The sequence below is a fragment of the Strigops habroptila genome, chromosome Z (genome assembly GCF_004027225.2).
Source record: "Strigops habroptila isolate Jane chromosome Z, bStrHab1.2.pri, whole genome shotgun sequence".
In the NCBI taxonomy this organism is placed as follows: Eukaryota; Metazoa; Chordata; class Aves; order Psittaciformes; family Psittacidae; genus Strigops; species Strigops habroptila.
The window spans coordinates 45,425,245-45,497,333 of NC_044302.2; the positions used below are offsets into that span (position 1 = coordinate 45,425,245).

Consider the following 72,089-nt stretch of genomic DNA (forward strand, 5'->3'; position numbering starts at 1 on the left):
TTTCAACTTAAATGTTAACAAGTACTTTTTACTGAGTCCCACTCAGATTTTTCTTTCAAATGTTGTGGATTTAAAACCATACTTTAAAAAAAAACCCACAAAAAAGCCAGATTACTTTGTCACCTTGTGCAATACCAAAGTAAATGCATTGCATCCAAAAATTTTAAGCTGTAAAGAACTGTTTCTTCTCTGGTTGTTTGTCTTTTCAAACTGCAAATGTGTTGATAGAATAACAGCTTTGCTTATAAACATGTACTGTTTTGTAACATGTTTTGCATGTTATTGTGACTTTTAAAAGTAGAGATTAATAGAGCTGAATTCTGAATTGCATTATTTAAGATATAGATAAGATGAATTGGGATAATTCCTTTTTCTTCTTCAGCTTTAAGGGATTTATTTTCCTTTGTTGCACTTAAAAACAGCTAGAGAGGAATAATGCTCTTCATACTTAATTTAGTGTACTAGATAAATATATTCAAAAAAAAAAAAAGTAAAGTATGTGTTTATTTCATCTTAATACCCTGATTAAAAAGTTAAGAAAACCCAATGGTGAAACCATTATGTCTTTGACCATACTGTTAATTTATTTCACTTTGTTTGGGGACAGAGAAGTGTAGGGTACAGAGAAGAAAGGTAGAATGTACAGAAATTTTTTATTAGCTATTTGCTGCCTTAGCTATTTCTGTGCCTTTTGATCATACTTTACAATGCATTGACATATTCTGCAGGATCCATTTTCTGGTGTTCTCTGACTCCTTTGCAGATTTCAATCTCTGATGCTCAACCTGTGCCTATGTAGCACAAAAGAAGGGCTCATAAATGCTGTAGAGAGGGGACAAATTCGGTTTATAAGAAAAATACTGTCAAAGGAGAGTGATCTTATCAGCAGAAGTAGGGTTCCTATTCTGCAGGCAAGTTTTTCTTGTTGCTGGGAAACAGATCCTTGTGAAATAAGAGGTGATAGATATTAGTGTATGGTTTGGAAAGACCATCATGAGGAAGAGTCTTGATTTTCTAGTTGAGGAGGCTTACCTTTCGCATTGTGCCTGTGCCTGACATCAAAAGACAAGCCATGGTTTCTTTGGGGGTGATGCTTCTTTCCTATAAAGCCGTCTGACTCGAACACTGTTTCTGAAGTACCTTTCTTACCTTTTGTGCTAAACTGCTGCAAATGATTGATTTCTCTGTGAGGTGGGAGATCTAATTCCCAGTGCCTTTACACATACTAAAACACACATAAAATGCTCATATGATATATTGGTTCATCCAGATTAGTTTCACAAAGAAAATTTAAGTGGAGGTTAACCTTGCTGCTTTCTCCCTTCCTATTTTCCACACTTCTGGTTTGAATTGCCAGATCTTGGCAGACTGCAAATCATCGGAAATTAGGTCTCTCAAACTCCAGAGTGTTTACTTTGGATATAGCTTTAATTTCTCTAAAGCTTAGGAAATCACATTCAGGTTTCATAGGCATATTTCCTGTCTGTGAACTTCTTCTAACTCGAAGTAGTGAGAAATAGCAGTGTATCCATTTATTTTTCATGAAGCATAGGACTCTGATGTCATGGGGTTTCATCCCAAAACACATCTATGGCGTAGCATTAACAGCATTAATTATCAGTATCATTAAATGAAAAGGTGGCAAGCTCTATAACAGCTGTGCAGTTTCTACACTTCTGTTTCAGGAAGTGTTTTTAGAAGTATTGGCTAAGGAGAAACAGAAAGTGTTTGTCTTTCTACATAAGAACTTTTCCACAGGACAACCCACAGACCTTGGCTCGACATCTTAAAAGACATGTGACAACCATCAAATTAGATAAGACCTAACATGAAAACCTGTTCTGAGATGTCTGTACATTTCAAATGTAGTATTTAGGAGTTTTAAAAACAAAAATTTTTGCACATCTCCATTTATTAGAAATGGAGAAAAGAGAGAGAGTGTCAAAAGTTAGGGTCTAAGTTTAATTTTGCAACATCTTTTATGCATTTGTTTCATAAAATCAAGCTAATGACAGATCATATATGATGCCTTTTCTATCAAAGAGCTCCACACGTCAGGATAGAGAACTAATATGCAAATTTGACATATTTGGTCCTAGTCTGAGTCCTGGTTCATTGGTATTTCTTGCTACCTACGTCTAAAAGGGGTTTGAATAGAAGACTTTGAGTAAACAAGTGTCCACTAAAGTAAGAAATTACTTAAAATTAAAAATGATACTAGCACAAAAGAAACCTGTCACAGTTTACAATGACAACATAAAATTTAACTGCATCTTCCACTGTAGGATTCCCTGTTGATTCTGGATATGGAACTTGTTTTATAAAGAAGTGGTTGTCTATGCAATTTTTAAGTGCAATGCTTGCCCTGCAGTTGAACCAATGGGATAAAGCAACAAGCTATTAGAATAGTGTCTTAAACAAAGGAGCTGAAGACAGACCAGGAAAGCATGAGGGAGAGAGAGTTGCAAAAAACTGGTGTTACATTTGGTCTGTACTTTTGTCAGACACTTAAGTGGGCCAGATAGGCTCTAAAACTAGTCAGCTCAATAACCTACAGCTAGTTTAAAACCATGGATAATTCATTACCGACATTGCTCTAGTAGTTAATAATAGCATAAAGATCACAAGAGAATTTGAATTGCTTACTGTCACTTTCATTTTATGACTTGTAGCTTTGGCCCTACTTTAAAGCCTTCCAAATTGGCATGCATGGTATCTATGCGTAAAGCAACTTAACTCATACAGGATGTGTGACTATCAGTTGCCTTTCTGCTGAAGGTTCTCCAGCTGATGTGGGACTGACAATTCCAGTCTGTTGCCTCAGTGCCTCCTGCATTGTCCAAGTAATCTCTTTCGACATACTATCTATTTTAAACTAATGTCTCCTCATTTTTCATACTTCTGTTTTGACTCCTGACAAAAGCAAATATTCCTCTGAGCCATGGGAAGGTAGGAGAAGAGGCAACATTTCAGAAACAGTGAAAACTTTGTTTAAACAGCATAAATTAATCCCATATCACACAATGTTTTAGCAGCATAAATTAATCCCATATCACACAATGTAAGTGACATACAACTGCTTGTTGTTATCAGCCATTAAACCTTGAAAGCTATGGTATGCAAAAAAAAGAAAAAAGAAAGGCACATAAATAATAAGGATATGCTCTTCAAAGCCCTGGATGCTTGCAAAACTTTTGTGAGTTGTATTCTCACTTCCCTAGATGCGGTGCATCACAGCTGTTATACTTCCACTGAGGCAGTGATGGAAACCCACATCTTGTGCTTTGATCATGTACTAGAGAATTCATAACTGCAACATTCCATGGTCTCACAAATACTGGTGAGTTTGTCTTTGCAATGCCTGTATGACTTATGGAAACGTGACCTCCAATGTGTGGATGGGAAACTGGCGTACAGAGAGACAAGAGGACATCCTGCTGTTGCACAGTGAGTCTGTAGCAGATATAGTAAGAGAAAAAGAGTTTTCGAATCCCTCAGCAGGCCTCTTTAGCAAGTGTTGGAGATAAAAGCACATCTTAAAGTAGACATGACCAACACAACAACCCTCATCAACTTCCTGGGGTTTCTCCCAGTCTCACCCCACTGCAGCTGTGTATGAGGCTATTTCTACTCTTCTACTATATTCCTGCCTTGTTCCTGTTAATTCTGTAAATGTTTAACACTACCACAACTGTCAGAGCAGTGGCATCCTTCACCATGGAGCTCATGGAACAATGACATGCCCCAGTGAATTCTAAACTCCAAGCAGATTAGTCAGAGATGTTGCAATCCAAACTTTCTCTTGAATGTGTGTCTATGCTGATAGGTGTTCCCATACTCTGCGAAAGACCCCTGAGTATATACCACATCCATGTGATGTATTCAAACACTTAACAGTTTGCTTATCCTGGGATTCCTGGAATTTATGGGTTTTGTTCTGACATTTAATCCCAAATTCCCTTACACCATACAGTGTTCCTAAAATCAAGCAGTTGAGTGCCTTTTCTTAGACTCCTCAAGAGCAGAGGAAATTGCAAAAACCTGCTATGACACTCTGCTTATGGAGAGGGAAAACACACTTCTGTGGGATTTTTGGCAAACCCAGATTAAGTTTTCCAATTCTAGGGCAGCCATTCAGCTGGGCCATTGAGAGCTGCTGGAGCCATCCCTGCTAGGACAGAAGATGCAAGCTATAGTAAAGCAACCAAATCAAATAGGCTCTGAAATTCATAAGGCAGATGTGGGCAATATGATTCATATCACAGTTGTAAATACTGTGATAGAATTGCATTACTTTTGAGATGTCTAGGCTTTACAATTTTTCTCTTCTATAGTGAATACAGGTCAACTCCTTCACAAGTCAGTAAACAAGAAATTTCCCTTGTAATCCTGGTATCTGCCTTTAAATGTGAAGAAAACATAGCTTGAGTTTTAATGGATTTCAGCAATCTTGTCACAGGATGTGACGATAGTGCTTTACAGACTGATGTGTATTTTTGTTCCCACATTTCTCCCTCCAGCCATATTTCTATATGCAAGTGCCATACTCTGATTTTTAAAAGATGATAAGAACACATTTTTGGCTGTGCATTCTTTTTTGGCTGAATTTTGCTCTGGGGTGAGTGAGTGATCCTTTTACTAAGGTCAGAGACTTTTGCTAGTGCATAATCAAGGGTGGTGTCCTGCCATCCAATTTTAATCACATGTACTGACTCTGTAGGTCACTAATAAGTAAACATTATTCTTTTGTGGCTAGACCCACGAATCTATTTGATGGAGTTTCTTTTTAAAGTGATCCTATTATAAACATTAACCCAATTCAATATTGTGCTTAGTCTTTACAATAAGATGTATTAAAAATGCCCTTTTTATAAATCCTGGCTCTGATTGATCTAGTGCAATCAATGTTCTCTGTTAAGTTAGCTACTTCTAGAAATTTCTGTTTAATCTCCACTGCTGCATTTTTTGATTTAAGGTTACTTGCATCTTTTAAAATGGTTTAATTTTTCAATAACTTTTTACTACTTTTTATCTTCATCTTGAACCAGATGGCTATAAAAACAAAAAAGCCTACACAGCAGCTTTTTATCTAGTAATTAATAGAATCAGTTCTTCTTTTGCTGCTGCAGCTATACATCAAAAGGAAAACAATTATTGCTACTGCTTCTTAGAATATCATCAGACCAGTGTTTGAACTGCAGCCTTTTGCTCCAGCTGAGAGGAAATGCAAAACTGAGATTTATATTACAGGTAATTTTCCCCATTTCAGGTACTGCACATCTGTGCCATGTTTGACTTTTAAGATCTTATTAACATAAAGAATAGTTTATTTGTTGTATCTCTATCTGAACTTTGTTCCTCTATGAGGTGTAAAACCAATTCCTGCTGTATTCTTAGCTATCAGTATTGCCCATGAGAGATATTATGATTCTTCCAAGGGCCCTTCTTCATCTAATGTAACCCCCTTGAGACATTTTAGCAATTAAAATGAGTGACTAGATGCTTTCATGGTTTAATTTATACACTATTCAAACATTACTTAGGCAATGCTTTCATTTGGATAAATTTTCTTGAGCATAATGGAAATTCCCCAGTTTTCTCTTGAAAATTTGAATTCTTCCACAATAATAGCCTCTTCATGTACTTTCTGCACAGTGATTTGCATAGAGTGGGAGAGACACGCACCAATACATGTACAGTTACAATTACACCAGTGGTGAAACTTTAAATGTCCAGTGTAAAGGACAACTGAACAAAAAAATGCAGATAGCAGGGCTTCACTTACGTTATTCAGATCTTGCAGATATACAAAGATGAGGTTAAATCTCAGGACAATAATTTTCCCAGTACCACTAGCTTTGAACTAGACTGATAATATTGGTTTTTCTTGTAATTCAGCTCCTGCTGTTTACCACAGCTTTTCAGAATTTCTTAATGACGATGACAACAGGACTTAGTAGGAAGGATAATGACTATTAGCAGCACAGTTACTGCAGCGCACTATTGGTTCAGCCTATCTCTGCAATGTGAAAAGCACTGTACATATGCTTAGAAGATAACTACATACTACATACTTAGAAGTATCCACACTGAGCATATGCTATGAGAATGTGTTTCTTTTTGAGCATGGCATTTAGTCATTCCATCAGTTTACATAAAAGTTGCTTGCATTTTCCAAAGAATATTTGAAAATTTGCAGATTATATTCATATGCCTGTTCTTATACCTTTACACATATTGGTCTTCTTTCATCCCTTTAAAAAGGGATTGAAAAGGTAAAATAGGTAGTAATCTCTTTTTTTGCTTTGGTTCTCCACAAAAGGCAATTGTTTGATTCAAGCATAAGTGTATTTTGAATGAAAAATCACTGTGTCAGAGGCAATACGTTGAACTGAAAGTACCTCCTTGGTATTGTGCTGCTACAAAGGTAACCCAGATTTGCAAAAAATTGCAATAAATAACAAACCAGGAGGCTAGCTGTCAGATCCCATTTCAAAATAGAAAATAGAAATTAGGTGGACTTATTCCTGTTGGCCTGAAGAGAGAATGCAAAGTAAAACAATTGCATATTTTCTGTATGAACTGTTCTGTCTACATTTATTTTGAAGATATTTGTAAAAAAATAATCCTTAGAATTCCTGAGACTAAACAAAATACATTTCCCAAGAAACCTACAGAGAGAATGTGGATTGGCCACAGTAGTAAGGATGAAGAAGCACATCTGCCATGTATAGCAGAGTAAGAGTGTGTGAGAGACAGAAAGATGCTGCTGGTTTCTTCTGTGTATCTGACTGTGCTTTGTTAATAGATTTTCTTTGCTTCTGGAATTTAATGATCACAAGCTGCTAAGCACATCTGCTGCACTTCTAGCCACAGGTTGGCTCTTTTTTAAAGATACTTTTTAAAAAAAGAGTGCTGTTTTGCATTTTCACCTTGAGATCTGGTCTGTGCTCTGGGGGATTTGCTGGTCTTAGCAAGAGTAGCTACACAAAGACAGAGGCTCCTGCATGCACACTTATGACAACATGCACAGAGCTGGATGGGATAATGATTTTGTAAGTATGATAAGGAACAGAAAGTCCAAGTAATTACATAGTTAAAATATAGAAACAGGAATTTTAGCAGATAGGCAAAAGCAAAGCAAGAAATCCTCACAAAAGCTAAATCTCCTTTTACATGGGGTTTAATTCAAATCACAGAACATATAATCTTTTTGTAGGTTTTATCAGGAGAATAAGCACTACCCAAAAAGAACCAGAGAATGACATTAGTTAAAATTAGCCTTAGGCAGCAAAGTATTCTAAGCAAGTTTAAGCAGCTTGAACAGATTTGTTTCATGAGACAATGAAACTTAAGTATAAGCATTTTCCTTGTTTGTGAGTCTCCTTAGGCAGAAAAACTCTGGTGTCATGACAGAAAACTGGTATTTAAATACATTTTTTAAACCCTTTATACATTTAAATCACTTTTACAAGTGATTGTTTTTCCCTAAAGCTTTGGATTCTGTGTTGCACGGTTGGACCTCCCACTAAACACTGCAGGTGAGGTCCTCATCTGTTGTAAATCACTGTCACTCCCCTCATTTCAGTGAGGGAAAGCATCCACATTATTGACCTACAGGGATAAGTAACCCAGCTGTCATCTGTTCAAGCTATTTTTGTCAACTAAAGTGTTTTTCAAACTAAGTTTATTTTTAGTTAGTGCAGTTATGTAGCTATATTCGTCACTGGTGATTGACTGATTTACACTAGTGGAAGACCTGGCTTGCTAAGGATGTGCTTTGCTGCGCTAAACACATGACAATAACAGCCTGTAACTATCTCTTTGAGGCCCTGATCACATTTTATTTATGCTGAAGTTCCCATAGTGGCTGCTGTTATGCAAAACCTAAAAGGATTATAGAACACATGCTTTATTTTTAAATTGTTTTTTATTTTGTTTTACTAGAAGATGCCTATCTCCACTGCAGGACAGTGGCTTTATCTTCATCTTGTGAATATTTTATTGAATTAGTAGATTTAAAATTTCTTCAAATAGTTTGCTTTCTCCACTATTACTGAATCTTTCATTAAAAATGAATTTTGCCTACACTTACATGGGAATCTCCAGTGCTGCATGAAACATGCACAAAGTGTGTGGAAGAAGAGGGTGAAGAGATGCAACAAGCTCAAGTTCATAGGCATTAACATTAAAAAGAGATCACATTTAAGCAAATATTTTTTTTCCTTGATGACCTTTTTCTCACTGCCAACACTCTTAATGTTTCACTCTCAATATATTTTACTCAGACTCACTGAATTTTGGGAAACAGATTGAAGGTTGGATTTAATCTTAGATTCATTACAAAAGTGAGATCATTCCTATTGTCGTGGTTTGAGCCCAGCCGGTAACTCAGAACCACACAGCCGCTCGCTCGCTCCCCCCCCTCCCCCCCCTTCTTCCTCCCCCCGCTCCCGGAGGGATGGGGAGGAGAATGGGAAGAATGTAACTCCCACGGGTTGAGATAAGAGCAGTCCCGCAACTAAGGTATAACACAGAACCACTACTGCTACCACCAATGATAATAACGATTAGTGAAATAACAAGGGGAGAGGATACAATTGCTCACCACCCGCCGACCGATACCCAGCCCGACCCGAGCAGTGATCTGGGCCTTCCGGGTAACTCCCCCCGGAAAAAGAAAGCGCGGGCCCCTCTCTCGGGGCGAACCCATTCCAGGGCGCCCGGCCCTTCACAAACAAAAGAGAACTCTCCCCGGGGCTCCCGCCGGCTTCTCCGGGATCGGTTGCGTCACCGCACTGGGCAACACAGAGAGACGCGGGTTCCTTTTTTTCCGGGGGGAGTTACCCGGAAGGCCCAGATCACTGCTCGGGTCGGGCTGGGTATCGGTCGGCGGGTGGTGAGCAATTGTATCCTCTCCCCTTGTTATTTCACTAATCGTTATTATCATTGGTGGTAGCAGTAGTGGTTCTGTGTTATACCTTAGTTGCGGGACTGCTCTTATCTCAACCCGTGGGAGTTACATTCTTCCCATTCTCCTCCCCATCCCTCCGGGAGCGGGGGGGAGGAAGAAGAAGGGGGGGGGGGGAGGGGGGAGCGAGCGCGAGCGAGCGGCTGTGTGGTTCTGAGTTACCGGCTGGGCTCAAACCACGACACCCGGTTTATATACTGGGCATGACGTGCTGTGGTATGGAATACCCCTTTGGCTAGTTTGGGTCAGGTGTCCTGTCTCTGCTTCCTCCCGGCTTCCCCTCCTCCCTGGCAAAGCATGAGACTGAGAAAGTCCTTGGTTGGAATAAACATTACTTAGCAACAACTAAAAACATCGGTGTTATCAGCGTTGTTCCCAGGCTGAAAGTTAAAAAACACAGCACTGCACCAGCTACTAAGCAGGAGAAAAATGACTGCTATAGCTGAACCCAGGACACCTATTAAATGAAGTGATGAACAGTGAACGTACAAATCCACGATACCCACTAAATACATCAAAAAAACCCTCCTTTGTGTAAAAAAAGTTAATCTCCATAAGTCTAATGATAAATAGAGTCAGGTGGAAAATATTTAACAAAACCTTTTAGCATTTTGGTAAAAGTCTCTTTTTCTTTTTTTTTTTTTTTTGTGCGGAAAGAGAAAAAACTTCAGCACATTAATCTGTATCACTTAAATAAAATCATCAGAAGGAAAGGGATGTTAAAATTTGATCATTCTTACTGAAAGACATTTTTAATCTAAAATCTGGATTTCAAAGACTGAAAAAAAAATGTATTAAAGCTTGTGCTCTATTTTTCAGGGGCTTTCACACAAAAACATTTGGCAATATTCCTACACTTCTAATGAAAAGTTTAAGAGGACAGAGGAAAAGTATAGAACAGCAGCAATGCAGATCCCGGTGACTAGACATATCACTTTTATCTTCTGTGAGTTAGGGCTTCTCTTGCTAGAATCTGCCAGTCATAATGACAAAGGAATTTTATTTGGGTAATTTTTCCAGCTGTAGTAATCTGTGATTCAGCAAAGCATCTAAACTCATGCTGAACTGGACTAAAATTTTGTTGCAAAAACATTTAAACAGAGGGTTCTTGACTTTGGTGAATCTGAGCCATAGAGAGAGAGAACCCAACCAAAACCAAAGTCTTGTTTTCTGTGCTGCAATTTGGGCATGGATTTGGTGGGAAGTTTCTGGTTTCTGTCATACTGAGAATTCTCTGGTAGTCTTTTAACAAAAGAAAATCTCTAAAATAATCCTAGAAGTTTTATAATATAAAAAACCTGAATTGAACAATGATTTCAGTTGCCTACATGTTTAGTTTACATTATTTTCAAATTAAAATTATTCATCTTCATCTTGACATTTTACTCTTTCAACATACCAGAGATTTTTGTGTGAAGAGTTTCTAATTATAGTATGAAATTTGCCAGCTTGAGGTTGGAAGTTTAGAGTATGGAAGAAACATTGGGATCACCTAGTGTTGGTATGGGCTGTTATTTGCTTTAGGACTTGCAAATTTTTAATTTTTTTTTCCCCCTTAAAGATATTGTGATGAAGTGGTGTCAGAAACTAAACAATCTTCTGTCACATTCATGGCCAACAGACACACCATTAAAACCTAAGAGAAAAATGTGTATTTCACAGCTAGAGAAGCTTTTAGTCTGTCTGCTTTTTAGTCAGTCATGCTAGAGATAGACACATATTTTCTTATTTATCCACAACATATTAGCACTCAGACAATTTCTTCTTGAAAATAAAATGCTCAAACCCAGATATTGAACTTTACTCTTACTTAATCCCCCACCTCTCCTTCCTTGCCTGTCCCTTCTGAATAGCTTACAGTCATCAATCACAGCACCCCAATCATGTGACTCATTCCACCAAGTTTCTGTGATAGCAATCAAGTCACAGTTTTCCATGTGGGCAACAGCAGCCAGCTCTTCCTGTTTGTTTCCCATGCTGTGTGCATTGGTATAGAGGCACTTCAGCTGGGCTATTGGCCACATCCCCTTTTCAGAGGAGCTCACCCTCAGTCCCTTGTGGCAATTTACAGGTGTTTCACTGTTGTTTGCTAACGCCTCAGCAGCCCCTGGCCCTTCTTGACTGCTCCACCCCCCTCCCTTGCTAAATCTAAAGCTTGGTTTATAAGTCAAGCTTATTGTCCAGGACACTCTTGCTCCACTTGGTTAGTTGAGCCCTTCCAGCTGTCAACAGGCTCAAAGGTATGCACAAAATCATAGAAGCTCAGACCTTGGTCATGGCATCAGCTATGCAGCCAGTCATTCTCCTGTTCAGTTTGTCTGCTTTTTCTCCACCCTACTTCTCCATCTGGGAGGATAGAGGAATAAACCACCTGTGGTCCCTATCCTTTTAACATCATTCCAAGGGATGTAATGGCTGGAAAGGATGTAAAGGCTCTTTTGATACATCTGAGTCACCTTGTGGCAGCATCATTCAACCCTACTTGGAATAGGAGAAATAGGTGATGGTTCACAGGCTTTATCAGGCGTGGCAGCCTTTCTGTGACATAGTTTAGCTGATAGTTGCCTTGACATTGGGCTAAGAATCTTATATAAGCCAAAAGTTTTAAACCTGAAGGAAAGATTCTTGATAGTGCTAACTGAGCTCAGGAAAGACTTCACCAACTAACACACTATTAAAAAAAACAACAAACCAAAACAAAACAAAAAGAAAAAAAAACAGAAAGGAAAAAAAGTAGGGGGAAGACATGGCTACATTCAACAGCCAACAGCCACAAAGTCAACAACGGTTTGAATTGGATCACTAAGTGTAGGGAAGGGAATTTTTAATTAAAGTCTCATAGAAAATGATGGCACTGACTCACCAAATGTGAAATGTATGTTTATGTCTTATTACATTACATAATCCTTGTTACCACTATATCACAATCTCTCACAAGTTTTACTACAAATATCACTGTGACATAACAGGATCTGTCATTCTGTCAGAAGATATGAAGGCCAATGGTAAAAAGGGAATGAAATCTCTTTCATGAGGAACTGAACACCAAGCCCACGGTGTTTGTGAATTCAGGTTTTTTTCATATATTGTTTCATTAAGAAAGGGACAGCAACAATTACTGTGGAGTTGTTTAAATCTAATGAAGGATGCAAAGTGTGAATACTTCTATTGTGTTTATGAGTAACTGTGCTTGTTCTGTGAGAAAACAGTAAGTAACCAATTTTATTTTAAAAATGAGTAGTTGAAACATCTAATATCCTATTTTCACACCTGTAAGTGAGTGCAACTCCACTGGCTTCATCTTACTATGGGACTCAAATACTTTTCCAAAGGCAGTACTATTATTATCTGCTGTTTAGTATTCTCGTCTCTGCTGTTCTCTTTGTCTGTGCTTTGGGAATGTAGCTCCAGAAAGCGAGGAACTGCCATCTTGTGCAGCTTTTTGAATGCAATAATATTGGGAAGAAGAGTTCCTTTGATATGTACATTCAGACCAATACAGTAACTTCAGTCTGCCAAAATATTTTCTATGCACAACAGCATGCAAATCAAAGAATATGCTCTCCTCACACTTCTTGAATAATAATGTTTCATTATGTGCTGTAGCAGTTATTTTAGCATTTTTCATGTTGCTTAAATATGTTGGAAGGGAAGATTAAAAAATAAATAAAAGCACAAGTATCACTGGATGTATTTTCACAAAATGAATGACACAGTTGCTGATATTAGATCTTCTTTTCATGTGCTGAAAGAACCCACTTTAGCAACTAAAAACCCACTTGCCACTAAGTTGTAGATATTCAAAACCTTATTAAAAAATAATGAGTAGATCTATTTCGAACAGTCTGAAAGAATTATGGAGTGCCTTGAAGGTCATTTATAGTTCTGAATCACCAAAAAGTGTACAGCCACAAACAGCAGTGCAAAATAATCTCCTGTGAAGGAAATGTTGATTTCTAATGTCTGTTTTATCATTAGCAGAACTACATCAGCTTCCCTTACAATATGTGGTGTGTGTTGTGGTGGGAAGTTGATACTGCAGTAAAGTTAAATATGACTTCAGAATGGAGAAGGATGTTTCCCCCTCTCTTTTGGATTTTGTTGAAGACCACGGTGTTGTTAAGACACTTAGAATAATTACCTGCTTCAAGACTCTTAGACAATAACTACTTTACTTGCAATTTGATTTAGCATGTGTACTCACATATTTTTATACTAAATCCCAATGATATAACATACATGTACTATGTTTTTCATGTCATGTACTGATACAATTCTACTGTACAGCTGGAGCAAGCTTCAACTGGAATCAAACAAAAGGCCTGCTTGATATAACAGAAGGTTACATACCATCCCTGGACTCTATTCCTTATCACTTAAAATTTTCTTCTTTTTTTTCTTTCTTCTTAAGATGGTATCAGTAAAATTCTCAAGTCCTTATTGTACTAAACTTTTTATGAACTGAAATCCTTATCAACAGAATCGAGGACTGACTTAGCAAATTTTACTTAAGGCATGAGTCCTACTGGAATTTGCAGACTTTCTGGAATTATGTATCTTACGTTCACATAGGATTATAAGGTTTCAAAAGATTTTTCCTACTTTTTTTTTTTTTTTTTTTTTAATTAAGCTAAGTTATTAAGGGAATGGAGCTTAGACTAGCAGTTATAGTTAATTAGAAAAAGATAAAATTTTCAGAAAAAATCTTTAAATAAATTTAAAATAAGTTTCCATCTTCCAAAAAGACGTGTTCTAGTTCTGATGGGAAATAGAAAATGATGATTAAAAGTTGATTCAAGAAATATGACATTCCCACTTAGTTATGTTCTTTATGCATTTCTCTTGGTATTAGCCATTTAATGATTTCTTTTCTCCTCCTGGCACTTTCAATGACAGAAAATCAGATATTCAGTGGCATGACTGCATTGCTGAATGTATGTTCTCACTCCTCCCAAGAACAATAAACTTAGGATTATAAGTCATTACATTAAAAATTTCACTTCAGATATCTGGTTCTGACTCATTGATGAGTGAATTGTCAAAACTTCAAGGTGTTTCAAGCCTTAGCTATTTTAAACTACTTGAAATTGAACAAAGTAATTAACGAGGAGAAAGGAAATTGGAGAGTGAGGGAGAGATAAGCACATGAATCTTGATCCTTTCTAGGAAAAGAAATAGACAAATATATTGTTCAAAGGACCATTATTACAAAGGTACTAAAATAATCTCTTACTTAACATCGGGTTTTGGCAATTCAAGACAATACTTCTGAGTTGACATGTCAGCCCCAGTCATGTCAAGTTTCAGAATCCACCATGGAGTGCCCTGATTAATGCAAAATATGTTCACCTAATGGTAACTTTATAAGTCAGAATAATTTTTGTCTTATTTTCACCCTCTGAAACATAGCATACACTGCTAGAAGGTATCAGTCAATCACCTTTGTGTTTACAGGAGTGATCAGTAAAACCAACAGGTTTTAGCTGAACAAATATGCCTTTATATACACATGTTTTCATACATATATAAACACATCGTGGCATGGAAATCCTTGGAAAAAATGGACAAGTTTCACAAAGACAAGATACCGAAGTCTTCTTCAACAAATCAAAGATTGCTATACCAAAACCCTTAGGGAGATCTCTTCTCTTGAGCACATCTACTGGATGTATTGCCAATTACTTTAAATCAAAGTACCAAAAATAGGGATAACAAGCAACAGAAGGGAAGGGGGTGAGGAAGTAGGAACATGTAGTGAGATCACACCATATAAGTACTTACTTAAATGAAAAATAAGAAATAAGGAAAAATCCTCTGTCTTGGCTCCCTATCTTGTCTGTCTACCAATCTGTGGTTACCTTCAGACCTAGCAGAAGACATAAAAAGTTTGGAAGAAGAGAAACTGATAGTGAAACTGATATTCAGAGCAATTAAAGGACATATTGAGCTGCCTCATTTTTGGAAAACCTTTTATCTTTTCTCAAGATGACTGATCCTACATGTATCTTTCGAAGTCTTACACTGAGTTAAGCCTGGCACAGAGCAGAAACTCCACTTTTACCTTATTGCCCTCTTTACAAAAAAACATCCTGCTTCACTTGAGGTGAAGTTACAACCCATTCAATCACATTTGAATAGGAAGTGCAGACAAATCAACAGCCTTGTAGTCTTACATTTTCTCTACAGAAGTGCATGATATTTAAAATTTTGAAAGAATTAAATCTTTACTGTATTGGTCCTATGTGGCCTCAAAAAAAATCTTAATGAATCAACATGATACTGAGGACTGAGTTTGGTGAATCAGTCCCCAGATAAGTGGCCTCTCTAGCACAATGCTTCCTCCAGGTATGGATAACTACACTGTTCTATCACTTTAAATTACAAAGCCCAAACCCCACCGAACAGTTGACTGTACATAGATATCAGTCTTACCTCTCTTCCACCTTTCTAAAACACTAAATCCTAGGAAGCAAACGCTACACTCCCTGTTACCTGAAGACAGTCACCAAGCATTTCCAATTGGGCTTGTAAAAGTGGAAGAAAAATTGCTTGCAGCTGCACTACATATGTCTACAAGGCAAGGGACAGTTTTCCAAGTGTTGGAGTATCCAAAATTATTATTATACGGATTTAGGCCCGCATGGGTATTCTAAGCCTGACTGTGGTGCACCAGAGCACACTTCTTTAAGTCCTACTTCTACTTCTTTAGCTTCTACAATCTTACAACACCTTCAGGACAAGTTAGGTCCCAATGCGACCTAACTTTCTTTCCCTGCAAGGGGACGGGCAGAAACAGAAAAAGGCAAAACCACCTCCAACCGGTTAAGAAAGATTCCCCAGTATTAGAAGTCCTCTGTGGGAATTTAGCAATGCTGTGTTCTGGCTTCAGCTGTAACAGCTATTTTTCTTAGTAGCTGGTGCAGTGCTGTGTTTTGACTTTAGTCTGAGAACAATGCTGATAACACACCAATGTTCTAGTTTTTGCTAAGTAAGGCTTACTCTGATCAAGGGCTTTTCAGTCTCATGCTCTGTCAGTGAGGAGGGGCAGGGGAAGCCAGGAGGAAGCAGAGGCAGGACACCTGACCCAAACTAGCCAAAGGAGTGTTCCATACCTCAGTATGTCATGTCCAGTGTATAAATTGGGGGGAGTCACCCAGAAGGGCAGATCGCTGCTAGGGTCAGGCTGGGTATCAGTCAGTGAGTGGTGAGCAATTGTATTGTGCATCACTTGCGTTTTCTGAGCTTTCATTTTTTCTTTTGCTGTTTCCTATTATTATTATTATTGGTATTCTTTCTAGTATCACTATATTTTACTTTATTTTAGTTATTAAACTGTTCTTATCTCAAAATGCGGGGTTTACATTCTTTCGATTCTCCTCCCCATCAAGGCCGTAGGGTGGAGGAAGGGGATGGGTGAGCGAACCCATACAGTAAGAACCGCATGGTGCTGAGTTAGCAGCTGGGTCTAAACCACAATAGCTGTCGTCTGTGTATTTATGGCCTAAATTAGCCCACATTTTAGACAATGATTTTTAAGCTACATTCTAAAATAACAACCATAATCATTCCATGTTATTCGCAGTCAAAGCTTTGATTTACATTTACCAACACTTTTAGGTGTGTCTGTCGGTATCCGCATGTAGCAGAAAATCAGTTAATATATATTAAACTTGTGGAGTACGAGGGAGGGTTGAATCTAAAGACAAGCACAAAGCTGTTTCTTTAATTTCTGGGGTTCCATTGCTGTCAGAAGGGAGAAATTCAGTTTCAGGAATATGCAAAAATCCCAGCCTCTATTTTGCTCAGCACAGTACTCTGAAATTTCACATGGCAAGGAGCACTTCTTGACATGTATAAGCTGCCTTGGTGTTTTAGAACATATGGTATGTAAGATCACACACTGTTCTATGTCTTGTAACGTGGGTAGAGCGTGAGTGGAGGAGTGGAAGGTAACATTAATCCCAGATTTGCAAGCACTTCTAGTTGGATAATATTGCCTTACTTTAACGAAGATGATCTTAATAGAAAAATCAACCCAGTGTAATAAAGAGTGTAAGAACACTAAGCTTTAGAAGGGAGGCTGATCTTAGGCAGGATAGTTATCCTGCCTGTTAGCTTTCAGAAGCCAGAGATCCACTGTAGTACTGATGTGCTGATGCATGCATGGTGCCATCACTAAAAGATGAGAAAGGAGGATACTAAGAAGGTCTAAAAGCTCATGTCACATTTCCATCCACACATGGGACATTTACAAGTCCGCTGCCCTCCCACAAGACAAGCTGCTAATTTGTCAAAAGTTCAAATATATTTATAAGTGTTGCTCTTTGCAAGAATGTGACAGTGTGTACTTATACTTTCTTGGTAGACAACCTTCCATACAGTGTACAACAGGGTACTGCTTAGGCAGACATTGCACTTTATCAGCAAATGCTTCTGCCTTTATTTTCTATTTCGGTGTGTTTATTGTAGGAAAATGGAAGGACAATTATGGAAAAGCTCACTTTAAAAATCCAGTCCCAACTACTATACTACTTTGGACTGCCTAAGCAATGTAGAACGTGCAAAGTTAGTGGTCTAAAATAACACCCCTTTTGCATCCTCTTTTTTGCATTGTAGTGCATGTTATGTGTTTACACCCCTATAGCATCTTCTGGGTATTATAATCCACACAGAACTTATATATGAGGAAGCTGTGTATTTATGATCTGCAAGCCATCTAAAACAGTTTTTAGAAAACTGAATAAATGATGTACAACGTACTTTTTTTTCATACAGGTAAAACATGAAAAATCACAACAGTAAGAGTAAGAAATAAGTGATCATGTTGGAAAGTGGGAAATACAGATAATTTGAAGAGATAAAAGCAAGTATAATAAGATATACAGACACACTAATAACCTTTTCTAGAATGCAGGTACTATAAAAAAGGCTTTCATAAAAACTCCAGTGATGAAGTTTGAAGGATAGAGATGGGTATGTGTTAAATGATGTAGGAGGATAGAAGAAAGGAGGCAGAAAGACAAAAAGAGAGAGAAAGAGAGAAAATATTTGTGAGAACATTGTTTTGGTTTGGAAAAAAAAGATTGGCCAGATTTTAAACCAGATTTAAGGGGTAAATTGATATAGAAATACCGCATAATGGATGTTCCTGGGTCCTATTTCCAAGAGTTTGGTGTTTCAGATTAGCAAAGATTGAGTACATGTATTCAAATTCCTTTAACTTCATTATGATTAGTTAATTAAGAATAGGCTTTGAATTTTATATAAATAATCAATTCAAAAATATAACTTTCACTTCTATTATCTTTTTTCCAAATAAGATTACAGACCTACAAGACAATTCAGGCCAGCAGGGAAGTCTCTAGTCTGATCCTATACCCAGAGCAGGCTGAGCCATGGGGGCAGACCAGGTTGCTCACGGCTTTAAATTGTGGGAGCTGGAAACTCTCCAAGGAGAGAGACAGCACCATGCCCTTAGGCTTGTCCTCACTGCCTGGCTGTCCTCACAGGGAAGAAGTTTTCCCTTATCTCCAGCCGCTCTGGCCCTGCTCAGCTTGCCACCCACCAACACCAAGGCCTTCTCCCCAGAGTTACCCCCCTTCCAACCAGCATCACTGTTGGTCTCTGCCTGCCTAGGGCAAGGCTGTCTTTTGCTCCTGTCCTGTCCTTTCCTCCCACTGCTCCAGATCCCTGTGAGTATTGACTGGTATCTCCCAATTTGGCATCACCTGCAAAGCTGACAGTGCACTCGGTCACCTTACCCGGTCATGGATAGAGATGTTGAACAAGACAAACCGCAGGGCAGAACTTGTGGGACACCACAGGGTACAAGCCTACAAGCAGATTCAACCCAGTGACCACCACCTATGGGCCTAACCACCCAAATAGGCATTTATACCCTTGGTGGGACATCCACCTGGACACTAACATCCAGTTTGGATACAAAGACATTGTGGTAGAGTGCTTGAAGCATTTAGTCAGCATAAATTATAGTCCCTGTTTTCCACATATCCACAAATTCAGACATTTCATTACAGGAAGCAACCATATGAGTGATATAATTTTCAGTTTGGGTAAATCAATGCCCACTGTTTCCCTACCATCTTCTTCCTCAGCTGCTGAGATATGTGCTCCAAAAGGACTCACTTCATGATTTTGTTACTCTTTGAAGTTAAGCTGAACAGCATCATCTTTTTACACCTTTTTGATTACTGATGCAGTATTTTCTTTCCCTCTGTTGTCACAGATGCTAACTGCTCTTCAAACCTGTTAGTGGCTTTGTGAATGCATCTTCCAGCTTGCTTGGCACCTTTGGATGCAGGCTATCTGATCCTATGGACTTCTATGGGCCAAACTCATGCTAGTTATCCCTGACTCAACTCACATTCACTGCTAGTTGTTCTCTTCCTTGAACCAAATTCCTAAGTGCAAAGCCATAGAAGACCTTCTTTGGAGAATTCTGAGGCACAGATGGCATGGAACATCTTAGCTTGATCTGTGTTCACTGTCACTGAGTCACCTGCCATACTCAGCAACGGTCCTGCATTTTATTTTGCTTTTTACTATCACCACAGTGATAGAAGCTCTTCTTGTTGCCCTTAAACTACCCCACCAGTCTCAGCTCCATTTGAGCTTTAGCTTTCCTCATACCATCCCTGCATGTCTGGTCAATGTTTCTAAAATTTTCCCTTGAACCATATCCCTGCCTCTAGCCCCCATATGCTGGCTTTTTGTGTTGGAACTCTGTCATGTGTTTCCCACTATCCAAGCTGGTCTCCTGAAACGTCTGCTTTTCTGCCTAAGCATGCATTCTTTGTGCACGGACTTCTCCATTTTTGAAGCCTATTTCTTAGTATTAAGCTGCTTTGTGGATGGAATTTACTCACTCTCGTTTATGATGTGCTGTGTAAATTTTCAGTTTATTCCATCTGCATAGGAGCCCAACAAACTGGGTGTGAAGAATTTCTGTTTATTTGTTTGAGATGACATGGTTAGATTTAGTGGCTCCAAAGAGTTAACTGTTGTCATTCTGTGCTTTGAGAGTGGATTTTAATGTAACCATATAGATTGCTAGGCTGTGAGAATTGTTATCTGAGAGTGGCAGGGTTTGTCAATTGTTACTAGGGTGGTAAAAACCTGTTCTGAGGTAGAAATCAGCTCTTTACAGATTGAACACATGCATACACAGCTTGCGTAGGATAGGGCAGGTTCTCCTATTCAAAAAAATTAGAAGATTTAATGACGTTTTATTTGTTTTGTTTTTAATTATTAAACTGCTTTTTATGGTAACTACTCTATAAATGAGAGATATAAACTATGAAAGAGTCTTTGCTCCTCCTGAGCAAAAGAATGAAGGTAAACAACCATGTAAAGATAATTTTTCCCTTTCTTTTCTTTCTTCTTTTCTTTCTTCTTCATTATTTTGCTGAAGGTACCCTTGCTTTTGCTAAGAGACAAGCATATGAACTAAAAGACCCTCACTTAGGATATAGTAGGGATTAGGTTGGAGAAGGACCCTTAGATAGGCACTGTTAGTAAGATACCAAAAACATCAAAAAGAAGAGGGACTTTGCAAATAATAGGTGGTTCCAGATGAATAATGGCAGCTCCAATTTTTTGCTATTTTGCTGGAACTAAAAGGTTAAGGTTGACAGGAAATATGGAGGTTTGGATTTAATTAGTTTTGTTTAGGTAATAAGCAAGTTTTGTCTATCCCTTCTTATTCAAGTCTTTTTCACTCTTGCTCATTCCCAGATACATAATAAAAAAATGCATTAATTCAAAATACTCTGCACTTACAGAGAAAGCTTTTATCTAAGCGTTCTGTCCTTTGCTCTCTCCTCTCTCTTGTTCTTTCTTTCTGATCTCTATACCTGCCTAATGTATGACACAAAAATACACTATTAATGTGTCAAGGACACACTTTCATAGGAAATATTCATTTGCAGAGGTTGCAGTAGTCTTCATTCCTTTTTTGAATTATTGCTGCCTAATAGTGTACCTCTCACTACCATAGCTTGCTAAATCCCACATCAGCCCTCACACCGAACAAAAATTACTGTGTTTCACTTTGTTTCCATAGCTGGCAGCTGGGACTGCTTTAAATGCTCAAAGCGATTATGAGATAATTGGAAGTTAAGATGTGATAAGGCTTTCTTTCAGTGAAGGGTGTTTTTCCTCCTGTTTTTTTCACACAAAAACCTGTGAATCACAATAAAATTTATAATCTACCAGTTTCAGCCCATGCTTTTAGAGTTGTTTCTGAAGTACTGTGACATCAGCATATATACTTGTGCAGCATACTGGGAATGGTGATCAAGGAAGATAGATATATTCTGTCTTTAGAGTCATAGGTGTCCCCCTCTTACCCCTTGTAGCCATCCTGAAATATAACAGGGCATGTCATAGTGGCCTGTTTTGATTCTAAATATTATGAGCGAGTGAAACTGTGAGCCAAACTCATCAAATTATTTAGATGTTTTGACTCAAATTAACAGTACAAAACTATGGTAGCAGAGCTACTCCAACCACTGCAGCCAATGAGTTGGTTTTGTTTGCTCAGATGCTCAGATGCTCTATATAAATGATCACAGTATGGGGAATAAACAAGAAGAATTAGAGAAGAGTGGATGTCTACAGGGATATGACATCATTGGTATCACAAAAACATGGTGGGATGACTCCTAAGACTGGAGTGTTGGAATGGAAGGCTATAGGCTCTTTAGGAAAGAGGGGCCAGGCAGATGGGGAGGGAGTATAGCTGTTTATGCCAATGATAGGCTGGAGAGTATGGAACTCTATCTGGAGACGGGTGACGAGTCAACAGAGAGTTTGTGGGTTAGGGTCAAACGGAGAACTGTGATGAGGGACATTACTGTGGGGATCTGTTACAGGCCACCCAATCAGGAGGACTGTGTGGATGAAGCTCTCTATAAACAGATAGGAGCAGCCTCACACTCGCCATTGTCCTCATGGGAGACTTCAACCACCCAGATATCTTTTGAAGGGACAGTACAGCCCGGCACAGGCAATTCAGGAGGTTCCTTGATTTTGTGGAAGACAACTTCCTCTTGCAAGTGATAGAGGAGCTGACAAAGAGGGGTGTCATGCTTGACTTCGTGCTCACCAACAGGGAGGGGCTGGTTGGGAATGTGACGCTCCAAGGCAGCCTTGGCTGCAGTGATCACGAGATGGTGGAGTTCGAGGTCCTCAGTGCAGTGAGAAGAGCATGCAGCAAGCTCACTGCCCTGGGCTTCAAGACAGCAGATGTTGTCCTCTTCAGAAACCTGCTCAGTAAGATTCCATGGGAAAAAGCCCTAGTGGACAGAGCAGCCCAAGACTGCTGGTTGATATTCGAGCATCACGCCCTCCAAGCTCAAGAGCAATGCGTCTCAACAAGAACGAAATGGGCGAAGAAGGCCAGGAGGCCTCCATGGATGGATAAGGAACTGATGAGAAAACTTGGAAAAAAGAAGCTTATAGAAAGTGGAAGCGAGGACAGGCGGCCTGGGAAAAATAGAGGGACAATGTCCAGGAAGCTAGAGATCAGGTCAGGAAACCTAAGGCCCAGTTAGAATTAAATCTGGCAAGTGATGTGAAAGATAACAGGAACGGCTTCTATAGGTATGTAGCAAACAAAAGACAGACTAGGGATAATGTGGGCCCTCTCCGGAAGCTATGAGGAGAACTGGCTACCCTGGATTTGGAGAAGACTGAGTTTCTCAATGACTTCTTTGCCTCAGTCTTCACCAGCAAGTGCTCTGACCACACTGCCCTAGTCTTGGAGGGCAGATGCAGGGACTGTGAGAAAGAAGAGCTTAGGCCCACTGTAGGAGAGGATCAGGTTCAAGATCATCTTAAGAACCTGAATGTGCACAAGTCTGTGGGACCTGGTGAAATCCATCTGTGGGTCCTGAAGGAGCTGGTGAATGAACTTGCTAAGCCACTGTCCAGCACATTTGAAAAATCATGGCAAAAGGGAAATATAACCCCTATTTTCAAGAAGGGGAAAATAGAAAATCCAGGGAAGTACAGACCAGTCAGTCTCACCTCTGTGCCTGGCAGGATTATGGAGAAGATTCTGCTGGAAACCATGCTAGAGCACAAGTAAAACAATGACGTGATTAGTGACAGCCAACATGGCTTCTCTAAGGGCAAATCCTGTCTGACCAATTTGGTGGCCTTTTATGATGGGGCCACAGAACTGATGGATAGGGGCAAAGCAGCTGATGTCATCTACCTGGACTTGTGCAAAGCGTTTGACACTGTCCTGCATGACATCCTTGTCTCTAAACTGGAAGGACATAAATTTGATGGATGGACCACCCAGGGGATAAAGAGTTGGCTGGGTGGTGTCATGCAAAGAGTTGTGGTCAATGGCTCAGCCCAACTGGAGACTGGTAAAGAGTGGTGTCCCTCAGGGATCAGTGTTGGGACCAATCCTGTTCAACATCTTTGCTGGCAACATGGATAGTGGGATTGAGTGTGCCCTTAGCAAGTTTGCTGATGACACCAACCCGTGTGGTTCGTTTGATACGCTGCAGGGAAGGGGTGCCATCCAGAGGGACCTTGACATGTTTGAAAGGTAGACCTGTGAGAACCTCTACTCTGCTCTTGTGAGAGCTCACTTGGAGTACTGTGTGCAGTTCTGGTGTCCTCAACATAAGGACATGGAGCTGTTGGAACAGGTCCAAAGGAGGGCCATGAGGATGAGAAGTGGGCTGGTGCACCTCGCATAAGAAGACAGGCAGTGAGAAAGTTAGGGCTGTTCAGCCTGGAGAAGAGACGGCTGCATAGAGACCTCAGAGCAACCTTCCAATATCTGAAGGAGACCTACAAGGATACTGGAGAGGGATTTTTCATCAGAGACTGTAGTGGTAGGACAAGGGGTAGTGGTTTTAAACTGAAACAGAGGAAGCTCAGATTAGATTTAAGGAAGAAGATCTTTACTGTGAGGGTGGTGAGGCAGCCTAATGGGTTGCCCAAAGAAGTGGTAGATGCTTCACTCTTGGCAGCGTTCAAGGCCAGGTTGGACAGGGCCTTGGGCAACATGGTGTGAGGGGTTGGAACTACGTGATCTTAAGGTCCTCTGAACCCAAACCATTCTATGATTCTATGATAACTGACAAGGTTGTGTCAATGTGTCAGTTTACAGATAAGTTGCACTGGTTGGAGTTTGATGGAGGAACTGGAATGTGATGCTGTTTCTGGTTCTGTATAGCTTGTTGCATCACCATTGGCCTCTTTTCTAACAGAGGCAAAATATTTTTCTTTACTTTTGTCCTTTTGACCATTTTTCATTGGAAACATTTAGATGACTAATAAAATAGAACTAATAATATTTTGCACTTGAAGTTTGTTTTTCACTGCAATCACTTCCAGTTTTGGCTGGCAGCCACCTACTTCATCTGATCTTACACCTGTCTGACCTCTAACTAATAACAGAGAAAATACTTGTAAGAGAGTATTTATAACACATTATTTGTGCATAATATCCACAGGTAAAAAATAAAAAGCAGATGTTTGGCTAATTAAATACAATACCCAGGGTAAAATCCTCACCAACTAGTATCAAATGCAAGAAAAGATCCTTAAGTCTAGACCCAAGTTTTTCTGCTGTCCTTTGTTTTGAAGGAAAAGAACAGAAAACAACACCCACAAACAGTCCTATCTAGCCTCAGGAAAATATACTTCTGGTCACTTCAGCGCTTTTAACATTTAGACTAAAATACAACATTAGTAAATTTTGTATCTGCTTTTCATGGTTCCTGAGACCCATTGCATCTGAAATGTGGTGGTATATTAATAACGGAAAGAATATAACCTAGTGTGTACCTCAGTGAATTGTAAGCACATTCAGTTTTATTCTATTCTCCTTCTATTCCTTTAATATTTTTAGATGATGAGTGTTTTCTGAGAAGTGATTGCACTTAACACAACAGGGCCATTTAGAAGTTATGTAAATAAGTATGTATATATATATAAATGCAATAGCAACAATCTATCATCTGAGCAGTTAAACCAATATAAAAATTCTCCAGATTTCCTTGACTGTAGCAACTCCTGCTTTACAAATAGTGTGATTTTCACTACGTCACTGTATGTCCTGAAGTATGTGCACATCACATTGTTTAGTCTGGAGAAGAGAAGGCTCATGCAGGACCTTATCGCTCTCTACCACTACCTGAAAGGAGGTTGTAGTGAGGTGGCGTCAATCTCTTCTCTTAAGAAACAAGTGATAGGACAAGAAGCAACAATCTGCACCAGGGAAGGTTTAGATTGGATATTGGGAAAAGTTTCTTCACTGAAAGAGTCATCAGGCATTGGAACAGGCTGCCCAGGGAAGTGGTGGAATCACCGTCCCTGGAAGTGCTCAAAAAACGTGTACATGAGGCCCTTAGTGACATGATTTAGTGGTGGACTTGGCAGTGCTGGGTTAATGGTTGGACTTTATGATCTTAAAGGTCTTTTCCAACCTAATTGATTCTATGATTTTATGATCACTCAGTAGTAATGTCAAAGAGACATGGTAGCTGTCTCCTTGGCCACCCTGATAAGTCTGTGCTGGTTCTTCTATGCAGCTATGCCCTTCTTCTTATCTTACAGTTAGGGTTCAGGATCAGGACTGGTCAAGGGAATCAAACTCAGACACAGATCCTACAGAAATTTTGCTGAAAGTGAAAAAAAAGGTACTAATGACCTTACCTTTCTCCTCCCTGTTGGTTTCAGGATTTATTAACTGAAATATCCTCCTGATCTTTTCCTGAAGTGAGGTATAACATCAGATAACATGCAGTTGCTTACTACATAATATGTTTTTTAGTCATATGTTTTTTCTTAAACTTAATTCAAGTCAGTCAGCCAAAAAACACTTGTTATTGCTAGAGGCCAGCTGCTGTTTTGTCATTCTTTGTTTATTCTCTGATGTACAATCTCAGGTTTGGGCGTATTGCCCTTTTTATTTTTTCTGCATCATCTTTGACCCTCTCGCTGAAGTCTTTCCTAGTAAATAGTGGTGAAGCTTGAGTGCACCATGTTTATCTAGTTGGTGTATCAGTTTTCACCATTGTTGCACCTAATATTAGCTGATCACTTGAGACATCAAAGAATTTGCTCCCTTTTTGCAAGATACTACATAGTGCTGTTTGTATTCACCTTGGGCAGATGCTGAGCTTCTGTTCATTTTACCAAAGAACTATTTATGAGGCTGTAAAAAAGATCAGTTTCTCTGAAATGAATAGTATCCAAGTTAAACTTTTAAAAATTTAATGTTGGCACACAAGAATAATTACAGTTATAAACCATTAAACATTTAGAAGAAATTAATAGTATCAGAGGAGAAAATTTACAGCTGTGGCCAAATGCAATAAATTTCCTCTGAAAAACATTTCCACAGAACCATATCTTTGAGAGAATTAAAAAAAATTAGTGCTTTATTAACAACACCAACATGTATAGATGATGTCATTAGACGTTATTACAATAGGAAGATTTATATCTTTATAAGATACTGCAATTAGCTCTGCAGAAGTGTGTACACATATACATATACAGCCACACACATATATGTTAGTTTTTGTTTGTGTGGGGTTTTTTACTTCAAGTAAGGAGATCTGAGTTCACTCATTGTGTCAGGCTGCATATACTATGTGATCCTGGAAGGCAGTCCAGTAGCTTGCAGTTGTCTTCCAAGAATTACTATGTGGCAATTATCACATGCCTGCAAGGCAATTAGTTAACATCTATGAAGCTTAGTCAGTCCTTCAGCCAGTCAGCACTCAGAAAAAGTCCCTATTTTAATCTGCTACCATGTCTGTGATTTAACATTACACAAAATAATCTCAGTTTGATCTTCCAAATCTTTCCACTCGTAGCACTAAATTTATGGGAATCTGTATCTGCTCAGCCCTCATGCTACCTAATAAACCTCTGTTTTCTAGACATATTCCCAAATGAAATTAGTTTATTTGAGGCAAAATCCAAAGCCCATGGAAGGAACTAGATAGTTTCCAGTTAATTTCTCTGGGCTTTGATTAATGATATTTTTAACTTTAATTATGTCATGCAACATCTAGCACTCTTGGAAACGTGGATTTTGTTTTTTCAAACAAAATAGGGATGAAATGTATTTATTTTCAATATTTTATAGATTTTCTATTAGATTTTGTTATAGATTACTTAGCTATCTTTCAATTTCACTGAGTTATAATTCATTATGCAGAGCAAAAAAAAAAATCATTTAGTCCTATTTACAATTGTTTGGTGTAAAGGAGACAGTAAAGCATGCCACTGAAATAGAATTAATCAGAAATATTTAACTGAACAGGTAAGTTAGACAGCAGACATTTTGGATCAGTGCCTGTACTGTTCACAATTATAGGTTTGTATGACACAATAGGACATGGTCATCACCTGCTAAGACACTTCAGATGTCATAGGTCTCAGCACAATGTCTCAAAAGAACTTAAACACAGACAACAAAATGGTTTCCTGTAAACTGTGGGACACTATGTCAGCTGGCAGCCAAATGGAGTTAATGTAATGCCCCAAAGAACTACCACAGTATACATATATGAGATTGCAACTCACAGGGTGGGTGCACTATCCAACAGACCTTTGAGTCTTTCCTTTTTTTCCTTCTGTCCTGCTTGCCCTTACCCCTTTTATGCATTTCATATATTTTCAAATTTGTATGATTGTTTCTTAATTAAAATTAATCCTTTAATTAAATAAAAAAGGAATAAAAAAATGTTTTGAAATTGCTTTTCTGCTCAAATGTGGTGATTTTGTCTGAGCAAGGGTATAGGAGAAGGTGACTTGTCTCACACAATTTATTCATCTACCTCAGCTAACAGACCAAACAAATGAGAAATTGCTGCCTGCTGGCATTTATAAGTGTTCACATTGATCAAAAGGTCTGGGCAGGTGAAATAAAGTCATTCTAACAACTTATTGATATTGACTGTAGTCAGGACTGCAGGCTTCCTTTGTACTAGGTGTATGTGATGTTGACTGTGCTTTACACACATGATCCAGACAAATATTTTTAGAACATGGATATTTTATGCAATGGGAAATATTATCTCACTATCTTTGATTTTCCCACTTTGATAAGCAAGAATGCAATAACAGTGACAGTTTCTATCTATCACCAGTAAGAAGGCTTAGTTGTGTGCCTCTGTATCTACAGGAATATGTATAAAGCATGTTGCTGATGTATTGTTTGTAGAGGATGAAGAGGGGAAATGAAAAAAAGCAGAGAAAAAAGCCTAGTGAAAACAATAAGGGGAAGACCTCCAAATAACTTCAGCAGTTTAGGCTTAGTTTCAGGTAAAAAGGAGTGAAGATGACTGGAAAAGAGAATTTAGCTGGTTTTAACACTTGTAATGCTTACTCTTGTAAAGTCTGCATGCATAGGATTTGTTTGGTAGGACAGCTAAAGGAAATACAGTGATGGATGAAAGATGATAATAATTTCTGTGCTGCAAATGATTTCAGAGATGTTGCAGCTACAACTGATGCTATGATCCCTGAGCAATGGCCACAACAATTTGCAAATATATATTGATTAATATATTATTAACATGCAGCTTTGAAATTAAGAAGTAAGGCAGTTGCTCATTTGCAGATTGTGAATGTCCAGTCTGCTAAGAACTGTGCCTGTTCCTATCTGTGAGGGCTGCTGCCAGATGCCTTTTCAGGCTGATAAAATTATAAAGAATAAAATGAATATCTATTTAAAAAGCACTCCTCATTCCTACAATGAAAAGCAAATCGTCCAAGAGTGAAAAATGAGGGTTCAGTTTCACTGTACAGCAGATATGTGAAACTGCTGACTGACTGATCTAAGTTAAAGGTAATAATTATGGCTTTTATCTTTATGTGACAGAAGAGTTCCAAGGATATCTATGCCTGATAAAGGTGAGTTCATTGCTTTCATTGGTTTATACATAGTCAGCAGCAAAGTGTAATAAACCTAGTTTCTTTCTTCTTGCTTATTTGGCCTAGGGATGGTTATAAACTTTATCACATGAGAAGAAATTGGTTGTTTCCTTATTTATGTATGTATGACATTAATTTCTCCTTCTTTAAAAAAAAACCCCAAAACTCTTTAATAAATGGGGGGTGGTGGTTAGTGGAGTATAGGTCTAATATAAGTACTTTTTTTATTACTTTCCTTTTCAGTTTTAAAATTATTTTCTAATTGAAAAATTCAGGGATATTACTCTTAGAAATATCTGAAGGGCTTTGTTTGGCATATTCTTATATCTTCTTCCTTCAGATAAGTTTGTGGATTTTTTTTTTAACTCTTTCCTGTAGCTTGCATGTTAAGGTTAGGGAAACCTGCTGAAGAAAAACAAGCATTTAAATCTTTCCAGCCTGTTACTGTCTTAGTTCTTTAATAATGGCTGTTTCTGCATATTATATGATTCACCACATTCTTCAAAAATTACTGATGCCTGGAGTTCGTTCAACTTTAGGAAGACAATGTGTGGGCTGCAGCCCACTGAGATACAGGATAGGGCTAGGACAGTGGCAGTATGGCTGCACTAAGTACCTAAGCAAGAAGAAATTGAGTATTTGTTGCTGGGCCTTATGCTAAGGTTAGGCTGATTCTTACCAGAACCTATTACCAAAGAAATATTGAACTACTAATGCAATATAGCTAGCTATCAGAAGCTTTAAGCTACAGTTTCATATATAATGACATAGTTGTTAAGCATTTGTAAATTTAATGGGTTAATATTAGCAGGCATAGGAAAACAGAAATGAGATTAAGATCAGAGATAAAGACAGGTCAGCTAACATAAAGAACTATTTCTTGTGAATGGGTCAGGAAATATCTTGGGCCTGACTTAGACTGAAGCACTGCAATGTCTTAGAATTACTTGCTTCAACCTTTTTGTTTATGTGTATGTTAACATGATAGCAGCTACTCCTGTGGCTAAATCTAAAGAATGGTGGCAGACCATGTTAGAGTAATGGCTTTCATCCCAAGAGATCTCCACACTTCACAAGTGCAGGTATTGAGTTCTTGCTTTCCCATCTCATTAAAAGTGTGTTGTAGAAGAATATGTCTGGCATGAAAGAGTATCTGTAAGTAATCTTTACGCACACTACGAAGCACAGTCATTCCTGCAACAAAACTCAGCAGCTCCACCACTGATCATGCACAATGGCACAGAAGGATAGAAATGGAAGAGGAATATATCACCTTTTTTTCCACTGTTTGTTTCTTCATCAGATGAAAAGCCTGGTTAATTTCAAGAGGAAAGGAAGAAAAAGGATACTTTTAAATTATGAGCTTTTCCACTTCTTACTCTGTGTTTGAATATACACATATCGTGGAAGACAAATAAAAGCTAATGTTACCATGTCATCTTATTTTTTTTTTTTTTAATCAGCTTGGATGGCATTTGCAATCATTTCATAGTGATCCTGTAGCCAGAAACTGATGGAGTATAGTAGCTTCCTGGCCATATTTCCTTCTGGGGCCGCTGTATTAAGGGACCATATTGCTTCCCAGTAATAATAGAGAACCATCTTACCCATTTTTTTAATCTGTATGTTGTGGAAGGCAGACACACACAGCTAAAACATACCAAAGCCATAACTACCACCAACTCGTATCACTGCCATTATAGGAACTGAATTACTTGTTCCAAAGCTAGGGTCCCTGCAGGTTGAGAATGGAGAGGAAAACTGATTGGTTGTCTCTTGCCTATGCAATAAGGGGATCAATGAGGCAAAAAAGCTAGTTAATTTTTCCAGGTTTGTGCCGGTCTTGTACCTGTACTATGCCTTCAAAGACAACTAGGGAGGCCAGAGGGCTTTAATGGTTCCGGGCAAAGTCAAGTTCTTCCAGAGGAACTTAAAGAAAACACATAGTTGAGCAGCAGTAACTCCATGGCAAGAGGAAAGAAAATGGGAGATCACAGCAAACAGGCAAACAAGATGCAGGAGCAACGGGGTGAGGTGAATAATCAAGGAGGTGACTAGCAAATATTATATGATTTTGTAAGGGATTCTGTTTCATTCCACTGTGAAAGGAAATTCTGGGCCAGATCTTCTGCAGATATTTATGAAATGCAGCAGTGCCTCCTCAGTTTAGAATGATTGCACCAATTCTAGCTCACAGTTGTTCTAGAGGTCATTGGTCTTTACCTGCACTCTGTTATTTGGGTCTGAAAGGTTAACTTTGTCCCTCAAATTAGTTAAGAATTACAGCCACAAGTAGATGCTAGCAAAGAGAAGGCCTCAAACAAAGCATAGTCAGCAAGCTGAGATGTGCAAATGTAGTAAATGGAGAAAACAATAGATCCAGTGTTTCACCTATTCATAAAAGGAAAGAAGTGTCTGTTGGTTTATGATAGTAATGTCAATTAAGCATCAATTGACAGTTAAAAGAGCATTTATTGAGACTTCATAGGAAAGATGATGGTAATCTTTAACAGAAAACACGGTATGTAATCAAGTTAAAATTACAGGACACAAATATAATTAGATTTTCCGCATATAAAAAATGTAACAAATATTTAGGCTCTTAATCGAATTTTAAAAAGCCAGCAATATCGAGTTAATAATTGTGACAACTAATAGAGATCTAACTAAATGTGAGTATTTTTATTAATTGATATTTAATCTTCTGTAGACTGTGTTGGCAAATGTTAATTAAATGCCAGAAAATACTTTACAAATTTAAACATATTAATAACCTTAAATTATGCCTTTATTACTTACTTAATTGTAAGTCAATCACACAGCCACAGACTTACTCTCTACCCTTTACACAAAACACAGGAGGATGAAGTATCTTACAGGTTAATAAACTCACCTGTTTATTAGCCACACAAATGGAAAATGAAGGCTGATGATCCTGTGTAATCATGTGGTGTAGCACATAGTAATTTCTGGGCAACTCCTAGTTTCAGCTAAAAGGATTAGAACCAGGTGCAGTATATGTTTTTTCCTCATTTCCAGGATATATAGAGTAAAAGCTCATTAATTTGGGCTGTAATGCTCTGAGATTCTGAAAAACAGTAAAAAATTAGAATATTCTTGATAATCAAAACCTTACAGCTGCTTCTGATGAGTAAACATTGCCATTAACTAGCTTTAGCAAATTTCATTCAGTACAAAAGAGAATTCAAGTCAGTATGACCAAATGTTTTGTCTTTTATCAAAATACTGCACATATTTACCATTTGGAACATTAGGGAGTGTGCCTGAGCAATTCTGTATCTCACTTCACAGGGTACTTCCAATTTCCTGACAAAACAACTTCTGCATGAGCAAGGCTCACTACTAATCAAAAATGCAAGCAAGTCCAGTATTCTTCCTTCTTAAGGCCAGATATTTTCAGGATCTGTGTTTAGATACCTAATGTCCCACACCTAAGAGAGAAGTATGTACACGAATCCTTGATTCTCTTTTATTTAGGTGTTTTGGGACTACGCAGGTTATGGCTTCTTATTCATTCTAAGTTGTCTTGCAAAGGAGAGAGCTTCACAAATACTGACTTAGAGTTGGGTCTATTATTTCCTTACATACCTTTTCCTTTAATGCAGAATGCATGCAGAATCAAAGACGTAGACCTAAGTTTTTGGAGTCATTGTTTTCTATACCTTCACGGTGTGAATTAGCAGCAGCCAGTCATATTTCAATGAAGTATATGAGCAATTTCACAACTAGGGGCTTGATTTCCACTTTCTACAGCTTCTCTGCAAGAGTCATCAATGGTTATTTGCAGAAGCACCAAGTGGGGAGTTTGAAGAACTCAGGTCAGTGAGGAGGTCGACAAGCCAGATCTGTAACTGTAAACCCCTTACCTTTCAAAGGAGTAAGTTTCTGAATTACAGAAAAAAGTGACTATGCTTGCATTGATTTCCCATTTTTTGAAGAGGGATATTAGTTCCTCTAAACTATGGTAAGATTCTGTAATCAAAGCCTATTTGTTGACATTTTGGACAATGAGCCAAGTTTTCCTTCTATACACATTAGACTGTCTACAGAAAAAGTAGATAGTGATGTCTTAGCTACTTGGTGTTCGTGGACATCAGTGTGCAGGGCATGTATACTATTCTTTTGTAAATACTTGAAAATATTGAAAGACAGTTTGTCAGATAAATGAAAACTTTGCCTTTTTTTGGGGGAAGCAAAGTTGCTTAACAATTTAGCACAAAGAACAGTGTTTGTGTTAGAAAGAGTCAGCTGCCAGAAAAGTCACTTGTGTGCATTCTTTTTACTATGTCTTATCCCTTCCCAGTATGAGTGTTTACATACCTTGCAGTTTTCTCCCCCAACAGATCATGTCTCCTTTGATTTCTAGCTAGAATAATTTTCTTTCAATGAGTGAGAGTTAATAATAAATTCATCTTACTCTAATTTTTCTGTCATTGTGCCTTAGTAACTACATTGATTAGGTGCGGAAGACTTCAGTGGACCAGGCTTCTGCTTCCTCCTTTTTTTTCAAGAGGGCACTTTGGAATTCAAGTCTGACTTCCAGTAGGTAAGACATACAGTCAAAAGTTGGAAAGAAGTTCTCTCTAGATGTATGAATGCAGCTAAAGGTCCTTTAAAAAAATAAATTCAATAAAACACCTAAGTGAGAGACACGGTTTTCCCTGTATCTTACAAGTGGAATTCCTCTGGGGACAGCAATCATCACCAGATTGTGTGATTTATTGCAAGGTATTGGACTGGAGTCTCACATCAGAGGAGTTGACAGGAATATATAAGGTCTCATGCTGTGACATGATAGTGGATTTTGGTTAGTAAGTAAACTGGTTCTTTGTTGAATAAACACATTGCAGCTGCAGAGGGTGATGTACAAATGAGTGAGTTCCTGCTGCATTTTCCTTATCATTCCCTACTGCAATCTTAGACAAATTCCTTTTCCTTCTCCCCATTCCAAGAAACACAGCCTTTAGCACCAGTCCTCTGCTGCAGATCAGACTATTTACAGGGCTTGTTGTTCAAAATCTCTGAGAAAGATAAGCTCAACACAAACTAAATCAGCTCTATTTACTTGGTTTACCTGTAATAAGGTTTCACAAAATTTGTAAATAGAAAAAGTCATTGGGATCTCTTGATCCCAGAAAACCTCACCTCAACATATTTTTTTGTTTTAACCAGCTCTGTGTTTTGTAACAGCTATATGTTCAGGTAGATCTTCTGAAGGTGTATTCAAGGCAAAATATTTGGACAGTTTGTAGGGGTTATGTAATTAACATAAATTAGTGCCACAAGCAGCATAATTTTTCACAGTGCCTCTAATCTAAGCTGGAGCTTTTATAAGTAACAGTGAAATCTGTTCTGTCTTCCAGTTATATCCTAATTTTACATTGATTTAATTGATGAAGGTGATTTCATATTTGTGATCTGCTTTCACTTTTGATAACACTATCTTATTATTTAATTGTCTTTAAACTTCCAGCCTCACATCTGTATACTTCCTTCATAATTCCTGTATTTTATATTCTCATGTGACTTTACAGTTTTCTAGATAGATATTGTTCAGTTTCAATCTGAAAAATTTTGGTTAATCACCTTTCTTACATTCTGGTTTAATGATAATTGACACTGTTTCTTTCCATATGTATTTTATTCTACTGTTTAATGTATTATATTTTTCTGAATGTCAACCTCTATTCTACAAATCATACACCCCAAACTCATTTTACATAAAAATGAAAGGATAGGATTCTAGATAAGTTTGTGCATATTTTTTCTAAGTTTTAGCATTTAGGTGAAAGTATAGAACTAATTTATGTTGAATTCTTTCCTGATTTCACACTATGCATTGAATACATTGACATCAATCATATTTCCTATGGTGGCAGCATCAGTGAGTTTGTTATAAGAACCCTGTTTCCCTCCCAGCTGCTTAACAGCCCATTTGCTGTCAGTTTTATGAATATATAATATGGTCTTGATTTTTAAGGAAATTACTTACATGAAAACAAAAGCATTTTAAAAGTTGTACTGAATAGGTCTATGTAACGTGGAAAATTGAAAAAATATGTGAAGCAGAAGCTTATCAGGTAGAAGGAGATCTAGAATAAAGATTAAAGAAAGATTAAAGATTAAAAAAAAAACCCAAAAACCTACCAAAACCCCCAAAAAATTAAACCCAAAACTATTCAGTAAAATAACAAAAAACTCAGAAAAAACCCAAACAAAAAAACTTTCATTTCTTTCAGAGCAATAGGGAGCAAAGGCGGAAAATTAGAAATGGCAAAAGAGAAGTTTTTGCTGGTGATAATAAAATGATTTTTATTCTGTTGGTCTTTTGGAACTCATTTCTACACAGTGGACCAACTAGGGCAAAATTTGAACATAAACATGTCTCATAAGAAAGTCTAAACATTTTATGAAGAGGAGAGGAGTAAATACTTTTCTCCTTGCAGACTTACCCAAGCTCATCAGCAACCCTCTGAGATCAATAGAAAAACATCACATTATATTTGTGGGCACTGGATCATAACCTGGGTGAAATAAGATATTAAACTCAGTAAAGTAGTACCGTACTGCTTATATAACAGTCCAGAGTTGTTTTGCAATGAGTCATTCAGACTGCAGGAAGAAGTGGGTTACAGAATATGAAATGCGTGTTCATCTTGGAGAATAGATGCAAGCGAACTACCTTACTCTCCCTGCCTTTTTCTCAGGCTGAGTGAGTATGAGCAAAAGATTATCCCATTTTAGAAAATAAGATCCTCACAGCTGTTTATGTGAACAGAGGTTTACTGAAGCATTGGCAATATCTGCACCTGCTCCTGCACTTGCAATGAAAATCACTTCACTCTCATTACCCTCTTTCATAGGGGTGAGCTGAACTCATTGTCTAAACTATAATGATATCACCTGAATTATAACAACCCTCTGGCCAGGCTTTATTGTACGTCTGCATGCTTTAAACAAGACTCTACAGGATATTCTTTCTCCTCTCATTTTCTTCGCTGTCTGGCTTTGCTATAATTTTCCTCCCATTTCCTGCCTCTTTTTTTGGGACGTCCTCATTACTGTTCATTTAATCTTCCTTAACGCATAGTTAGTGTTCATCTCTTGGTGCGTATTGGGTGTTATGGTCATTAGCTGTCAGAAACTGGGATCTGCAGTTGCCTATAGCATTTGCTAGGACCATAGAGTTTAAATAGATTCGGGAGTTATATAGGCCTAATCTAAACACATAAGAGGGATCAGAATAAGACACAGGACTGATATTAATCTGTATAAATGACTGAAAGCTGTTGTCACCATAAACTGGACAGAAAGGAAAGCAGCTACAACACAATGTGAAAGCTATGGTTCCCTAATCCACCCATGAACCTTCATGAGGTTCCCAGTACAACTTGGTTTTACGGTAGTTTTAATAAAATTTGATTTGTAAGCAGTAAAAACCTACCAGACCAGTGATGATGTCAAAGTTGGATAGCTATCTAAGTATCTTAATTTCTAGGGTTAGGGAATCTTTTCAAGCCTTGCTTAAATCTAGCAGTTCAGAAAAACAAGTTGAAAAGCAAAAAAATTCAATACTTAAGAGTTTCCTAGAATCATAGTCTCATAGAATCAACTAGGTTGCAAAAGAACTTTAAAATCATAAAGTACAACCATTACCCCAGGACCCAAGACCACCACTAAATCACGTCGCTGAGTGTCACATCTACATGATTTTTGAACACTTCAAGGGACGGTGAATCCACCACTGCCCGTGGCAGCCTGTTTCAATAGCTGATCACCCTCTCTGTGAAGAAATTTTTCCTACTATCCGATCTAAATCTGAAGCTTCCCTGGCTCAGCTTGAGGCCCTTACCTCTTGTCCTATTGCTTGTTACTTGGGAGAAGAAACTGACCCCCACCTCACTACAACCTCCTTTCAGGCAGTTGTACAGAGTGATGAGGTCCCCACTGAGCGTTCCCCAGACTAAACAACCCCAGTTCCCTCAGCCGCTCCTCATCACACTTGTGCTGCAGACCCTTCACCAGCTTCATTGCCCTTCTCTGGAACCATGCCAGCACCTCAATGTCTCTCTTGTAGCGAGGGGCCCAGAAGTGAACACAGGATTTGAGGTGCTGCCTCACCAGTGCCAAGTACAGGGGGATGATCACTGTCCTTGTCCTGGTGGCCACACTAGTGCTTATACAGGCCAGGATGCTGTTGGCCTTCTTGGCTGCCTGGGCACAAGCTGGCTCATGTTCAGCTCCATCAATCAGCACTCCCAGTTCCTTTTCTGCCCAGCAGCTTTCCAGCCACTCTTCCCCAAGCCTGTAGTGTTGCATGGAGTCGTGGGTCAAGTGCAGGACCCGGTAGTTTGTCTTGTTGAACCTCATACCACTGGCCACAGCCCATCTATCCAGCCTGTTCAGATCCCTCTGCAAAGCCTCCCTATCCTTTAGCAGATCAACACTCCCACCCAGCTTGGTGTTGTCTGCAAAGTTACTGAGGGTGCACTCAATCCCCTCATCCAGATCATCAATGAAGATATTAAACAACACTGGCCCTAACACCGAGCCCTGAGGGACACCACTAGTAACCAGTTGCCAACTAGGTTTGATGCCATTTACCACCACTCTTTTGAGTTTGGCCATCCAGCCAGTTTCCAACCCAGTGAAGAATACACCTATCCAGGCCATGAGCAGCCAGTTTCTCCAGGAGAACGCTGTGGGAGAGAGTGTCAAATGCTTTACTTAAGTCCAAACAGACAACGTCTACAGTCCTTCCCTCATCAACCAGGCTGGTCGCCTTATCGTAGCAGGAAATCAGGTTGGTCAAGCAGGACCTGCCCTGCATGAACCCATGCTGGCTGGGCCTAATCCCTCTATTTTCCCACACATGCTTTATGATCTCACTTATGATGATCTGCTCCATGATCTTCCCCAGCACTGAGATCAGCCGGATAGGCCCATAGTTTCTGGGGTCTTCCTTCCTGCCCTTTTTGAAGAGAGGTGTCAAATTGGCCAACCTCCACCCTCTGGGGCCTGCCCACTAGACCAGGACTGCTCATTCATGATGGAAAGTAGCTTAGCAATTTCCTCTGCCAGCTCCTTCAGCACTCTTGAATGTAACCCATCCAGCCCCATAGACTTGTATATGTCTAAATGAAGCTGTATGTCTAAGTGGAGTGACCCTTCTGAAACCAAACCAACCAACCAACCAACAAAACCCACCAGCACCACCAACACGAAACTGAATGAAGAGTTAGTAGCAAAATGAATTTATTTTTATTTTTCCTACAGCAGGTTTATTTATTCTTTATCCAGGTTAGGGTTATATGATTTTTCTTTTTAAGAACAGAAAAATCGAGAAAGTTACTAGGGCATAGTGCAAAGGAGCTCTGAAGATGCCAGACAGATGCCATCATCTCTCGCTATCAGCTGTGGATGTATTCACATCCCATTGAACCTACACCCAAGACTAGCCAGGTGTAATCCATCCTACACTGGGGCAGCACAGCTCACAAGGCCACAGGCACTCCTGAGGGCTCATGAAACCAAAGAGGAAGCTATCAGCAGCCTTAATATAAAGCAAAGAGTTTACATTATTTTTTAAGGATAATGCATGGAATATCAAAGGCAAGTATGTGTTTCTAAACAACTCCGGCATCAGTACTGCAAATATTCGTGCAATGTTCATTTACACCGTTTACATTTGGTAAAAACTTTACAAAGTTTTTGCAAGATCTGAACTTGTCTTAATAATGCAAAGAAAGAAAAGTTCTTACAAAAACAGTTTGCCATTGCTACAGACATAAACGTATTTCTTTTAAAACATTTCTCACTTGGCTTTAGGCAAAGTTCTTTCTCTTGTAGGCAAATATAAATGCCCTTCAAGCCAATGAATATTGTTGGTTTTCATCGTTTATATACACAAAACCCTATATACTTTATAGCAATCCTAAATGCGTCTTGCAAGCATACCATTTATTTAAAGTATTGTAGATACAATTGAGATATACCTTGTAACTTGCATATATATATGTATGTGTTATGAAACAGATAGTGTTGGGAAATGACAGCCATCAATGAGTATTGATAATGGGCAATTTTGTAAAATAGAGTCCCAACAGGCATTTATGAGGAGCCTTCCAAAAGTATTTAATCCAGTTATCTGAAGATTCACCAATGTGGTAAATTACTTTATTCAAATATGCTTTTTTTTAACGTGTCTGTGCCATCTTTCACATTTTATGCCTTTTCTTTGTTTATTCTTTTACAAAAGAAATACGCTATATCAGTTTTTAAATAAGGAATCTTAAAGCTTATTGATGTACCTTCTGCTACATAAGGAGTTAAACTGAAATAAAATACATCCAATATTGCAGTATTGCATGGAACTGGTGGAAATTAGGGCGAGTTGCATTTTTTTTAATTAAGCATTCCTCCACTACAGGGATATTACACAGAATTACAGCACTGTACCAGCACAAAAATAAAACAAGTACGATTGACAAGCCAGTAGTATTCTGCATAGCACTGCACTGTAGACTTCAGAGAACTCGTGGCTCACTTCAAAGTTTATAGCCATTTTACAGGAAGAAGAGACAGCTAATCCTATATTTTAGTACATTCCTAATATATCACTTTATTGAGAAGCAATTATAGATGCAACTCGGACATATTCTTCCTACCTTTTCCTGCCTGATTGCATTCCTTTTTCCTGCCACTGTCATTCCAGAAGATTATTCTTTTAATTCTTCTCATTGCTGTCAGATGTGTAGCTGGTCTTGCAAAGGACTGTTAACTTGAGCAACAATTCACCATAGTTTTCCGTATTTTTCTGTGCTCCTACAACTGAGATTGACCCTTGGCTAACATACGGCTAGACATCTCTTCTAACTTCAGCAAGGCAAGACTACTTGACACCAGTTCAGAATTCTACTTGCCTTCCATCGGTTCTTTCAACAAAATAGTACATTCAGGCACTATGTTCAGATTCTTTGACAGATTGGAACAAGGTGGGAATTTTTAGGGAAAAGAGAAAAATTGTTGGTAGCTGAAAGGCAATCTTGAATGATAACAGTATCTGTTTGTCCAAAACTAAACTTTATTATGGCAGTTACACAATATCACTGAAGCAGAGAAGTCTCTTTTCCTATCTTGTTCCTTAAAGATAGAAGAAATCTAGAAAGTTCTCAATTATTGGTCAGCTGCACAAAAAGAGAACACAAAACCCAATAGGGCTCAAAACAAAATGCTTTATTGAATAATAGAAGAAGGATGATATCAATATGTTTTTATCTGTTCAAGAAATTTCTCCGTAATGGCGTTTTGGTTCCCAGTGCTCTAATACACTATATGGCTACTAATGGCTTTCTAATCTCATCGTCTGCAATGCTAGAGTTTTAAATCTATTTACTTCAATTTCATGACATGTATGGGGGACAAAAAGATGTATTTACTGGCTTTGTGTTACTTGTTTTTATTACATTAGAAGTTGTCCAGACATCTTCATCAGGAACTCAAATTGCAAGTTCACAGAAAGGGAGGGAAAGAAAAGGTCACTTTATTAATAATTTCAATAGTCAAATGAAAAAAACCCCAGATTCTTAATATAGTTTTAAATTACAACATATCTGGCACTGGTTTCAGTCTGAAATTCTCCTTTCAGTAGGCTGCAGCTTGCCTCTGAGGTATTGCATTTTACCACCTGAATCTCTTTTTCTTTTCTCTTCTGGGTTAAAACCAAATTTTTCCTTTCTTTTTTTTTTTTTTCCTCAGGAGGTGCGTCTCTGACTAAACAATTTGAGCATCTCTGGGTATTAGAAGCGGGGAGAAAACATGTCCATAAATTTCCTTTTATCCACCTAAAATTTTTTTCTGAAAGAAAGCTTAGCCTAGAGCAGCTGTGATATGTGTAGGGAATATCAACGTCATTTTCATTCCTGAATAGTTGACTTTCTTTGCTGTAGATTACTAACATTTCAGTGCAGAGTAAATGACTTCTCTTTCTGAGGGGGGGAGTTTTGAACAGGTATGCGAAGAAGATCACTGTGTCTGACCTGTCCCAAAAGTAGATAACTCTATTGCAATTGTTGGATATAAGAAAGGAACTTTAACTCAAAAGTACATGTGTTTTTAGGTTCAGAGATTTTTAAGTTGGTAGTTGAGCTGGCTAATGAACAGCTGTTACAAAAACAGCCCAAAAAAGGGGGAAAAGGATGGGTGCAATTAGCATAAGAACCCTGGATTCTTCTTCAGTGCATAAAGATTTACAGGCTTGACAGCGATGCTTAGTTATTCTTCATTGTAAAAATGCAGCAGGACATCTTACCCTGTAGAGCACTGGAACAAGAGGGACCACATCACAATGTCTGTTAAGAGAACACTCTTGATCTTTCCAGTCAAGATTAGACTCTGCAATCCATGCTGGCTCTCTCTACCTGGTTTTCTTATGCTGAATGCTCTACCTGAATATAAAAAGACACCTTCCTCATGTGTTTCTGACGGAGCAAGAGCAGAACTGGGTATTTCTTTCCCCCGTCCTGGGTACAGGTATTTAGTAGGACCAGTAGTATGAATGTAAAATTTGTCAGTTCTACTGAAGTTCACTGCTTTGGGAAATGTTATGAGAAGACAAAATAAAAAAAAAAAAAAACAACCCAAAAAAGCAAAACCCAATTGCACTAAAGAGCTATTTCTGAATTTAGGACACATATGACATGAACCTTAAAAAGTACTGATACTGAGTCGTCATGTGTCTGATCTGCTGCAATTTCTCCTTTGTATTTTTAAAATAATAATTTTTTTCCCTCTGTATAGTGTTTTTTAAATAATCTTAAAGTTTATTTGTAGATCTCAGATCTTTTTTCAAATTGTAAATTACAAAAGAAGTAAGAGACTTGGGGATTTTGAACAGAAATTCAGAAACCACTACCCTCAAGTGAAATGAAAAATGTGGCCCATGCAAAAGAATAGGCTTGAGGCATAGTCTGCCTAAGGTATAGTTTGCCCGTTTTACGTAAATGAACATGGCCTATATGATATATGACGAATAGCCTTAATGGGTAAGCATTAGTAAAATAAATTAGACCAGTCTTTTTCTCATATTTTGGCACTAATCAGGACTAATCTGGTAGGGTAAGTGGAAAGCTGGCAGATCAACAAGAAGTTGGGGTTTTTTCTTCAATGCCAGAGTGACTGTAATGCTCTCCTATTTAAAGACATTACTGTAGAAAGAAAGAGAGAGCTTTCTGGACTGTTAATTTAAAAAGACTCTCAAAATTCAGATGTTTAGCCAATTTCAATGTAATTACCTGATACTGCTTTCCTTCCAGCCTAATATTTCCTGGAAAGAAAACACTTAGCCCATTTCTGGTAGATTTTAAATTTTATATAGATAAATCCTGAAATTAAAAGCTTGTTTTTTCTTGGAACTGTGATTTGATTTGGGTTGGCATATTTTTGCCACTTGTTGCTTCCTCTGCCATTAAAACTTCTGCAAGCAGTGACTAAAGCAGGAAAAATTCAGAGAAAGACTCAGAAAAACTCAGAAATTTTTACTATCATTGGGGTGGTGAGACACTGGAACAGGTTGCATAGAACAGTTGTGGGTCTCCCATCTCTGGAACTGCTCAAGGCCAAGTTGGACAGGGCTTTGAGCAACCTGGTTTAGTGGAAGATGTTCCTGCTTGTTGCATTGGGGTTGGAAGTAGATGATCTTTAAGGTCCCTTCCAACTGAAACCGTTCTATGATTCTGTACACTTTCTGACACCATTCCAACTTCATATCTGAGGCACAGCAAGAATAACCAGGTAAGGAGAGCAAACACACACTGTTTTAACTCTGAAGGTCACCAGCTGCTGTAAGAGACTCTTTTGTTTCATGTAGAAACATAGAGAACACATAAACCAGTGTGACAAGGAATTGTTTGTCATTTTCTCCTCCTCCTTTGCATGTTTTAAGCACATATGTTCAAAACTTTCAAGCAGACTTCTTGAAGGTGGAGTAGATTCTTCTTGAATAAATGTTAAACACCTTTTCTTTCTTCACCTTTTACACTGCTATACAAGAACAGCTGTGTGCCACTTGCTGCACCAGAGAGAATTACTGCACAAGATAATTAAAAGGAGACTACCAGAGAGAATTTGATGTTTGCTTTTGCTTGTCATAGTTGTCTTTTTCTGCTTCCCTCTCATTAGTGTAAGCAATATTACATTTTTATTTATATTTGTTGTTGTTATGAGGTATCTCCCGAAAGGATTCTTAGACTGCAGAAATCTAATAACTTTTAAATCATCCAGCTCTCTTTTTTCTCTCCTTTTTTAATATAGTTGTTTTAGATCCATTTGGCACATCTCTGGATATAGGTGTTGCTGCTGCCCTAGTGATGCTGCTTTCCAGCTCCCTGCTTCAGTTAAAAGGTAACTCTTAGATATTCTTGTGAGTTGTTCAATAAATTCTCCATTGAAAGCTAAGGGCAACTGGGTTAAATCACTCTTGAAATGATTTACTGTTCTTCAATGCCCTTTCACATATATTGAAGAATATGCAGCAAATACGTTTGCTGCCTCATAATGAAACAATGATTAATACATGAAGACAAATAGTCAAGAGAAATGGATGCAGGTTTAGCAACAATGGAGGCAAAAATAGTAACTTACGAGTGATGATGATTCTCCTTTTTTCCCCAAAGAAAAATATAGTTTTAAATGGCTTGATAGGCTGCGTAGAAGGAACATATTAAATGTAAACAGTTTGGCCATCAAATAATGAATATCACATTTCCTTGCATCACCTGTGAGATTGACTATCACTCTAAAAAGGGTCAGAATATGAGGGGAAAGGTGGCTCAGCAATAAATAAACAACAAACATGCAATGGCGGAAAGAATTCAAAGACTGTTTTGGAGGTTAAACTCACCTCTCATAGCAGAGGGATTACCTGTTCATTATACCATAGTGAGTGAAGGAGTAGTTCTGCCCTCAACACTCTTTTCATTAGCTCATTCCAAGAGTCTCTTAGCATTTTATTCTATGTTTACTAGCAAACAGTAAAGGTTGAAAAACAATACTATCAATTAACTGCTTCTTTTCAAATACTCACGGTTCTTCAGAACAGCTGTATTTTTAGAGGTTTCCATTAGCTTACTTAGCATTTACATTGTACCACTGTATAAGTGAGCTTTTTAATTGAGGCATTGTTAAAAATTCATTTAAGATACAAATGTAGTTCACCTTCAGACTCATGAAAAATTGTAGTTCAGAGCCATTTCATGCCATTAAGCCTCTGTCTTGTTTTGATAAATAGAACTGGTCACAAGTTAATTATTATTCTGCTATTAATTTCCAAGAATATATTGTGAACTTCTTCAGTGACTTCATGAACAATTGGGGGGGGGGGGTTCAAAATATTTTTTAGTCTGCCTAATAGAAAACACAAATGAAATACTATTCAGTGTTCATAATGGGACTTCATTGATAACATTTAAAGGAATATGAATATCCGATCCAGTTACATATTTCAATTTTAGTAAATTTTTCTGAGTTATGTTGTTATAGTAAGACATCTAACAAAGACAAGAAAAATACTGAGCCATGTAATATAATTACCATTCTTAGAATGGAAGTACAATTTCTAAACCAAAAAATATAATTCAACACTAGGCTATTTCTTCACTAACATTTGCATTAAGCAAGTGTAAGCATGCTCTTGAAAGCTAATTGCCCTGATCTACATTTAAAAGAAGTTATTTTAAAACAATAAGTTTTCAGAAGTTAAGAAAAGAACATGTTTCATTGCATGGCATAGATTTAAGTCTGAGTGCTTGACATTACATGACCATTTACACAGTATTTTAAACCTTTTTTCATTATATATTGCGTTTTCCATTGAACTCAGAGATTTCCTGTGCCATCTTTAATAGCCAGCTGACAATGATGGACCATCCTTTGAGTATTTGGGGTGGGGTAAGGAGAGAAAAATCATGGCTGATTTAACTTTTATGAGGTTAAACATGAATTACTGATCAGTTCAAATCTGATATGCCCCGTAGATAACCAGAGCCAGTTTTATCAATATCAGTTTTCCAGTTCATTAACTGTATTTAACCAGGGCAGGGTGGAGTAGACAGCGTTTTCATGCATTGTTTCACCCAGACTGTTCTGTTGTCAAGCTCTGTGGAAAGTGACAAGGAATTGTCATAAAATAGAAATATCAGGCATAGTAGATGCTGTATGTGCCTTTTATTTGCAGGTTTATCTGATGCTCAGCATCACTGCAGAAAGACCAAATGTTTCAATGCAGATGAAATCTATTTCACATGATTTTGTGCCACATAGTGAGGAGCTGGACAAATTCCTTTATTTAGTCTCATGTAGTCAAACTACAGTAAAAGAAGGATACCACCTATCCTGAACAAGTCAATATCCTTCTGAAAAACCTACTTTAAATAAAAATTTTTAACCAACTTCAGCTTGTCTGTGCTTTCATTCTGATGGGAATTTCTACCGCTTGTGACAATTCATGGGTCCTCAGTGTCTGCTGCTATTCAGAGCTTAATTATCCTAGGTAAGTTCAGTGTCCTCAAATTTATCTATCTATCTGAGGAGAAAACAGTATTAGTATAGAAAAATTTTCTCTTATTAGTAAGAGAAAACTAGTGAGATTATTTCCATCATTGTTGATAAAACCTTGGCAGCTAAGTTTGTGTGAGAAGCACTGCTGAAATTTTCCCTGGAAAAAATAAATGCTAAAGAATGTACTGAGGCCAAAGATCTATCATTAGCATAGATTGTAGAATCATAGAATCGACCAGATTGGAAAAGACATTTAAGATCATCAAGTCCAACCGTTACACCAGAACTGCCAAGTCCACCGCATCCATATACTGTTACCTTAACTGCAATCAGCTGTTATCAAATTTCCTGCATATCTGTTTTGTGCACTAGTTCCTAGACTGGTAGAAGACAAGGTCGCTGTCTCTCTAATTCTGGGTCTTACCTGGTTCATTTATAGAAATGTTTAATAGTGAGTTAGTTACTAAATTTTAATTTCTATTGAGAGAATAATATTTTTCTTTCCTGTTGTAAAATTCTAAAAAAAAGAAATACAGTCAAAAAGCAATCTAACCAAATAAAGCACTCAGGAAAAATCAATGAAAAATCTGGGCAGCTATCAAGTTAAATTTGCTTTCAAATGGGTGTATTTGAAGTTGTAACTACTCACACTTTAGCCCATTAAAAAAAAAAAAGGTAGCCTTTATGTACCTGCAGTAAACAGGATACAGTAGAGTTGTGGAGGAGGGATAAATGCAATGTCCTTCTTTGAAGTTTAGCCACATCAACAGTGCTGTGAAAGCTTATAACACTCAAAAGAAAAGGCTGTATCTGTGCTGCAGCCTGATGCTAGGTTTCAGCAGGAGCAGGGCCCTCTCAAATTTTGTTTTTCATCTGTAGGTCTAATAAAGCCAGTTAAATTTACTGTTTCCATTTCTAACGTGAAAACTATAATGCAATCCAAACACTACCTAGATAAAACTCAGAGTTTAAATTTGGAAACCAAATGTTCAGAAGTGTGGAGTGACTTTGGATTCCTAAAGGCACATCTACACTGAAAATGAAGCAACTAGTGGAGAACCAATACACAAACACATGGCCAAAGGATCTTTATTTGTAGATTTAGCTCTGACTCAGATGCAATTTCAGCTATATTTCTTTGGAGTCTCTTGTACTAGATCACAGAAGAGAGAAGCTATCTTCTAGGTACAAGACTACTTTTAATTTTTACATTTTCTGTGGGAAAAGTTGCCTATGTAATGAGTGCATTGAACTGGAACAGTGAGAAAAGGTGGCAGAGATTTAACACAAAAGCTTCTGTGCTAGAAAAAGGAAACAAATTTAATGAGTGACTAGTGATCTCAAAAACATGGAATAATAGAGAGATGTTGTTAGTACCGGAATATATAAAAGTTCATAACCCCTTTCATTTGCTTGAAACTTAGCAAATGTAGGCATAACATTATGATTTTGGCTTCAGTGTCTCCACTCCTTAAAACAGGACTTTATTCCACATCCTTGGGCAGTTTTCACTTGTTCCCATTTTCATAGATATGTATTAACTTTAAATGCTATGCATGTGAAAACTGTAATATGATGGGTTGTTAAGGAGAGGGTAGGAAAGAAAAAATAAAGTGTGAGTTGCTGAGTTAAGGGTACAAAGATAGAACTTTCCTACTGACATTTTATACCAGGTTTACTAATGAAAATCCTAAAATTCTATTAAAGAGTTAAAATCCCTCAAAATATAATGTCAGAGAAAATAAAAAGGAGGAAGGTAAAAAGTTCTGTTTCAGAAGCTGTTCTATATTTCCTGTTGTCTTAACTGGGTTTTATACCGTCTTGGGAACTTCAAGTCACCCAAAAAATCCAGCATTTTCAAGAATATTACAGTAATATTGTAGAAGATTTAATTACGATAGTAATTGAAAGAATTTATTGATGGAAGTAGAAGAATATGTTTAGAAGAGGAAATATGTTTAGAGTAGGAAATACTTTGGACTTAGTTATGGAGCCAGCCTGCTCACAACAGTGTATACTCATGCTGATAAACTGGTAAAGTGTTCCAAAACGGTCAACATGTATCGTGTGACTTCAGTTTCACACCTGAGTAGTGAATAACACTGAATGTCACGTGTTATTCTCTAGGAAGAGGAGAACAAATAGCAACTGCACTCATCCTAGCCAGTTGTCTTTAGACACCAGAATTTCTTTCACATTGGATGAAAAAGGAATATAACACAACACACAGAGCACAGGAGCTCAAGCAGAACACAGCAACAGTTTCAAACAGAAAAGTTTTTTAGCTGGTATTCATTATACGAGCCTGACAAATATGCTGTCACAAAAGAAGAGAAAATATCTTTTCTTTCTGTAACTGAACTTTCTATTAAAACTGGAAGCCTTTGGGAACTCTTTCCTGTGGAGCTGTGTGGCAAGTTTCCTGTGGTATGACCTGTGATTCTCTTTACCCTTGATTTTTAAAATAAGTGAATAAAATTCAAAAAATAATATTTAAATTATTTTGATAATTCATTCTGTGCCTCACTACTCCAAGCTTTGACTTGTTCCTGTCACTCTGCCATTTAATTACTCACTCAGTTTTCCTAAAAAAAAAAAAAAGGGGTTATAAAAGACAAAAAGTCTAAGAAGTAAGGGCTGTCACACTGATATCAGAATAACAAGGAGTTTAAAGGGTAGAAAAGTGATTTAGGGAACTGAGTACCCTACAGGGATCAAAAATTAAAGGATATCCTGATGGTCCACATTGAATGCATTGAACAACACTGACTAGTCATTAACGTCAGGAAAAAAATATTTGAAGCTCCAAGTTCTGCAACTGTTCTGTTCTTAGCTACATGCCTGGCCCCAGAAGCAAGTTCCCAGAGTACAGTACAATGCAACCTTAAACATTTTCTTCTGCAAGGCTTAAACTACGCAAGTATCTCCACATTGCATACACTGTGCATTTAGTTGGCTGGGTACTACTTGTCTAACTCTATTACTGGATTAAAACTGTCTGTGTGATGACTCTTCAGCTCATGACTGATGATGTAGATGTAGATGTACACAGCAGCACTTCCCACTCCGATCTGCTGTATTCTGGAGTCTTAAATGATAGCCCTAAGGCTGCAGAGCGAAGTGTTGGTATGGTTAAAATGGACCTTTTCATAGTATTGCACATTTGATGGAACTCTGAGAGAATAATAAAAATCAGGCAGTTCCCATTGGAAGTTTAATATAAGGTGGCAATTAATATAACCTGCATATTGATCCCAGCTACCACCTGGCACCTGCTTTTGTTACTTGTTGGTTACATACCAACATGTTGGGTGCATAGCCTTTTAGACAAGGGTATTCACATGCCTTCTAGCTTTGTTTTGAACAATACTTGCTCTTCAAAGCTGTCTTCAGTCTTTTTGCCTGAGCTGACAGTGATTCATATGTTCTCACTTCTACCCAGTGTTGACCACTGCTGAATGAAATGTCTCAAGCCCTCAAAAAGTACCACCATAAATTTCTGAGCATTTCCTACACATATACATTTACTAGACAAATTATATTTGAATTGATCTGAAAAAAACACTGGCAATGTCTTTTCAGATTTTTCCCCCTCCTGTGTACTGGCCAAGAATAAAAGAAGGCACTAGGAAGAAAGATTAAGTGTAGTAACATCCCTTCTTAGATCTGCCACTACACCAGAGATTTATAAAAATCAATATGATTGGACTTACTGTATTACTGGAGTATGATTAGAACAAGGATCTTTTTAGTACTGGATATAGAGATCTGTGCTTGCCTAACGATCAAACAACAGCAATACACACAGTAGCATCTCATTATTGACTGCACAAAGGCAGGATGAAAATTTCTTGCCAAAGTATGTTTCTTTTAAGCTGTACTCTCAACACTAAAGTCTTTCAAAGTGTAAGAAATAGTCAGAGGCATCATGTTTCAGTATACATCCTTCCTTGAAGGGTCTCTCATTTGTACATAAAGAAGCGCCCCCCCCACCTCAGCTATCATTAGAAATTGTTCTTATCATTGGCTTTTCTAGAATGGCCACTAATTTGGAAAAGAAATGCTTAAGTAATCTAGAACTCAACTCAGGAGCAATTTGTTAACTACACTTCTAGAAACTCTGATTATCCACAAGTTTACTCCTCGCTTCTGAAGACATTTCCAAGGTAAGTATTCCATTATGGTAATTTCAGCTACAAAACATGTCTGATTCATTTATGAATAAAGAACATACAACTTTAAATAATTTAATGAAACCCTCGGAGAAAAAAGCAAGACGGAGAAAAGAGTAAACAAAAAAACCTCTTTGGAATGAAACTTTGATCCTGAGCTAAAAAATGAACTGTTGCTGAATTAAAAGGAGATTATTTTTTTTCTATTGCTTAGTGGCAGAAAAAAATGAAGGAGGGGAAAACACCCTCACTTTATAGAGAAATCTTGTTATTTCATTACAGCATGCAGAGCAGTTATCTTCATATACATGCAGTTTTGTGACACAAATTTGCCATGGCTGAGCAAAGTGGATTTTTGCACAGCTGTGTACAGTCTATCTCTGTCATGCTTGGTGTATTGCTCTCAGCTCCCAGGATTATAATTTATGTATGGCATTTATCCATTAAAATGTTACTTTTGTCAAGTTGTCACCAGCAAGAAAAACAGTTCCACACAAGATTCACATTACTGGTTTTCATTCACCTGCATATGTCTATCAGAATTAGAAGGATGCAGTGATTTACCATTTGATGCTCAATGTTGTATTTACCCTAGTCTTCTCGGGCTTGTCTTTGGTTACCATCACCCCCCTAAATTATGTGCTGTCATACCAATGTCTGATGAGAAGAGAAAAAAATTGCAATTTTTTCATGTTATTGTGAGTGTAACTGTGTTTGTGTCTCCAGGGCTTATTGCTTCATTGGTATCTCACTATCTGAATTAGAGCGTGGGAAGAAATCTACTGGAGTAGTTTAACTGGTGTTTTAAATATAGCTGGCCAAGTTACACAGACATGAGTGAGCAAGGTGCAGAGAACTGCATGGTTTGAAGATCTACCTGGCAGATGGGAGCACCACTGGAAATTTGCTTGTGGTAAGGATGAATTCATACAACATTAACCTCTTCATCTTTCATGCATGTAACGTGTTATCTATATTTACATCTCAGACCCCAGGACACTATTACAAGAAAGGGGAGATGGGAGGAGACTCATGCATAGGCATTAACTTGTGGCCATGGAAACATCATATGACCATGATATCTGTTGCCGAGGGTGATGACAGAATGGTTAAGCAAGAAATTTTTCATACAAGACCATCCTGTAAACCTTTCATCTGGTGTTTTGTATATAGCATGGTATAAGAAGTATTACTTTGAGTATTAAACATTACACATATATCTCACTTAACTAAGTCCAAATTAGCTGGCAACAGTTACCTTCTAGCTGACATATAGGGCATTGAACTGCAACACATCGTTTTTACTTCCATAGGTACTGGTCCTTGCCCTTTCTGACTAGAATTCTTTATAAAGCAACCTTCAAAGCACTGATTCAATAGCCATTTCTTCATTTGTGCCACTCATTTTCTAAAGTTGCCTGTGACCTGCTGTTCAAGTTTTTAGAGATATTCACCTTTCCTATCCTCTGGTAATCACATAATCTGGAAAAAAAAATTCATTGCTGCTCATTCACTTCCACAATTTTAATTAAAAAAAAAAAAAAGTTTGAAATGTTAAGTTAAAAAAAACGCAACAATCCCACATCTATAGAGTGTAGAAGGCTTATTATGTCTGGCTGACAGATTCTGAATATTGGGTCCTCCAGTGTAAGGCCTCAGAGATTCAGTATTGACATGTCTTCGTCCAGAGCAAAATGCATATATAGAGTGTAGCATTTTTGTTCCTGTGGCTGAAATCTTTTATCTTCAAGGACATCTAATTTCAGAAAATGTTCCAGTGTTCCAGATGGTAGAAATATTATAGCACGAGAGGGAATTTGAAGGTTTCAAATGGAAGTTGAAGTCTCCTCCTGTGGGAAAACTTGGTGTTACATACCTGACTCATTGTTTTGTTGAGCAAAATAATATTATTTAAAAAGAAGTTGTAACAAGTTGGTTTTGGATTTTGTTTTGCTTTGTTTTTTAAACATCCATTTACCATGAGAAAATGATGGTAATAGGAGAAGGAACCTTCAGTTGGCCCAGACAGAGATATGCATACATTTGATGCCTGGTGGCAGATATTCAGTGTGTTCCAATTTAACACGGGAAGAATAACTGAACAGCACAGGAATTTGATACAGTAACAACAATACCTGTTAGACTTCTACCTAGAGTTTAGACCTAGGAAATAATCAGTGACAACTGTGTTTGCTATCTAGAAACAGTGCAGGATTATTTGGTAAAGTCTGGGTATACTAACATTCTTAACATGCGGGCAGCTAAACTGCACAGGCACAAAAGCTGCCTGGCAATAAGAAACATTTATTTTGCTCAGTGTGGTTTGGAAATCTCCCAAAGCAAAATTATGGGGAGAGGTAACAACAAAATAAGCAAACAAGGTAACATATGTGGAAACGTAACTTTTTAGCTCTTTTTGTAAAGCAGCCCAAACCTCAGTCAGTGAAGAAGAAGTAAGCACACTTCAGCTGGTTTATGAATGATTAAAATTCTTTACTATGTTGTGCACTGATGCGGTCATGTCAAACACAGTACAAACTCTGTCAAGGTTCTGTTCAGTTATTTTTTCAATGCTTTAAAATTGAATTTCTGGCTAGATCTGAAAACCTTTAATCCTTTAATCTTGTGCATCTAATCTAGGATAGTTTGTTAGAGAAGTAAAAAAAAAAAAAAGGAAAAAAAAAAGGAATTACAGCATTGAAGTAACCAAGAGAACTCCTGCTGTAGCTTTTGCAGTCTACTGTGTGCCATCTTTTATGTACCCTATAATGCTACTGCAGCACACAGCCCTATTCATACTATCCACCAGTCTTGGAGGCATGCTCCAGATCCTCACCAAGGTTTGAGCTTCAGTGGAATGATGGCAGACAGAGCCTGAGGTACAGTGCCATGGCTCTTCAGCGCAGACTTTTAGCACTCTAAGTCTTTAGGTCGGTTCCCACTGTGTTTGCCAAGATGACAATGACCACAGACTATTCTCTGCCAGCAGCCATAGACTAGTTTCATTGTATGTTTTTAAGACAGTCTGACGAATGGAGCAAAGCCCAAGCTTGCTGAGTTATTAGTACGTCCTCCACCATTCTCTTTCCAAAATTGCCAAAGGAATCAGTGCAGAGGAAGTAGAACAGCATGTGCCAATTTACAGAGGTAATTTTGGCACGAGTTTGATCATGTTATTTTCAAAAACAATATGCCAATGAAACAAATTCATTTTATTACTACCATGTATCCATCCAGCCCTTTTGCCACAAGTTATTGCTGTATCTTTTCACTTAGCAACAGCTGTTCTCATCTTTAGCTGCCAGAAAAGATAATATCAGGGCTTGAGACTTTAATAGGTAAAAGTGTATGCTGTAGGACTATCAAGTCTGGTTGCTAATCACAAAGGTAAAACCAGAGATACAGAAACACTTCTATCCCAGTCTGACCTCTTATAGAAGCTGGTGTATGTATCTTTGTGACTAGGTGGAGGAAAATCATATTGTAGTTCTGCCCCAAACCCATACCACCATAGAAGTACCCCACTGTAGTGCTACTTCACCTGAAAAATGCACACTACTATTATACACCACCAGTTCAGGACAGAGTCAGAGAAGACACACTAAGCAGTGATCTGACTTTATTATTGTACTTGCAGTGTGAAAAATAGATTAATGTGCATGGCTAAGTATTGTCTTCCTCCCTGTTCTCCCTCTGACCGACAGTGTTGCCAAAGTTCGTTACTGTGGTGCTTCTAGGTTAGCAGCACTGGAATGTAAAAAAATTGGTTGCTCAAAATTTACTGCACCACTGGAATTTTAGGGTGCCCTGATGCTTATGAGGGTCTGTCTGGGATGCAACTTCATAGCAACTCATACGGTGCTGTGCTTTGGATTTGTGACCAAGACAATGTTGGTAACACCACAATGTTTTACCTAGTGTTTAGCACTTTTTACACCGTGCCAAGGCATTCACTTAAACCATCCAGAAAGAATTCTGGGGATGGGCAAGAGGTTGGAAGGGGACACAGCAGGAACAGCTGATCCAAACTAACCAAAGGCATGTTCATAAAATCATAGAATTGTTTAGGTTACAAAAGACCATTGAGTCCAACTGTTAGCCTAGCACTGCCAAGTGCACCACTAAACCATACCCCAAAGTACCACAGCTGTGCAATATCATTCTCAGCAAGGAAAGGAGGAATTTTAGGGTGGGTAAGTAGGTATATATTGCTTGGAGACTGGTTGTATATCAGTCTACATGTAGGAGGTGGTGAGAGATTACCTTTTTTTATCACTTGGCTTTGGAGTTTGTTTGGTTAGTTGGTTTGTTTTTTTCCACTTTCTTTGCATATTAAAATGTCTTAATCTTGACCCATGTGTTTTCTCTCCTTTGCTCTTCCTATTCTCTCCCCTGTCCTGCTAAGTGCAGGTAGGGAGTGATCAGCTGTGTGGTGCTTAGCTGTTGGCTTGGGTCAACCCACCACACATGATGTATAAAAATGCTTGCACTAATGGGAAAGTTAAAACAAATTTTTGCACAAAATTTTTGCACAGGAGAACATGAGAGGGAAAGCAAGTACTGTGTTGTCCCCCAAACCAAAATCTAACAATAGTAATTTACAAATGATGAAGTATTGTCTTTTCCTGGAGAATGATGCTTTCCTCCCTCTATGATCACTAGTCATAGGCAGTAGAGGTATAAAAAAACTGTATTAAACTTCAAGATTTTTACTAATGCAGTATCTGAGAGGAGTAGTTACAGTTTCTATGTTATATTAGGCTATCCAGAAAGTAAAAAAAAAAAATCTTTAGCATTCCATGTAAACTGAACAGCTCATTCAGACCTTCATTTTCTACAGTGTCCATAAATATGGTAATTTTAACATTTGTCACCTTTTTTCCTTCCACAAACGATCCTCTCAGTAGGCCCACTACTTTTGACATTTGCTTCATTTTACAAAGATAAGTGGCAACCTGGAACTGCCTTCCCCAGGCCCTCACAACAAGAATTCATTATATTAATTGCCCAAAATTACCAGCTGCAAGGAGTTTTATCTAACAAAACCTCTTTGTGGCTTCCTCAAGACAATATAGTACCATTAACGTCCCAAGCGAGCACTTAAGTGTGTAAATAGGAAGAATCCCAAAGTATAATTAATATTTAAAAAGTAAAATGTCAGGCTCAGCTAAACAGTTTTTCAACATTCATCTTTTTCTCTTTTTTTCTGATATCACGTTTTCCTCAGAGATATGTGTTTTGGGACCTAACTGTGCAACTTTCGACTGATCAGAGATAAGTGTTTTACTGCAAAGTGCCAAGAACTACAGAGCTATGTAAGACCCAGATATAGAATGGGGGAAAAATACCACTTAACTCTTAAGCATCTGATCACATATGATCATGTGTGGTTTCTGCTTTTTCTAAAAGAACATAAAAGCAGAAAAAACTGCCAAACAAATAAGTAAAGAAAATATGATAGGAGGAAACTGTTGCTAGATTCAGGAAATGAGAACTGCTTACTGTGCATATGTAAATGAATCTGTATTTTAGTCTTCTGGAGTCTATGGTAAAATCAAAACAACTACACATTTTTTGCTGATGTAAGTTAATAATGACAACTTCTATACTCCCAATTACCTCACTGAATTTTTAGCGTCATGTTACAGAACAGGAAACTGTGGAGCAGAGATCTTAACTGAGGTATCCACTTCCTGTACAAAGGCAGAAGTCTTGTAATAGGGTTTGAAGATAAACATAATTCTGGTGTGCAGTCATATATTTCAGATAAAAAATTAACTCTTCTACTAAAAAATGTGGCAAAAAATCTACTTTTTGTAAAAAATTTGGCATCTGTGCTAGCTTGGATAATTTTCTATTTTGATATGGGAAATAAAAATTTATAGATGACAGTGATTCAGACATTTATTTCACCACCCCCCTCCAAAAAACCCACCAAAACCAGAGAAGCTTCATGAATGGTGGTGAAGTTTTCTGTTATTTTTTTATGCCTATAGTAAAATGAACAGTCTCATTTAAAAATATATAAGGAAAAAAACCTTTTGAAATAAAATAAGGTACACTTAGGCAAAAAAAAAGAATGCAGGTGAATGACAAGCGAGTATGACCAATAAATGAATACAAAGACCCAACAAACTGTCAAAATGAACAATAGCAAGTGCAAGAACAATATGCATTTTGACAATCAGAATTTACTGAAGTTTGAATACCTGAATTGCTTTCCCACGGCCAATTCATAACTGTGTGATCTGAGGTTACTCTCTGGCTCTAAATGTCTCCATTTATCAATGATGAATTCAGATACAGCATGTTATTTTTTAACACTTATATTTTGGGAGCACCTAAATTCAGCTGTCAGGTAAGTCCAATAGTGCCATATGCTGTACAAATATCAAAGCGATAGATCACATAATAACGGTCTCCTCTCAGTATTTACTAAGTGCTTTGAGAGCCTAGGAGACACTCAGACAAATCAAAGCCAAAGATGCTTGCTTGCAGATAAAAGCACTAAGACTCAAGTGATCAGAAGAAGAGATCTCTTGTTGCCAGTGAATATTTTATTGCAGAGCAAAAGAGACAAGGGAGTTTTCTGAGGAATTTTATCCACCACAAGGGTAGAATAAAGTTGCTAGTGTAGGAGTAAATATGTCTGCATAGTGGCTGCTGGAGGACTCTGCTGCTACTAGGGCTGAACAAAGTTGCTCAAAGTGAATCCAGGAGCTAGCTGTTCAAATTACAGGTGACTGCTAATGACCCTGTCAACTAAGGGTACAAGAAAACAAGGCATGCTGACCATCAGATAGCAGCTATAGCTGATAATTTGCATCAGTATCTTGTAAATGACAAGGATAAGCCACCTGTCTGAAGAGCAGCATGGGACTTGGAATGATAATTTGGGATACCTAAATTTCTCTCCATTCTTTAATGACAAAGAAAAGAACAGCTCAGCAGATGACACCATGATCTGTAAATAGCCAAACTACACTTACTGTATAAGTGGTTTTGCTGTGTCTTTTCGGTTAGTAATACTTACCACTACAAAAAACATATAATAGCAATTGTTACTCAAACTTTCAAACTCTTTTCTCCTAATTTGACTCTCTGAGAAGTGTAAGAGTGTGTATTTTGTTATATTAACCTCATATACATTTGCATAAGAGGATTAGAATTGTTCTTATAGATGTCAGCTAATTACAAAGTACAAAGATTAAAAAAATCTGGTTAATGTGACAAAAACATAGAATCACAGAGTCATAGAATCATTGGAAAAGAGCTTTAAGATTATTGAATCAATTCCACCTCAAAACCACATCCATAAGCACCACATCTATATGTATTTCAAATACCTCCAGGGATGGTGAATCCACCATTTTCCTGTTCAAACCTGGACAAGGCTTTCAGTGAAGAAATTTTTCTAATATCCAATCTAAATGTTACCTCCCACAACTTGAGGCCATTTCCTCTTGTCCTATGGCTTGAGGCTGTTTTCTCTTGCCCTCTCGATTGTTACTTGGGAAAAGAAACCAACACCCACCTTGCTACAACCTCCTTTCATGTTGTTGTAGAGAGCGATAAGGTCTCCCCTCAGCCTCCTTTTGCCCAAGCTAAAAAACCCCAGTTCCCTGGGCTGCTCCTCATCACACTTGTGCTCCAGACCCTTCACCAGCTCCATTGCCCTTCTCTGGACCCACTCCAGCACCTCAGTGTCTTTCTTGTAGGGAGGCAGAGCTGAACACAAGATTCAAGGTGCGGCCTCACCAGTGCCAAGTACAGGGCACTGCCCTGGCTCTGCTGGCCACACTATTGCTGATACAAACCAGGATGCTGTTGGCCTTCTTGGCTGCCTGAGCACAAGCTGGCTCATGTTCAGCTCCATCAATCAGCACCCTCAGTTCCTTTTCTGCCCAGCAGCTTTCCAGCCACTCTTCTCCAAGCCTCTAGTGTGCATGGGGTCGCTGTGCAAGACCCAGCACTGAGCCTTGATGAACCTCATACAGCTGGCTTCAGCTCATCGATCCAGCCTGTCCAAATCCCTCTGCAGAGCCTTTCTACCTTTGAGTAGATCAACACTCCCACTCAAATTGGCATCACCTACAAACTTACTGAGGGTGCACTCGATCCCCTCATCCAGATAATTGATAAAGATTTTAAACAGAACTGACCCCAATAATGAGCCCTGTGGGACACCATTTGTGACCAGCTGCCAACTGTTTTTAATTCCATTCAGCATCACTCTTTGGGCTTGGCCATTCAGGTAGTTTTTTACCCAGTGAACAGTACACACATCCAAACCATGGGCAGCCAGTTTCTCCAGGAGAATGTTATGGGAAACATTGCCAAAGTCTTCACTGAAGCCTAGGTAGACAACATTCACAGCTTTTCCCCCATCCACTAAGCAGGTCTTCTTGTCATAGAAGGAGATCAGATTAGTCTTCTATAAACCCATGCTGGCTGGGCCTGATCAACTGGTTGTCCTGTGCATGCCACATGATGGCACTCAAGATGATCTACTACTTGTTTTGTCGTACCATTGAAAAACTGAGGACGCATTATAATGTAATAGAATAATGCAGGTAGTCCAGGAGGTAGGAATAAAGAATTAAAAAAAGAAAAAAAACCAACAACCAAAGACCAGACGTTTTCTCTCTAGTTTTCATTAACCAGGATTAACTTTCAAATTGTTTCTAAAGTGTTCACCTGTAGGCACAGGTGGAAAATGTCATTAAAAAGGTGAATGTTTTGAGTGACTAAAATAACAAGTTACAATGAAATTGTTTTATGTAGCAGCCACTTTCTACATTACTTTTACCCTTGAAAATATTTTCATGATTTCAAGATAAAAAACCTAAAATAACTTTTTGGCTTTCAAACTATGCATGTTTGAGATAAGAAAGACACAATATACAATGCCTACAAGTTTTAATAACGCACCCATAGTAAAAGCTCATTCTATTGAGACGCTTATTTCATTTGTAAAATATGATTTATAACAGTAACAATGCAATAGAATTACAAAATGTCATGATATAAATGTCAATGATTTATCACTACGGTTGGCATTATTGTCCATCTGGTGCACTTGGGTAAGTGGTACAGTGTTCTTGAGGTTAAGTACTGGACTAGAAAAAGAGAAACACAGGGTGAGTGATACATGGTCTTGGACAAGGCCTTATCACTTACTTAATTGCTCTTCCTTATATCACATGAATTAATTTTATGAATATGTCTGCAGGTGGTGTAGCCATGTGCTATAATGGTAGAGTCAGTTAATACGGTGATTTCTACTTGAGACTCTACCTATAAATTGTTGGACATCTGCTACAAGATGAGGCTGTTGGGAAACAGAAATTGGGCAGACCTTCTGGTTGATTTCTAGCAGAAATGTCCCCCAAATATCCAGTAGCTATTTTTCCCTTTAGAGTATTTGTTATTACAGTGACACAGCTACTATAACAGATGTCCAGTTTGTCTTTGTAGTATTGTCCTAAGGTAGCAAAATAGTATTATATACAGCAGTTTTTCTTCTGTTTGTTGTAATCTGGGTGACTGTGGGGTAACTTGGGAATGTTTCTTTGATGTGATGGAGGCAATTAGTGCTGACAAATGATAATTTTTTTCAGAATGTTTTCTGCCTTATTTTGTTAGATCAGACTATTTTTCTAGGATATTTACTAACAGTAGACTGTTAGCAGAATACGGGACACGCCATCCATATGATACTCTATGAGTCAAGTCTTTAGCTCATATTAGTAGGCTGATTTATCCTGCTGGAAGGTCTGGCTCTACCTCTTAAGTGAGAAAGTTATTTTTATAGATCATAAAAGGTCTATTGAATATGTTCAATAGACCTTTTATATCAATCACTATCACAGAATAGGAGGTATAGCTGGTGGGGCAGTAGAAAACACATATGCAGAGCTCTCAGAAATATTTAGACTTCTTTTGACATCTAACAAGTTAGTACATGAAGCCTTTGCAATACAAAGGAATATCTAAACCACAATACCAAAAGCTCTTCTTAGAGGCTGTGTACGTATTCCACAAATAAATTAGATTTGAAGTAGGGTTGCAAATGATTAAAAAACAAGTGTAAACAGACCAACCGTATCTTAGGTAGGTTCCAATGACCGTGCTTATTTCTTCCTCAACAAAAATTGAGTTCCATTCGTACATAGAATAGCAGAATGGTTTGGGCTGGAAGGGATCATAAAGATCTAGTTCCAACCCCCTGCCACGGGCAGGGGCACTTCTCACTAGACCAGGTTGCTCAAAGTCCCATCCAGCCCGGCCTTGGACACTGCCAGGCAGCCACAACTTCCTTGTTCATCCATGCAGACCCCTTGGAGCTCCTGCCCGACTTCCGCTTTGTGAGGATGCATTGCTCCTGACCTTTGAGGAGGTGATTCTTGAATACTGTCCAAATTTCTTGGGTCCCTCTTCCAGGGCTTTATCCCATGGCACTCCACCAAACAGATCCCTCAAGAGGCCAAAGTCCACTCCTGAAATCCAGGGTGGCAAGCTTGGTGCTTTTATTTAGAGACCGGCAGCATGATATCCTTGGGCAGCTGCCTGCCCTGGGCACCACCCATCCCCTGTGTGACTCTCCCATGCCATTCCCTCTGTGAACTGTGCATCCTCAGGGCCAGCATATGTATATGCTAATGCAAATTCCTCCACCATGCATAAGCAAAAGTTTATGTCACTTGATCTGTTTTTAGAACAAGGTTGATGCATTTAAAAGTGCTGTTTAAGCCCAAGGACCTATCTGTCTTCAGCAATATCAGTCAAGCCATACTGGAGTGTAGGAGCTATGACTGCTTTGTAAACTGATTCAGAGTTGCTGCATCAGGCAGAAGGAAAATGGATCACAAATTAACTGCCCTGGCATGCAGCAAAGTAGATTCCCCCCAGTTCATCCAGAAAGCAGTAACAGTCTGGGAGGTTCCTCTTAGAGAGTGACTGGGTGTGCCTGTCTGATCAATGGGAACCAGGGTAGCCCCCACAATTCCTGCTGGGAGTGATGAAGGGAATCCAAGGCGGGTGAAGGTGCTGCTGGCATTGCAGGTGATAAGGGCAGGAGCAGCCCGCAGATGAGTCCAGGAATTTTTTAGTCAGGTGGCAGGACTGCTCAGGTAGGAAGAAATACCTGCAGTGATTCAGGGAGCAGCACAGATTCTGTCGGCTGTGTAGCTGTTTTTATAGAGCTCTTTTTAGACATGTCATAGAATCATAGAATAGTAAGGGTTGGAAAGGACTTTAAGATCATCTAGTTCCAACCCCCCTGCCATGGGCAGGGACACCTGGCTCTAAACCATGTGCCCCAAAGCTCTGTCCAATCTGGCCTTGAACACTGCCAGGGATGGAGCATCCACAACCTCTCTGGGCAACCCATTCCAGTGCTTCACCACCCTCACTGTAAAGAACTTCTTCCTTATATCTAATCTAAACTTCCCCTGTTGAAGTTTGAAGCCATTACCCCTTGTCCTACCACTACAGTCCCTAAGGAAGAGTCCCTCCCCAGCATCCTCATAGACCCCTTTCAGATATTGGAAGGCTGCTATGAGGTCACCACGCAGCCTTCTCTTCTCCAGGCTGAACAGCCCCAACTCTCTCAGCCTGTCTTCATACGGGAGGTGCTCCAGCCCTCTTATCATCCTCGTGGCCCTCCTCTGGACTCGCTCCAACAGCTCCATGTCCTTTTTATGTTGAGGACACCAGAACTGTATGCAGTACTCCAAGTGAGGTCTGACAAGAGCAGAGTAGAGCGGCAGGATCACCTCCTTTGACCTGCTGGTCACGCTTCTTTTAATGCAACCCAGGATATGGTTGGCTTTCTGGACTGCAAGCGCACACTGCCGGCTCATGTTAAGCTTCTCGTCAACCAACACCCCCAAGCCCTTCTCTGCAGGGCTGCTCTGAATCTCTTCTCTGCCCAACCTGTAGCAGTGCCTGGGATTGCCCCGACCCAGGTGTAGGACCTTACACTTGGCTTGGTTAAACTTCATAAGGCTGGCATCGGCCCACCTCACAAGCGTATCAGGGTCGCTCTGGATGGCATCCCTTCCCTCCAGCATATCAACTGAACCACACAACTTGGTGTCGTTGGCAAACTTGCTGAGGGCGCACTCAATCCCACTGTCCATGTCGCCAACAAAGATGTTGAACAGGACCGGTCCCAACACCGATCCCTGAGGGACACCACTCGTTACAGGTTTCCAACTGGTCATCGAGCCATTTACCACAACTCTTAGCATGCGGCCATTGAGCCAGTTCTTTATCCATCGAGTGGTCCATCTATCAAATTGATGTCTCTCCAATTTAGAGACAAGGATGTTGTGCGGGACAGTGTCGAACGCTTTGCACAAGTCCAGGTAGATGACGTCAACTGCTCTGCCCCTGTCCATCAGTTCCGTGGCTCCATCATAGAAGGCCACCAAATTGGTCAGGCAGGATTTCCCCGTAGTGAAGCCATGCTGGCTGTCACCAACCACCTCGTTGTTTTTCATGTGCCGCAGCATGTTTTCCAGGAGAATCTGCTCCAAGATTTTGTCAGGCACAGAGGTGAGGCTGACTGGTCTGTAGTTCCCTGGGTCTTCTGCCTTCCCCTTCTTGAAAATGGGGGTTATATTACCCTTCTTCCAGTCATCGGGAACTTCACCTGACTGCCACTATTTTTCAGATATGATGGACAGTGGTTTAGCAACTTCATTCGCCAGCTCCTTCAGGACCCGTGGATGGATTTCATCAGGTCCCATGGACTTGTGCACGTTCAGGTTCTTAAGGCGGTCTCGAACCTGATTCTCTCCTACAGTGGGCCTAAGGTCTTCATTCTCACAGTCCCTGCATTTGCTTTCCAAGACTTGGGTGGTGTGGTCAGACCATTTGCTGGTGAAGACTGAGGCAAAGAAGTCATTAAGAACCTCAGCCTTCTCCAAATCCATGGTAGCCAATTCTCTTGATAGCTTCCGGAGAGGGCCCACGTTGTCCCTAGTCTGTCTTTTATTTGCTACGTATCTATAGAATTCTTTCCCGTTATCTTTCACATCCCTTGCCAAACTTAATTCTAGCTGGGCCTTAGCTTTCCTAATCTGGTCCCTAGCCTCGCGGGCAATGCTCCTATATTCTTCCCAGGCTGCCTGTCCTCGCTTCTACCTTCTATAAGATTCTTTTTTCCCTCTAAGTTTCCTCAGCAGTTCCTTGTCCATCCATGGAGGTCTCCTGGCCCTCCTGCTGCACTTTCTTCTAGTCGGGATGCAACACTCCTCAGCACGTAGCAGGTGATCCTTGAATATGGACCAGCAGTCTTGGGCCCCCCTGCCCTCTAGGACTATATCCCATGGAACCTTACTAAGCAGGTTCCCGAAGAGGCCAAAGTCTGCTTTCTTGAAGTCCAGGGCAGTGAGCTTGCTGCATGCTCTTCTCACTGTCCTGAGGATCTCAAACTCAACCATCTCGTGATCACTAGAGCCAAGGCTGCCCTGGAGTGTCACATTTCCAACCAGACCCTCCCTGTTGGTGAGCACGAGGTCCAGCATGGCACCTCTCCTTGTCGGCTCCTCTATTGCTTGAAAGAAGAAGTTGTCTTCCACACAATCGAGGAACCTCCTGGATTGCTTCTGCCAGGCCGTACCGTCCCTCCAACAGATGTCAGGATGGTTGAAGTCCCCCATGAGAACAAGGGCCCCCGAGCGTGAGGCTACTCCTGTCTGTCTGTAGAGCGCTTTATCCACAGAGTCTTCTTGATCAGCGGGCCCGTAACAGATCCCCACCGTAATGTCCCCCATTGTCTTTCTAGACTTGTGTAATAAAATCTGTATTTATTCCCTTAAGCAGCCTCTGGGAGTTAACTGCTGGAGGTGCCGGCGCATATACTTCAGGGCTTTGCTTGCAAGAAGTCTCTGCAAGGGGAGAGGAGGTATGCTTACCCCACTGAGGTTACTTATGATTCCTGCTTTGCCAGGCATTAAGGATGTCAGCAAGAAAATGCTATAGGCGACTGGCATTTTCTGACTGTGGGGTGGTGACAACAGTCTGCATCTTTTGCTTGTTCTAACATAGCATGTGTCTTTCCTGTCCTGCTCGCTGCAGGGAAGTATTTTTCCTCCTTGCCTGAATAGCAGAAATCCATGCAGGTGGTTAGTGGCAGGTGGTGCCTCTGATATCACCCCAGAGGCATCTTTGCTTCTGCCTCAGGGCCCCAAAAGGCAGCTCCTGTCAGAAACCCCAAACTGGCTAGGAGGTTTTTTGTGTGGTGACATATGCCAGCTGAAAGCAATGGGCATTAGTTTCTGAGTTTATCAGCCTCAGAGGAGATGGAACTGCACAGGTTATCAGTTACCTTGACTATAAAGCAACATTCTTTTTTCCACTCAGTGGTCTGATGTAATACAACAATAACAACAAAGCCATTAATGAGTTAAAGCAAAGTCACATGACGGTGTCCATTGCTAGCCTTGGTTTACTATATGATATAATTATGCTGTTTCTGGGATGTCTGCTCTACCTAGTCTGGTTTCTTCCCTCTCTTTAACTAATGTCTATTGAACTTTTAAATAGCTACTACCATTCAGAATAAGATTTACAACTTTTGTTATTTCCAAAGCCAAGTGTGGTTTTAGTTTTGCTGTGTAACACTGATGCTATTAAAAGCCTATGTTGGCTGCCCTGTACTTTGTGTTTGTTATTTTACCAGAACAAGATAGGGCAGGGGTGAATATGTCAGATAAAATTTAAGGTGTCCCTGCTATATCTACTCCATGTATAAGCAAAAGAAATTAAAATTATGCTAATCAAGAAATTTTTGTTTTGAAGCACCTCCTAAAGTTGTCTAAGTCTAGGTATAACACATGTAGGATTTTCTATCCACCCTGCTCTGCAGCCATGGGTAGGGCTGGCATTCTGGCATTAACTTGCATAGTAAGGACATCTTCCTCCTATATTGGATCTTATGTTTTAAAGGTACTTGTGCTGTCAGAATTGTAGTTCCTTTGGGAATGTTCTAGTAGCAGGGCATCTCAATGGTCAGGATTTTGCCGATCTTCAGATTCCATGAACTTCCAGTACCATGGGAGTATATTGGTACTGGCTTGGACCTGTGCATGGGTATAGACGTCATCCATTCTCAACTGCTTCATATATATTTGGGCTTTTTGATTCATGTGATGAGTCTCCACAAATGACATTATACAGACCTCCTGAGTATAGAAATATTATTTATCAGATAATACACATAGCATGCAGTGACAGACAGAAGTAACGTGCTATCAGACTACTGTTACAGCATGCTTATTGTTCCCAGTACAGGACCCCAGTGAGCCTCTGATGCTCACACACGTAACAGCTAGGTGGGGAAGCATGTATCAGACCAATCCTCAGTGTTGCTAAGGTGCTCTCTTTGTAACATTTATTGTTTTTCTTGGGTATTTAGCTATTTTACACCTTTTTCTTTTGGAAGTTTTGACTGTAGTACCAAGTTTCACTTCTAATATAGGACTTCTTGTAAGAAGCCTGCTGGCTACCGTACAGCTCAGTAGGATATTTCTCATAGTAAAAACTAGGTCCCAAGTCACATATCTTGGTCTGAGAGCCTTTGTTACATGCCCATTAGCAGTGGGGTGAAGTTCCTGCCCATGATCGCTCAAGGACACTGACCTTCTAATGTTTGCTCTTATCCTCTAGGTTTGCTGCTGAGGCCTGGTAACCAATTGCAACAGTCTGGTGGGCTGCAGTTGCAAGGCATGTTGAATGTTTTTTAATTGCTCTAAAACCAGCTCCATTCACGCTTGCTCCTGTCCCCATGGTTGGCTCAGAACGCTGTGTTACTCTTCACTATGGATCTCACACCCTGTGTCCTCTGTTTTTGTTAGCAAGTACATGGTATCAAGGATGTAACTAATAGCACTTCTAACATGAAAACTCAAAAATGGAGCATAGTGTTCAATTGTAACATGATTTTCAAAACTCAATGAAAAATAACCTTCTCATTAATACAGAATGTTTATAGATTACAATTCATTTAAAGCTGGAACTTTGGACATTTTGTGTAATGACCTAGTTTTCTTCTTTTACAGCTGCCAATGTGGAAAATTAAACGTGGGATCTGAAATGTAATCATGCATCTCTGGCCATATCTGTTGTTCTCATTATAAAGCTCCCCCTACAAATGTTATGATAGGGTAGCTAGTAGTTTTATACATACTAAGAAGAGTTTTATGCATGTTGAATACTTGCTCTTCATTAATGGTATTGTTTGAACAGGATGTTCTAATGAATAAATAATTTTGCTTTACAGTACTGATTGGAAACACATCTATTTACATGGAGCATGTTTGGTATGCATTGCTATCATGATCTACAGAAACATTAGTCAGTGCTTTATATATAAATAAATAGTGGTACAGAAACTGACTATTAAAGCTTCAACATCTAGGAATACTTATTGCATGCTAACAGTTAGGTTTGGGTTGATGTATCTGCTGGTGACTAAAATACAACAGTAACATGATCTTTAAAAGATCATCTGTTATGAGGGCTTGAGCTTTATGTTGTTCCAGGAGCCAACAATGCCTTTATCTATTTATGACATAATTATTAATGTAAAGGCTAATACCACCAAGGTCTTAATATTTATGAAAATAACAGCAGCTATCAGCAGCTGATGGTCTTTTGTATTTGGTGCAGTTGTCTATCAAGAAAGCTTATCTAGTTGGCATTGCATATGGTCCATTTTTTGTACGCTTTCTGTTATAGACTATCTTAATTCATAGAGCGGATCTCTGTCTACCTAACTTGTTAACTAAGATATTGTTAATGACTATATTCACTAACTTCGAGCTGTTCTTATGACAGATATCACTTTGGATGTTGTTATGAATTTACGTTTGTGACTGTTACAGTCACAGTTTCAGAGGGCCTGGAGCAGCGAACTGTTGCATATACTTTAACTTAAAGTGAATAAAATACAAGATGACCATGTCTTGCTGCTTAAATTAAAAAACAAACAAACAAGAAAACAGACAAAAGAACAAAAAACAACAGAAAGACCCCAAAAAACAAAACAAAACAAAAAACCCGAACACCAAAACCCAAAGCCAAACCACAAACAGTTGAAAAAGCTGACATATTTTCTGTGTTTACATTTCATTATGATCTTGAATAAAAGATCATAATGTCCTTTCCAACCCTCACCATTCTATGATTCTATGAGATAATAAGACCACATGTATAATTAAATGTGAAGCTTCAGCCTGCATTGTTATGTCCCTCTGCCCACATCCTACAGTTCCCTGATGGCTAAGGAGGCATTGGGCAGCAAAACAGCAGAAGAAGGTGAACAATATAAAAGTCATCAGAGTGTGATGGGAGCCTAGTGTGGATCTATTGAAAATGGCTTGCACACATCAACCTAGGAATTCTGTGGCACATCAAATTAAAATCCCAGTTCACTTGATTGCAGTTTTATGGTTTATCCAAAGGGTTACTTGAAACATAGATTTCAGACCTTGCAGAGCTATAAACAAGAAAGAGGGAAAAATAAGCATCTCATCTAGATTTTTCTCTCATGCCAAGTTCCCAGATTTATTAAATGATCCGAACTCAAAAAAATATATCTGTACTAGAACATAAAATCTGATGAATCACAGGCATAGAAGAATACTTTCTAACCCCAGTGACACAATTTTGCAAAATCTGTACCTTTCAGAGAATACTGTTGTGCATGCTTAAACATTCTTTTTTGAACCCTTATTTACTTTTTTTTTAAGCTTCCAGAATCTTAATTATTAAAAATGTCCAGCAACCACTCATATTAAATTTCAAAAGAGATGACTCAAGTATTGCTTATTTGTCACAATGCCCCAACATTCCTGGTGCTTGCTTTACAAGCTGTGATAATCCAACACAGTGCCACTTCATCTATGTCATTTCAAAGCTGCAATACGACTTAAAAAAGTGGATTCTGTTCACTAACTTGTGGAAAATATGGTTTGTAATTAGTGGCAAAATATCATCTAGGAAGTATCTGGATATTTTTTGGGTTTTCATAATAATCTTCATAGATCTTCAAGGTGTCACTATGAACATCTGTATAGAAAAATGCTCAGAACTGTTCTGTTTGGTATTTATTATGCATCATCATTAACTATTTAGTTCAAGTTATTTTCCAAATGGAAAGAAAAAAATGGTAAAGATGACAACCCACGCAATCCAAATATTAAATAAGAAAGAATAAAAGAAGGGTTTTCAAACAAGCTGCAGAAAGAACACTCAACAAAGCCAAACCGTAGGCAATATTCAGAAGCATGGGGACAACTTTGTGAATTATTTAGCAATCATTAAATATATTGAAGATCCAGTGACATTCCTGGTGTCTGAAAATCATTGCAAATCTTATGTTATTTGGCAATTAAGACACTATCCTAAGTTTGAGAAAACTTTCATTACCCAAGATTGTTTTGCCCTTCAAAAACATTTTATTTTTACACTTCAGCACTACAGGGAGAAAAAAAAAAAAAAAAAAAAAAAAAAGTGGAATCTTAGATTGAAAATAGAAAGCAAACAAAAATAACTCAGTTTATTCTCCATCATCCCATCATCACCAGCAGCTCATGATCGTTTAATAGTAGAAGTTGATAATGTTGACTATTTGTACCAAAAAAAGAAAACCAGTTCTTTATTTTAGTTCTTCTTCACTATTGCACTCTGCTATTCACAGTTGTCTACTTTTCAAATCTCTGGACCCAAATCCCAGCTAATGAAACTGAAGTAGCTGAATTGTCTTCCAAGAGCTTTGCCACTTCTGGAAAAATCCCTGTAGTGCCATCCTCCAATAGACTGCTATAGCAGAACTCAGTTCCTTTTCCTCTGATTCTTGAAATTATGTGCTTTAGTATATAATGACACATGTATGTATACTTACACATGATCTGGTGAGAATGCAGGCATCCTTATGCAGTTCCCTGGCTAGTTATAAAGACCAATTTACAAAAATGTTATCTTTCATAAAGAAGTTGTCACTTCTTGTTATAAAAGAGACCAAGGTTCTGGTATAAAAGTACAGGATTCAGATAAACTGTCTGCAACAAAGATTTTCCAGAAGAGTTTCTTCTATTCTTTTTATTTCCCTTAAAGACTTTCCCCCTTCTCTGTTTCAATTCTCATTTGTACATTAAATTATGTTACTTTCATTTCTACATATTTTTATTATACTTATGGTCCTGCTGCTATATATTGTAGTGGGTCCAATAAACAGCTGTGCTCAAACATATATACCTAGTCATTTGAAAAAGTAGACAAGTTCAAATTCATATGAATTTACACCCCATAAATGATATCTGTGCTATTGTAATGAAGCTGATCTATGATTAGGGCACAGCATAGGGTAAAACTAGATTAATTTCAAGAGAACTTTATTACTGTGGGGGTGCCCTCTGCATCTTCTGTGTTAGCAGGACAGCTTGACATTTGCCAAAATTTTCTGTTAACTATAAAAAGACAACAGTTGGTAATCTATGTATTTTGATGTTGTCTAGTATTAATGCATTGTACTGGGAAACAGTGACACAGCATTGCATCTCAGCAATGTCTGTTTCTTATTAACCCATTCCTAAAAAAAGGGAAAATTCTGTCCTCTATTTCAGCCATTTAATACCTTTACATGCAGTGAGTATATACTGTTTTGTATGCAGTCAGAATAGGGATCAAGTTGTGAAGTTTTTCATGGCCAGTTCTTCATAATCTTCAAAAGAGCACTGCCTTTTTGTGTGCATACTAAAGGACCTAAAATTAGGTCATTTCAGACTATGAAAATCTGCTCTTCCTTGTAATTGGGTGAGGTCTATCACTTGATCTGCTCCAATTTGACTTGATTTGGAGAATTGTTTAAACCTTCCCACTGAAATAACAGGAAAGGCCAAGCAGGAAATACCTTATTCCGGCTGTACTTTCAGTTTTGCTGCCCTGCTGATGTAACCATGAATAAGAACCTGTATCAGACACACAGTCACAGTGAGGATGTTGGTGGACTGAATCTTGATTTGGCGCTAGGTGTTTGTACAGGATTACGTCCAGATGGCTGAATCATGGATGTCAGCAGGAACAGACCACACCAAGCTGCTGGCAACACCGACCCAGGCAGCAAGTGATGAATCAATGCTTTGGACAAGTTTCCTTAGTGCATGTGCTTACATGAAATGTCAGTTTTTTAAAAAAATCTTGTGAGGTGTTCCTGCTGTATGAGAAGAGATGTCACAACCACAGAGAGCAGGCATGTAGAAGGGAACACACTTCATATCCTGCTATCACAGCTTTTATCAACAAATATTTCACATCATGCCAAGAGTTAGAGCAGCAGGAGTCTTTAATTTAAGGAGAGCCCATTGATAAACAATGATGAACACAAGAATTGTTAGTTTATTTGTATCTAATATTAAAAAAATACAGAGCACAGCCACAATTTAACTGTGTGAGAAAGAGTAGAGGCAAAGGAAGGATTTCAGAAAGGGAGTGACCACTTTTTTTATAAAATCACAGAATCATAAAATGGTTTGGGTTGGAAGGGTCTTTAAAGCTCATCTAGTTCCAACACCTCTGCCACAGGTAGGGACACCTTCCACTAGACCAGGTCGCTCAAAGCACCATCCAACCTGGCCTTAAACACGTTCAGGGCAGTCACAAATTCTCTGGGCAACCTGTACCAGTGCCTCACCACCCTCTCAGTAAGGGATTTCTTCCTAATAATTAATCTAAATCTACCCTCTGTCAGTCTAAAACCATTACCGCTTGTTCTGTCACTACATACCTTTGTAAAAAGTCGCTTTCCAGATTTCCTGTAGACCCTCTTTAGATACTGGGACTTCTCTCCTCCAGGCTGAGCAAGCCCAGCTCTCTCAGCCTGTCTTCATAGAAAAGGTGCTCCAGCCCTCTGATCATCTTCGTGGCCTCCTCTGGACTGGCTCAAGCAGGTCCATGTCCCTCTTGTGTTGAGGGCCCCAGAGCTGAATGCATTACTCCACGGAGGTCTCACAAGAGCAGAGTAGTGGGGCAGGACCACCTCTCTTGACCTGCTGGTCATGCTTCTCTTGATGCAGCCCAGGATACAGTTGGTTTCTGGGCTGCAAGTGCACACTTCCAGCTCATGTTTAGTTTCTCAACAATCAACACCCCCAAGTCCTTTCCGCAGGGCTGCTTTGAACCTTTTCTCCACCCGACATGTAGCTGTGTGTGGGATTGCCCTGACCCAGGTGTAGGACCACTAGGCCTTGTTGAATTTCATGATGTTGACACTGGCCTACCTCTCGAGCACGTCAAGGTATCTCTGGATCCCATCCCTTCCCTCCAGCATATCAACCAAACCATACAGCTTGGTGTCATCAGCAAACTTGCTGAGGGTGCACTAAATCCCACTAAATCCCATGTCACTGACAAAGATGTTGAACTGCACTGGTCCCAACACTGACCCCTGGGGAACACTACTTATCACTGATCTCCACTTGGACATCGAGCCGTTGACAACAACTCTCTCAGTGCTACCACCCAGTTTATACACAGGAATTATTTTTCTTTCACTGATTGAAAATAAGTAATTGCTATTCACTTCATGAGAAATTATGTGTAATAGAGAAGGCAATGACAATTCTAAACCTGAAAGAGACTAATGTCAAAAGTGAAAAAAAAGGAATTATATATGTTTCTTTCCTCAGGTAGCTGAAGGATGATTTTGGAGGGGAAATTGCAAGTTAAAGAATACAAAAATAAAATGAAGACTCAGACACAGAATACTAAATTCTGCAAAAAAGAAATGGAAAATTAATATGGAATAGATATCAGATTAAAACTACAGGGAGCATATCAAAGAAGAAACTTACAATGCAGGATCACAGAATTATTATGGTGGGAAGGACCCTCAGGAAAATTATAATCCAGTCTACTGGTTATCAGTGTAGTAAGAAAACAAGAAAGGGAAAAGCTGGCTACTACAAAGGGACCAAAACATCTCAGAGAACATAAGACTTAAAAGGGGATTTTTATGCAATTCCTTTTTTCAATTGTATTATAATTTTCATGTTACAGGTTTGATTTCATGACATATGTATTTTTCACTTACTGCAGTTTACAGCATCTATGATAGATATCAGGTTTCTTGAATTGCATAGATTCCTCTAGTTCCAAACATCTACAAATTTCAGATGCATGTAGCTCAAAGTGGAGGGTTTTTTGCTAGAAATAATGTTTCCCTCAAAGATTACCTCATTGTCTTTGTAGTACAGGCTATACTTACCTTTCAGGAATCCCAATGTTCCAGCTGAAAGTATGACCACCTAAGTTTGCCTTTACTGAGTGAAAGTAGAAAACCAGTATGTAAGTGGAAGTTACCTTGAACAGTTACTTTTTCTGATTTCCACACCATTGTTTAGTTGACGTGAGTCAATGTT

The 72,089-nt window shown here is 38.7% G+C and overlaps 1 long non-coding RNA gene across 1 annotated transcript; it reads left to right on the forward strand.

Moving 5' to 3' along the window:
* The first annotated feature begins 8,795 nt into the window (after positions 1-8,795).
* LOC116915251 lies at positions 8,796-45,379 on the forward strand. The gene is made up of 4 exons (XR_004389864.1): positions 8,796-8,899; positions 33,378-33,479; positions 43,244-43,333; positions 45,165-45,379. It is a non-coding gene; the product is annotated as an uncharacterized LOC116915251 (long non-coding RNA).
* Positions 45,380-72,089: the final 26,710 nt, after the last annotated feature.